The following is a 70,627-nucleotide window of genomic DNA, read 5'->3' on the forward strand; positions in this document are numbered from 1 at the left end:
GCCAAAAGTCCTAAGGCTGTAATGTAATGACAATGCAAGTAGCACTCTAGCCTATAGTGGGAAGTCATTTTGTGGCAGGGAACTATTTACAGGACCTAGCTTGCTGGAGAAGAAAATAAAAATCTCTTGCTAAAATAACCTCTGAAATAGAGAAAGCAAGCATGGTGATGGCTGGTGGGTATCTATCCTTCTTATCCCTACCTTACCCCTACTTAAACATGTCGGGGCAGATCCCTCCCAATGCAGAAAGAAGCAGGCTTCACTGGCTTGGGGAGAGAGTGTCCTGGCACAGATTTTGGTGTGCAAAGTATTCTGAGGAACATGTGGGGTTAACACGCTGCCACGCAGTTATCCGAGGGACAAGGGTTTCCTTAATGAGCCCTCTAGCAGCAGGGCTGACTGAGGGATGGGCTGGGATTTGCTCTCAGAGGAAATGGGGAAACGTGTGCTTTAGTCAGGTGAGAGCTTATTGAGAGATAAACCGAACAGAAGGAAACTGGAAAATATGGGTGAAAAAAGAAGGGCCTGGTTTGCCCTGTTCAGGATGAAGACAGAGTGGCTGGCTTGTTTCATCTTTTCAGTCTCTAATCTGCTGCAATGAAGTAATATAGGGGCTGCTAAAAAAGAGTTTCTTTTGTACAATATAAAAGCCAAGGAACTGATATTGCACATCAGTCTCCTTAGCAGAGCATCATTTCCTTTTTTTTTTTTTTTAATGGCACGGATAAATCCCTTGTACTTCTGCTCCCAGACCCTTACAAAGCATCTGCTTCTGTGATTGCCTATACAGTTGATACATGAAGTTGCAGAGCAATAGTGAGAAATTCAGCCTCTGGCAGCAGCACACCTTTGTTCAAGCAGAAGAGTGGAGGGAGCTCCTGGTTCTGCCAGGTCTGGAGGCTGCCTCCACTGCTCAGCAATGTGGCTGCATGGGCATTCAAAAATGAAAGCTGAGGTAATCAATAAAATGGGTAAAAACCTCCAGTTACCCTAGTTCTTAATAATTAACTGGAAGTCCTTCCATGAACTTAGTACCTGAGTGTGGAATTTGGAATCTGACCCTTACTACATCTAGATAAACACACTGGCTGGTGCGGCAGCTCCCTCTGCAAGCGCTGCTCCAGCAGGTCTCTTCTTGGAGGCTCTCTTCCTTCTTGGAGGCTTTCGCACTTCATGCTGCAGTCAGGAGCTCGGGGCAGTCCAGCATGATTGTTCTCACCGTGCTGTTCCTTTGCATCATTTCCACATATTCAGCCTCTGTTAAAGGTAGGTCAGCCAAGGCGTAACTGTCTTTCTACAGATGTGTGAACATCTTTACTCCGCTGTACCTGAGTACTGCCAAACACCTTTGTTAATTACAAAGGTTTTTAGGTGCTGGTGACGTTCATGTCAGCACAAGGGAGGCAAGAGGTGATGTCTTCAGGTGCACACCGGCAGTGGTGCAAGCCAGGAAACTGCGGATCTTGACCTTGCTTAGTTGAGACGCGCTGTGGGGCACCAGCCAGAGGGGGACTGTTAAGTTAGACACACAGAAGTGCTCCAGTGGAGCAGAGCCAGGAACTGCTCTGAGCTGTCCAGGTTTCATCTTCTAAGCAGTTGACTCAGCTACCACTGAAGTCAGTAGCAAGCATCCCATTAATTTCATTGGGAGCTTGGTCTGCAATAAGTCACGGAAACCTGGGTGTTTGCATGGGCCCGTGGAGCAGGGCTTTACTCAGGTGTCCCGCATAAAGGTCAAGGACATGAAAACTGGAGACTGTCTGCTCTAGTAGCACCAGTGTATTGAAAGAGGAAAAGGGCCTTTTGGTGGCCGTTTGTGGACAATCTGACATTAATCTTACAGGAGCAGCAATCTTACAGCATTAGCCAACATCTGTTCTTTCAATTGAATGAGAATGTCCTCCACAGGGAGAGGAGAGAAGGAGGGGATCACTTAGTTGCAAGTTAAACTGTTAAAAAGGTGGGAGAAGTAATCCTATCAGGCACCGTGTCTGGGAAATCATAGAGCAGCAACCTTCCTGGCTGCCTCCATACCCTTTTATGACAGGAATTATAAAGCAAAGAAGTTCGCAGGCGGTTCCTCTTGCAGTAGAAAACTCTCACTACACTGTCAAGTGACATTAATGGCTTGGTACTGATGGGCCACACTTCTGGTGCCTGCTCTTCCCAGCTTCTTGTAACATCAACTAACCAACACTTATCGATATGAAGTTCTGCTTGTCACTTTGCATTCCCAGTCCAGGGAGCAAGCATTTGTTCACTAGTTTGCCCTCCATTCAGTTCTGCAAGTTCTCGTCTGTCTCTTGTGCAGAGAAACTGAGAGCTGAACTACTGGCCTGAAGGCCACTTAATGCCTCTGTGATAGTGCTCAGATTAGGATAGAGTGTTTTTGCCTTTCTGTGCATTGACCTTTTAGAAACACTAAAGGAATATTCTTTTAAATCAGCTAGATCAGCACACATGAAACTTTCCTACTGCTGTTCCAGTTCCAGTTTTCAAGTAAATGGATGGCATTTGCTTTTTGAAGATATCCAATATCAGAAACAGTGGCAAATATAATTTATGAAGGTAGAGCCAGCTAGTAGTTAGAGACACACATGCTGTGCATGCCGTATGTATTAATAAACGGCACAGGACTTGACAGCTGTCTCTACTCATGCAGTGTAACCTTCTGTATTATACAGTATCATGATTTAATTATAGAATTGGCATGTTATCCTTAATGACAGACACTTAACGTTACTAGTCAAACTATGTGTTATGCACTCCACCTTGAAAGCATGCACTTCTGACCCCCAAGACAGTGTGGCAGAATGCAGCCTTTATGTCCGCTCCTCCTCCCTCCTCCAGCAGTGAGATATTTGCCATCAGCAGAAATGCAAATGGCTGTAAGGGCTGCAAGGATCACAGTCCTGCTTTAATAGAAAGGGGAAAAGCCTCTGAAGGCAGTATGGATGTTTGTTTTGTTAAGATTTACATCAGAAAGCTGTAGAGATATACCTTCTTAAATGGAACCAGTGTTTTTCTCATGAAAGATAGCATGAGTATTTAGTAATGCTATTTTTAAATACCGGTTCTGGGCAGTGACAATGCATCTCTGTCCCTCGGGCACAATTTTACTGTTTGCCTCTCACAATGACCACTCTGTCCAGTTGTCTCTTCTGGATTCCACATTTCCACCAGGATAACTGCTGACTCCTCAGGGTTGCCTTCAATACTGCCACGATCCACACCGGCTCATGCTTTTTAATCAGTGAAATTGGTCTTGCAACTGAATGCACCTTCTGCCCAGGGTCCTCCAGCACTGTCTGCATATGGAAGGGTGGAAGCTTTCAGAACCTAGTATTGTTCTAGCTCCCAGAAAAACACTGGTACTATTTAAGAAGGAATATAGCTACAGCTTTCTGTCACTTTTCTGTGCAGCTTGCAAGAAACTGCCTACCTGTATCCTTTGCTCAGCTCTTTTCTTCAGGAGGGAACAGCGTATTTATAAATAGGGACAAGCAACTGCTGAAAGAGAGGAAGAAAGAAGAACTGAATCAAAAAGAAAAAAGGATCAATGGGGTGAACTGTGGAGAAGCAAAAGGTTACCTTTAATTGAAAAATGAGAGGGAGAAAAGCGTAAACACCCACCATAACTAATTAGACTTATGTCTCTCAGCACCCGGATCAATTTTCTTGGACATGCTTCTCCCCCAGCCTTTATGCTTAGATAAGACTGTGTCATCCTCTGCCTTTAGAAAGCACCTAGCAGGTTGCACTTGTCAACCTCAGTCAATACTAAATCACCAGCATTGCCATTTCTGCTGCCTGCAAAGGACATTTCAAAGCAGGAAGCAGCCTGCTCAGAGCTGCTGCAAGGAAGCAGGGCTGTTCCTGAGCTGCCATCCCCTGCACATACCTCTGCTCCCAAAGGCAACGTGGTTTCAGAGGTCATAGGAGTGGGCAAAGGGTGAAAGGAAATGACTAGGAAATGGCACAGCATTCTGAAGGAAGGTTTCTATACATATTTTTCTCTTTAAACAGACCCCCCAGAAATGCAACAGAGATTCGTGCCAGCCTTAATGCTTTAGCCTCCCAGCAAAATCAGTAGCCATAGCTTTGAAGTTAAAGATGCAAACAGGCTGTTTCCCTTTGGATTGCCAAACTTACTGTGCCACATCTCTGGCTGTCATAAATCCTCAGGCAGTTTAGGTCAAAGCTAACCTTGACATACTGCTGTGAGGTCAGTGGAAACAGGGCATAGAAGTGAGAAAAACCATAGAAAAAATGCTTTTTGGACTGAGCACTGCAGAACGTTGGATCCATACTGTCTACCTGCCAGGGACTTAAAATCTGACAGTGGAATAAGAAAATATTTTGGTTTTCCTTTTTACTGACACAGTGATTTGAAACTCACTTAGCAGAGTCAGATAAAACACTGAGGATCATGACACAAATCAAGATAGCCTGCTTATTCTCTGCAAGGGACTTTGAACACACTGATTATTTACAGCACACTTGACAATTTGAGCAAGGTGCTGTGGTGAATTTTTCTTCTCTTTTTTTTTTTTTTTTTCCTGTGCTTGTCCTAAGACTGAGATGCAGCTCCCTGAGGATAATACTTAGCTTTTCTTTGATTAATTGTGATGTAAAGCTTTTGTTTCTTCTTGGTACCTAATGAACACCATAAAGAAATTCTTGCTGGTTTCAGTGGTGCAGCATTTGGGTGCAAGAGGCTAGTTCTGTGACATTTACAGATAACACCTAAGGTCACTGTATGTGTATTTGCTTTGCAGATGTAATGGCACTTTGTGTACAGCCAGCTTCTATTTCATTCCCTTCCCTCTACAAACTGAGTTCATCAGTTTGTCCTGTGTGGAAGAGACCTTTGTAGCCATCCACAGCAGAGGCAGAAGCCCCTGAAAATGGTGAAAAAGAGTATCTGATATACCTTATTTAGCACAGTTTTTGAAGGGTGTTGAAGAAGAAATTGATTTTCCTTAGCCATATTCTTGGGACACGGTCTCAATGCCTAAGCCTCGAGGCTAATGTTGTAGTGCTACACGTTCCTCACAGAGCTGTGCATGAGAGAAGAGAAAATAAGATAAGAAAAGATGTGGACACAGGACACTATAAGTAGTTTTACAAAAGAAAAGAAAAATAAGACATTTGCTTGCTGCAGATTTCATTTACACTAACAGCACTGAAACTGAATCCCTGGGGAACAGCTTCTCCAATTTGTTGCTAATGCAGGTGCACATTAGGTATACAACTTGCTTTTATGCTGGATTTTGGCTTTTTATATCCCTTAAAATACATATCATACATATACAAATACATACAAATACATATTAAAATCACAGCTACAGGCATAAAAATTTATTTTAAAGAAAAAGGTATTAACTGTATCTAAACAATATATTTTTCCCTTGTCTTCATTACATTATTATCATCCCTGGGCAAACCTGTCAACTGAAAGATTCCCATTAAATGTGCTAGGGGTGTGGAGAGCAATTTCTATTGACTCCAACAAGTGATTTCAGTACATTTCAAATTGTAAACACACAAATTGCACGAGTAATTAAGACATTTTGATTTACAAGTAATTTTGCATTCATTTCTTATGATAACATATCCAAAGTAAAGAGCCTGATTCTCTTTTACCTATATAAGCGTAAAGCTAAACCAAAGGATTTTGTGAATATTCTTACCTTGTATACATAAAATTAGTGTCAATTTAAGAAAAAAGAAACAACTGTTCTGGTGGGACAATCTCTAAGCAAGGGGATCAAAATCCCCCATAGTCTTTTGTTGATAATTGCATTTTAAATTATTGTAAGGATGTTTATTAAACAGAATTCAGATGTCATTATGTACTAGTCATTTCTAAAACAATTTTGTTTTCCTTTTCAAACAGGGCACACTACTGGACCAAGCTTAAGTAATGATAGATTATATAAATTTGCTTACACTGCTGAAGTCTATGTTGATCGGGCTAAAGCATCCCTGCAGAAAAGTGCAGGCTACCGGTTGTCTGCTGGTGTAGATGTCAACATCTTATGGAGAAATCCTGAAAATGATGATGACCAGTTGATCAAAGTTATGGTAATCAACGCCATTACATAACTTAGAACATGCCTAACCTTTCCTGCCTTTATCTAATTGTTAATCTGATCTTGGAGAACTTGTTTGCAGAAGATGAGCTAAATCTTTTATTCTCCCGTGTTCTCATCAACTAAAAGCAGCTTCTGCATTTAGCTGTTTCTTGTAGAGTAAGACCTCACAAGAATGTATCTAGCTTCCAAAGCCAGAACTTCAGAAACTTCACAAACTTCTCCTGTGTTCTGAAATTGCTTCAAACAGCTTCTGTAACTTCAAACAGCTTTTGTACAAGCACCCATGTGAGGGGCAATACGCTGAAATCTTCAGATCTAGCTACGAATCATTACATTTGCAATTATAGACCGGTTTTGGTGTTTAGGTTTGAAGCAATTCACTTTATTCAGCCTACCCTAGGCCAATACTAGTCTGTTCTCTACATTAATTTTCTCTGCTTTTACTTTGCTAGATAAGAAATGTCCAAGTAGAAAATGTGAATGAACGTCCATCTGATAAAAACATCTTCAAAGGAAAAAGCACGGAGAAAATCATCGGGAAAAAATATCTGGAAGCTCTACAGAGGCCCATGGTGCTTGAGTTAGCCCGAGGAAAAGTAAGACCTTGTCTTTCAAAGTTCATATGCAAACGCTGAGGACACCCGGGGCAAAGCTTTTGTTACAGACTTGCAGAATGTAATGACTCACTGTCCTCTCAGTGTTCTTGACATGCCACCGTGTCCTATGCTTCTGTCCAAAGTAGAGTCATTTGAAACATACTGTAATTCACCTGCAGAAGAGGCCCTTAAAGCCTAAGCCTCTTGTGCATTGAGAACACTGTATGTATGTAAGTAAACGGTATTTTGGCCACGGATATGTGGGTAATACACAGATATATGCACAGTTGCTGTGCAGGTTTTTTGTTATTGACTTCTCTGAGGCCAGGATTTTATCCAAGTCCTGAAGACAGAAATGGTAATACAACATGCAAAGAGGGAGGTAGTACCAAGTCTATGAGGAGTGGTGTTAATTTCTTTAAACCTTTAACAGATATCTTAGCCTGACTGCTTTACCCACTCTCTGCTTGCTTACTGACTTCATTGTCACCTGCAATTTCAATGTTCCCAAATTAGTGAGCTCGATTCTGAAAGAACTACAACCACTCATGTCTCTCTGCTAGGAAACCCACTCCAAAAATAAAGGAAAAGAGTGTGTGCAAGTGCGCTTCAGCTGATGCCTGGGCTTTACAGCCTGCCCTGGAAGAGCACTGAAGCAGACTCTCCTTGCAGGAGTGCCCAATTTAAATTGCAATTCTCAGCATTCCAGCCCGGTCCAGAAGGAGAATCATGTAAACCATCCCCGCATTTTTTTTCCTGTGGAACCATTCCCTTGTCTCCTTGCACTCTGGGCAGTGAGATTCAAGGTTTGAGCAACAGCTCCTCTTGCCAGCTCTCTATGCTCCTCCACCCTCCTGTTGCTTGTGGCCTGGAGCGTTAAGTCAACAGTCCTGCTCTCCCCTCCGCAGCCTGAGTCAGTGGGACATTGGTAGAGGGGCAGTGAGAAAGCAGGAAGGCTTGATGCTCCCATTTGCTTTTGTGAAGCACAGTGAGGGCTGTGACACTCTATCCCAACAGGATCTTTACCTCTTGCTGTAAATAGTTCACTGAGTACATATTCTGGCCACTAGCTCAGCCTGCTACATTGCAGCTGCTATCATGTCTAAGTAACTTTCAGAATCAGCCTTGTCATCAGTTTTACACAGCAGAAAAATAAACAGGAAAGCACTGGCTCCCAACTATACACATCCCTGCAGGAGGGCTGAGGTGTCCAAAGAGCACAGTTACAGTACATCTGCTCTCAGAGCATTGCAAATATATGGGGAGAAGCAGTTATTTGCTAAAACTGAGATATAGTACTAAAAACATGGGATTTTTCTCAATAATAGGGACTGCACACTCTTTTAGTGATTTTTCTGTGCTGTGATACTTTCATCCCTGGCACAGTGATTTCACTTTCCAGGGTTGCCCTGAGATAACATGCTGACTTGACTTACAGTTCCTGAAAAAGTGCACTTTTAAAGCACCTTGAATGCAAAGTGGAGGTGCAAAGTCTTTTGTTGCCAAAGGGGAGGGTCAAGCACAACAGTTGATCCCTGAGGATCAAAGGTTGTGATGTGTTTGACACGTCATTTCAGTGATTCTATGATTTATCTATGATTCATTCTGTTCTTCTGCAGCCTGTGATTAAAGTGCAGCAGATATTGTATGCAGGTGAGGAGGGATTATCTGAGCTTAATGAAGAAAAATGAGTAACTTTTAAAACTATATAGCATTTTCCACATTAATTCCAATTTTTCACTTAAATGGCCAGAAAGATGTTCACAGCACTGAACCTGTATGTTCAGTGGAGGCTTAAAAAATCTTTGTACTCTTACCAGGCTCTGTAACCTCTGCTTCACCACAACAACAGGCCCAAATTCAGCTTCCCAAATGGAAGAAGTGAAGATGTTGTTTCTTTAAATGGAAAGGGTTTGAACGTTTTATTTTTCATTTAACTGCATTTGTTACATATTTGTTTTTTATTCCTACAGGTCCAAAACTTCTATTCATATGAAAATGAACCTGGTTTTACTCAAAATCTGAAGAGAGGTCTGGCTAGCCTTTTCCAGCTGCAGTTGCACTCTGGTAGTGTTCGTGAGGTACGGTGCTATATCTGGCAAGATAATAATTAGGGACACAGACAGAGCCCATTCTGATCTAAAAAGCAGCGCTGAGGCTCCAACTGGCTTCAGGGGGGATGAAGTGTGGCAGAAACCAGCCCTTTGGCTGTTTTTGAGGTTGGAGATGAAAAGACAATCTGGTGATGCAAGCGAAGTCGCTGCAAATAGCTTAAAGAATTGATTAAATCCTTTTGATTTTAAGTATGCTTCTCAATTTAGTAGAATGTGGACAGAAAACAACTTAAACAGTCAATTGATTCCTGAGTTCAATTCAATGGAGAAGTTGATTTTAAGTGGAACCAAGTATCCATACAAAGTTTGCAGTGGTTTAGCCACAACCATTCAACCTACTGTACATAGACAAATTTCGCATTTCTCAATATGGACAAAGTTGAAATTTAACTCAAATTCATGAGTACATTGTCAGCTGCCAATTTTTTTCCTAACTTATTGTTTAAACTAACACTTTTCTTCATAGCCATCTAATGGAAAGCACACCTGTCTATTCAATACGGGTAGTTAGAAACAACGATACAAAGAAAAACAAAAAAAAGTAGCCTTTATTTACATTCAAAACTGAGACATAAGCTCAGACCCGAACAGCACAGCATCTCGTGTATGAGATGCCAACAGTGTAGAAAATTGTTCATTTTTGGAAGGAGTTCTGGAGTCCAAAAAATAAATTCAGGAAATTGTCCTAATCTAACTCTTTTTTTTCCTTTTTTTTTTTTTTTTTTTTTCTCCAAGGTGGACATATCTGGGAAATGCAATGTTACTTACCAAGTGCAGCAAAATCAAGTGACTAAAATAAAAGCTCTGGACTCCTGTGAAATAGAAAAAACAGGGTTTATCAGCCATAACCAGGTACAATTTCTTTAATCAGATAAAATCTGTTCTGCCTATTTTAAATATATCCTTATTAGCTATTACCCATATTTTCAAAAGGCTTTTCTTGGCATTACTGAAAACGAATTCTACATATACATTTGGGGTACACTTGGGAACAAGTTTCATATGTAATACCCACGCAGAGAAAGGAAAGTGATTCTCTTGCTCAAACCACCTTGGCTCAGTTGGTATGGAGTCCAGCAAACACGTTCACATGATTTTTGGACAAACAGTGATAACTGTAACCTTTTTCACAGCTGCTACATCATAGCATTCAGCTTACACAATAAATGCTGCCCCAAATCCTGGCTCCTGAGTGGACTCCTGCTGTGTGTGTGGGGGAGTAATTCCAGCTGTAATGTAGATGTGCTGCCAAGGTGCCTGAAGCCCTACTGTGGCCTTAATGATCAGTGATTGCCTTTCTGCAGAGGTTACTACTGAGTACAAGCTGAACACGTGCTGAAGGCATTGGCATTCTGTGTGTCAGAAGCTAACCCTCCTCAGCTCAGAAAAATCTAGAAGTAGCATATGCTCTGTTTATAAACTAGCTTAACACAGAGACAGAATTCCTGATTTTCACACTTGCCATGAAGACTTCTAATAGTTTACAAACACTTCAAACAAAGCTACTAATTGTGCTCCCTGGATGTGAATATGGCAGTCTCATTGATAAGTGATTTTCCTAGGAAGGCTTCTGATCTTTTTTGACGTATATTTTCAACTAAATGTATTGCTGGGCATTTTCCCAGCCACAGCCTGTTTCACAGCTTCCTACCCTCCACCCTTTTTCTTTCTCATATTGAATTTGAAACAAATGGTGACAAAATGAGTGGCTTGTGGCAGAGGGAATTTGTGAAAACCTGGGAGTTCCTTGTTTGCAGTATTAGCTTGAGATGTCATCAACCCATGTGCACCTAGCTCATCTTGCTATATTTCATCATGTACTTTGCTGTCATTTGGAACTGTGAGAACTTCTCCTAGTCTGCTGTTTATTTACCAGCCTTCCTTCTGGTTTATTTTTTAATCACTTTCAGATTTTAGATGTCAGCACAAAAGCCACATCTGCCACAATTTATGTGCTGGACGACAGTTTCATTAAATCCATTAAGGCGGAAGAGAATTACGTTTTCCTTCTGAATTCACGACGAAAAACAGGTGCCAAAATAGTTTCAAAGTAAGTTGGGAAATTTGACTGTCATTGGTGGTAATAGGATTTATGGTTCAAGTCAGGTTACATATGTTTGTCTCACAGCTTTAAGATCTAAGGCTCTGAACTCTCTGGGTAGAATTTAGATCTCTTTTGTCTTCTTATGGTACCTAGTCCGACTTTGATTAAAGGCTCTCCCATACTGCAGATAACAAATAATGGCACCCATAAGAAATGAATTAAACCAGTGAAACTGGCCAAAACACTTTTAAAAACACATTACTTCTGTGGGAGTTCTGTTTCTGCATCCTCTTACTGCTAAGAAATACTCCAGGTGGATCTTCATTTCTATTACGTGAAAGTTCATAAGGATAGGAAAATAAGTCTGCATAGAAAGGAAGCAGTAGAGAAAGCTAGATCCATGTCTGATTCCAGATTCTAAAACACTGAAAGTTTGGAGCTAGTCATATAAGAGAAATTACTCAGGTACCTCCTTAGCGTTATGCTATTAAAAACAAAGAAAAAAACCCAAAAACATTCAAAACCCCTCTTTTCAGATCTTGTTGTGAACAAATATATGAAATGCTTCAGTAATGTGTATTAACCTGTATGGTTTACCAGAAACTATAGATCCAGGCTTCAGAAAGTTTGTTGTTCAGGTATTTTATGGCACATTCCTTTAGCAGGAATCCTACCAGTATTAGATATTTCTGTTACCTTAAAAAAGCCATAGACTTTACACGACTTGATCATTTTAAAGCGAGTCTGAAAACTCGTGTCCTGTATTTTTGGTCTGTGAAGACTTCTGTTTGTTCATTTCCTCTGCACAAGATTTCTGCGTTTCTTCAAAATGTTTAAGTTCTAATGGTGTTTTCAATGTATGGATGCACAGGCAGAGACTGGAACTGCAATCAGTAGAAGCTGGCCCTGGACTGATTGCTGGGAAGCATGTTGCTGGTGTTATCAAGACTTTGGACTCCAGTTACGTTTCCTTGCCACTAGTAGCAGAGACAGTCAAATCTGAATCCAAGAAACGTCCTTCAGTAAGTAAATACGAGCTCGTAGGATGTCAAGGTGGTTAGTTGAGCAGAACAAGAGGGAAATAGAAGTTTCTGTCCAAGTAGTCCACTAGAAGAGGTACCCAGGGCAGGGAGCACTGTAGTGATGCAATGGTGCTCCACCACGTGAGGGTATTTCAATAACTATCTCTAAAAATATCAGCCTTTTTGCTATCTTTCAAAGATTAAGTGCAGTGTTTCTCAGACTACTAGGATATGCAACACTCTTCTGTTCTATTTTATCTTTGCCAAACTTGAGCTGGCAGAAACTTTTTTCATCTGGTTAATGGGGTGGGAAATGACTACAAAGATGGAAGACCAGTGTTTATAGATAATTCTCTGCTCCTAGAAATTGAAGGTAGCCAGTCATTCCTTAGGCAGGGAATAAATCTGCCTATTTTAACTGCTTGACCCTAAAGTAAGTCTTTTATTTAAAAGAATTTACAGGCGCTTTATAAATATTTTTATATTTTAAAAATGTACTAGGGCTTTAGTATTCTTGGCAGGTTCAATACTCTTCTCATCTCTATCAGCATGAAAAAAAAAAAGCTAACACAAAAGCAACCAAACTAAACTCCCGATTTTTTCATACCTAAACATTTAAATCTACAGAAAGCTTCGTACTTCAAGAACCTGCTTGTAATGCATCATCTTTTATTTTACTGAAATACATAAATTATTAATCATAAACACTAACATGAATTGTTTCAGTGATGGTTAGCAAGCGGTTTTGATGCTATTATCATCGTGGAATGAGTTTAGGAGTGAATGGGAGTACTGAATTAAAGACTGTCAATTTTTGATATGCAAGATAAGGCTTCTATTCAGCGCATATAATGTTGATCCTCGACTCCTTGTGAGAGAAAAACCTTACTATATTGGAGCTAGCTATTTGTGAGTAAAATTGCACTGCAAGAATTTATCTTGTCTAAAGCTAGCAGAGTCGTAGAGAAGATTAAAAAATAGATCAGTGAAAATGAAATAGTAAATGATGCTGCATGCGTGCTGAAGCAGTTCTGAGATGGGAACATCATGGGGTCTTAAACAGAGCAGGGACAGGTGCTCGTCCCCAGATTCTGCCCATCAGGGTTTGTGCTGTCCAATTTGTCACTTGGAACTCTGTTTGTCATAATGATTATAGAGATAATTTCCAGACCGAGATAATAAACAGAGGGTTTTATTCCAGACCACTGCCTGAGGACTGAGCTATAAACCTAATGGCACGATGAGAATTAAGTCTTGCTTTCTCACTGTATTTTACAGTAACTGCTATGAAAAGATGGGGTCTATAAACAGAACGCTGTATCCAAAGCAGCAACATAACATTTGGTACTTATATATCATAGTATACATTAATGCCATGTTGACATGACATGTCCTGCAGATTTATGTTTTCATTGCCATTTTCAAATCGTAACAAGTCTTGTCTCTAGTTATATGAATTTAGTAAAATAGCCATTACTATCCCCATTGCACAGGTGGCAGCGCCAACTTCTGTGAGATTAATACCAACATCTCCATTTAAGTTTAGACCTAGATTTAAATGTAGACTTCATCATAAAGCATGCTCTTTTCAGAAGAGTTCACGGCTCCTAAAAATTTCTTTATGCTCATGGTTCCTACAAGAAACAGGTGCTTGCCCTTTCTGCAATGGAGATTATTTTTGTTCTGTGTTGTGTTGACAACCTTTGAAAAATTTGGCTTGGGGCTGGGCGTGCTTAGGCCCACAGGATAAGCCACGCGGTAGTTGACACGAGAAGCTGCTTCTCACCGCTCAAGTAATTAATGTAAAGAAGCAACATTTGCATTCGGAGTGTTCCCTTGTCTACTTGACATTGTTTCTAGTAGAAGGAAGAAGATTTGCTGGCAATTTGTGATGGAGGTCTAAATACCAACCCAGTTGTTCATCTCTATGCCATACCCATGCCATACCACATCCCGATTGCTTACAGTCAGCTCCAGATGTATTTCACAGCACCCTGCTGGAGGGAGCACATCCTGGAGAAGGCAGGCCGATGAGTTTAGATGCAGCACTGCAGGGTTTCTGCTAATAACCGACATAGCTGTGATGTACCATATGGTCTCAATGGTTGGCTCCAACTAACCTGAGGGAACTTTTGCATAAGCTGGTAAGGCACTGGCAGTCAAAATCAAGTCTTTCTCAATTTTTGGCATCTCTGCTTGGCTTGAATTTTCCCATAGTGCCCAGAACTGCTGTGATTTGACCAGAGAGAATCCAATTCCTGTCTGAGCTTTGGTAGATGTACGCACATGATGTGTGCATCTGAGCCTGAATCTCTGGCTTATTCAATCCAAACAGCTTGACATTCACAACAGGAAAACAAAGTCCCTTGTTAAATTCAGCTGTGGATGTTGTTTTTTAAAGTCGTGGTCACTTCAGGAAAAGGCAGCTGCTCCTTGTAACAGTTGAGTGGTTAGAGAATCCCTAAAAGACTTGGTCTCCTGTCTTGTGTTCCTGAGCTAAGGGCTAAACCAACTAAGAGCAGCCAAAAGAACTGAGCTCTGCACAGAAAAAAAATACAGGATTAATGAAGGTAGAGAAATTTTGCTGGGTGATGGTGCAACTTCAACAGAGAGAAGAGAAAGTGCCCCATATGTTTATCCAATTTCAGCTTATAATAGCCACACTGACCTTGGTGCTAAGCACTAATCACCAGTTGAGGTTAACAGACCCATCTGTGCCTCAGAACACGATCTCCTCCCAGCTGGTTATTAATCTCCAGGAAATATCTCATGTCTCAATCACTGTTGCCTAATTATTGTTTGTTACAGTTGATGGCAGTTGTACTCTGTACTGCTGAATGATACTCCTGTTTGATGGTGGGTTCAAGTGTTATTGCCTAATACAAAACCCATGAAGAGGGGAAGTATTTTAGAGAAGGTCACATGGGTGCTAATGTTATTTCCCACTCAGGAAAACTGCAGTAAACACTCCTACAGAGAACAGCTGAGTTTTCACCAACGAACGTTCTCGATAATTTGAGATAACGGACGCACAGGCAAGTGAGAGAGGAAAGGTCAGAATACCTGCACCAATTTCTTATGGGAGTGCAGCTGGAAGGACAGATACAGGTGTTTTGGCATCATGTTGGCTCATGCAAGTCAGAAACATAACTGGTGACAACACACAAGGAGAAGGCTAAGGTACTCAACACCTTTTTTGCCTCAGTCTTCTCTGATAACTGCTCATCACACAGCCCTTGAGTGATTGGTTTGGAAGGAGGGGACTGGAGAAGCAACGTCCCTCACTGTGAGCGAAGATCAGGTTTGCTCACCAAGACACTCTCAATGATATTTGAAAAGTCATGGCAATCAGGTGAAGTCCCTGGACTGGAAAAAAGACAACATCACATCTATTTTTAAGAAGGATAAAAAGGATGACCCTGAGAACTACTAATCTGTCAGTCTCACGTCTTGCCAGGAAAGGTCATTGAGCAGATCCTCCTGGAAGCTATGCTAAGGCACATAGAAGGCAGGGAGATGATATGGAAGAACCAGCATGGCTCCACCAAGAGCAAGTCCTGCTTGACCAATCTAGTGGACTTCTATTTGATGGTGTCACTGCAAAAATGGACAATGGAAGAGCCACTGATGTCATCTATCTGGACTTCAGTAAGGCCCTTCACGTGGTACCCCACAATATCCTTCTTTCCAAATCTGAAAAATATGAATTTGATAGGTGGACTGTTTGATGGACAAAGAACTGCCTGCAGGATTGAGTCCAGAGAGTGGTGGAAAATATCTCAATGTCTCGATGAAGATCACTGACTCCAGTGACTTTATAAATGACATCAACAGTGCGGTTGAGTGCACTCTCAGCAAGTTTGCAGATGACACCAAGCTGCGCGGAGCAGTTGACACACCCGAGGGTCAGGATGCTATCCAGAGGGACCTAGACAGGATTGAGCAGTGGGCCCCAGGAGAACCTCATGAGGTTCAACAAATCTAAGTGCAACATCTGCACTTGGGCCAAGGCAACACCCACTATCAATACAAGCTGGGGAATGAAAGGATTGAGCACAGCCCTGCCAAAAAGGACTTGAGGGTATTGGTGGATGGTAAGATGGACATAAGCCAGCAGTGTGCCCTTGCAGCTCAGAAAGCCAACCGTAGCCTAGTGTGACTTCAAAAGAAGTGTGGCCAGCAGGTTGAGGGAGGTTATCCTACCCCTCTTCTCTATGCTGGTGAGGTCTCATCTGGAGTACTGCATCCAGATGTGGAGTCCTCAGCATAGAATAGACATGAACATGCTGGAACACATACAGAGGAGGGCCACAGAAATGATCCAAGGGACAAAACACCTTTCCTACAAGACAGGCTCAGAGAGCTGGAGCTGTTCAGCCTGGAGAAGAGCAGGCTTCAAGATGACCTGATAGTGGCCTTTTAGTACCTAAAAGAAAGCTCCAAGAAAGAAGGGGACAGAATCTTTAGCATGGTCTGTGGTGATAGAACAAGAGGAAACAGTTTCAAAATAAAAGAGGGGAGATTTGGGTTGGATATAAGGAAAAAGTCTTTTACAGTGAGGATGGTGAGGCAGTGGAACAGGTTGCCCAGAAATGTGGTAGAAGCCCTGTACCTGGAGACATTGAAGGTCAGGGTGGATCAGGCTCTGAGCAACCTGACGAGCAGTGGATGTCCCTGTTCTTTGCAGGAGAGTTGGACTACATGAGCTATACAGATCCCTTCCAAGTCTATGGATTCTATGATTCTATGTAGCAGGAGGAATAAATAAAGCAACAACATATGAAGAAGCAGATACTTATTCCAATACCTTCTTTCCTACCATTTTGTACACTTACGACAAATCATTTCATATCTTATGCAGTTTTGTGAATAAGAAATTGAAATTACTTATGGGACATTTACTCCCGTTCCACACAAACCACTTCAGAAATTACTGTGTTGTAACAAAATATGATTAGCTTATAAAATGGGGATTGTCCATCTCCTACTTTAAAAAAGCTGACTTAAAAGAAAACGGTAACGAAAGACAAACATCATACATATAGGAAAGTGCAGTAAATTTACAAAGGAAAAAAAAAATCAGCTTATTCCAATGACAGTCTAAATAATCACATTTTGTTCCAAACCCGATTGCGCTGAGAGATTTGACAAAATATGAATTATTTTGCAGCTTTCTGAACACTGGAAAAGCATCAAAGAACACATGCATCCTGAAAAACTTTCCAAAGCTGAAGCAGCAAGAAGTTTTTTATCCTTCATTCAGAACACCAGAAAAGCTACAAAAGAGGAGATACTTCAGATTATTAAAACTGAAAATAAAGAACTGCTGTAAGTCATTGTGAATAAGCTTTCAAAGTGTTTAAGTTACTTAAAGCTGCAGAAGAGCAAGTTGCATGCAAACAAGTTCAGTTCTAGTAATTTCCTAAGAATACAAAAACAATATTCAGTACCATCTGCAGGAAAATAAGTTTTTTTGTTTGCTTGTTTTAAATCTGTGCTATTTGCAGCACATTATTTGGTCACTAAGAGTATAACTACAGCACAGGGCAAACATGCTTTGTAGCTTAGCCTTCAGTTTCTCATCCCTGTTGCTAGTTCTGGAACACTCTCTAATTTGTTCTTGGCTTTCCCATTGGTTGCCTTCACCTGGAAATACACCAGAGAAGGGGGTGGTTCATGCCTGGATATTGTCCTTAGATTGGAGTTTATGTGTGACCAGCATGTGCATCTAAACTTGGGAGTTGAAAATCATTTCTGAGTACCACTGTGCATTCAGCATCTTTCAAGCAAATTATAGCAGTTTACAACAGAAATAATAGACCTGTGAGTTACTCAGGAAGCACAGAAGGTTGTACAGAAGCTTGTTCTTCTTAAGTTGCCAGTCATTTCAGTTGAAATAAAACACCTAACCTTATCCTGTATTTGCATAAGTTCAAATATTTTTACCCATGGATATGAGTACTTTGTGGAGTCTATCTGCTATTTTGACATGGGACATAATTTTGCAACAAATTCTGTATCTTACCTGGAATGAACAGATCTGTCAGCACATTAACTTATTTCCGTATGCAGCAAAGTCGTTTCAGTCTTTTCTAGGTCATTATAATGATATGTTAATTTCCACATCTTTGTAGTCCACAGATAGTGGATGCCGTAACCTCTGCTCAGACGCCAGCATCACTGGAAGCCATACTGGAGTTTCTTGACTTTAAGGATGCAAGCACTTCCATCCTGCAGGAGCGATTCCTATATGCCTGTGGATTTGCTTCTCACCCCAGTGAAATGCTCCTGAGAACTTTAACTGTAAGTCCAGTGTCGAAACAAATACAATGAAGTTATTACTTTTGAGCCTCATCCCTGTCAAAGGGGGAAGGGAAGGAAGAAGGACTGCTTCCAGTTTTCCTCATTACCCCTTCCAGAGTTTCCTCGAAGCATACCAGGAACATATATCGTGGAAACACATACAGTTTGCAAAATCCAGACAAAAAGTCAATTTACTTTGTAAAATATTGCCAGCATCTACTACTTGGAAAACAAATATTGTTCTGAGTGTTAGCAGAACAATTAGAAATGAAAAGCCTTAACAAATCTTGCCACCGTTTAACATTCCTTTTCTAAAAATCAAAGCAAAACAAGGCCTCAAAGTGAATTCTGCTATTTGAGACACTAAAAAAAACAGCTGAAGGGAAAAAGGGCACTCAATTATTATATGTAATGACAGCCCAGTGCTCTACTTAGCCTGAGCCCAGGACGTTAGTGATCACTGCCTCTGTATTGCACTAATGCCCACAGTCAGCCTGTGTCACGTGGTTCACACTTCGACAGTGGACTAACAGTGTTGCTTTTGCCTAACAGTCAAAGTTCAAGGGTGATATTGCGAATGAAGAAATCAGAGAAACTGTTGTCATTGTCATGGGAGCACTCATCCGAAAGCTGTGTGACAGAGAAGGCTGCAAGCTTCCGGTAAATATTTGCTGTCTGCTGTTGGCTGAATTCTGGTCTACAGCACCCATGAACAGACCCTGCCAGTGTTACTGGGAGAGCATGAGGGACACGTGCAGCATATTCCTCCCTGTTTTAAAATAAGCCTATAAATTCCGGAGTTTAAGAAACAGAGTAATTTTTTTAACCATCTGTTTTGCCAGCTTTTTACTTTAATATCTTCCAATTCCTGTGGATTATTCCCAATTTTCCCTTGTTTAACAAAACTTTTACTCTCTGCCTAGCCTGTCAGCTCTGCTGCTCCTGTTTTTCAGGGGGAAGGAGCTGGAGTTATGACAACCACTTAAACACGCTGTTTATCTTCTTTAGGCTGTTGTAGAAGCCAAAAAGTTGATTCTAGGTAGGTTGGAAAAGCCTAAGAAAGATGAGAATGTGAGGATGTACCTGTTGGCACTGAAGAACGCACTCCTTCCCGAAGCAATTCCACTGCTTCTGAAGTACGCAGAGTCAGAAGAAGGGCACATCAGCAATGCTGCTGTTACCACCTTACAGAGATACGATCCTTCTTTTCTCACCAACGAGGTAAGGAAATATACTGCCCAAGAAAAGAAGTGCAAGAGACTGCATTAATGAAAGTATAATTAACAGAAGACATTTGTCAGTTTCACTCTTAAAGATGACCCCACATATGTTTCTCTTTGCTGGGAAATTATTACACGTGCTTCATTTCTAGCCAGAAAACTTTGTGCATTTTTGTTTGCTAAACCCCAGTTTGCAGCCTACCAGTGCTACTAGCCTTTGGTTGCAGAGTCAGATGCAACCATTAAAGGTGGGAGGAAATCTACAGGGCAAATTGGAACTTCCTTTGCAAGGGAGCTGCCTCTGCCACCTCTGTGACATGCAGAAGACCTTAGAGACAGATAGGAACATGCTCTTTTGCTTTCACATTACCCAGGAAAATAGATGATCTGTGAAAAGAGTGAAATAGCTGCAGCCCACAGTGGTGAGAAAGAGAATTCAAAATAGCAGCAGTCCTGCTTTTGCTGCGTTACCCTGCAGTCCATTTCATATCTGCTGGAATTGTGAGGGTGCTGCCCTGGCACTGCACGTATCAGAGGCCACATGGCTCTCCATGTAACAAAGATGACTCATAAACTTGTCAGGGATGTAGGTCCACCACAAGTGCAAACAAGAAAGTGAACATTGCAGGATTTTTTTTATTTTAATACATCTTTTCTTAACAGTCAAGTACGTCTTTCTCTGGATCTTATTACTGACGTAGTATTTTGATCTTAGTACTCCCATTTATTTACAGTCCTGCTGTCTTAGTGTAGAAGACTGTATTTGAATTCAGCTGAGAGAGCATAGCAGATATCCACTTCTCCATTTGGTCACTGAGCTGAACATGTCTCATGCATTCCAAAAGGGCCATTAAGAATGGAGAGCTGAAAATATATCCTGATATATTAGCCTTAGCTATAAACAAAGCTTAAGATGATATTCTAAATGAGATTCTAAGCTTTACTTTGCTCAGTCATCTATGTGAGTTGAGCACTGACTGAACAATCTACTTCCTCCCCAGGTGAGGAAAACAATGAATAGGATATACCACCAGAATCGTAAAGTCTATGAAAAGACAGTGCGAACCACTGCAGCTGCTGTCATCTTGAACAGTAACCCATCCTACATGGAAGTGAAAAACATCCTGCTCTCCATAGGAGAACTGCCTCTGGAAATGAACAAGTACATGCTCTCCATAATCCAAGATATACTTCAGCTTGAAAAGCCTTCAAGGTACATTAAATTCTGTTTAAATAAATACATTTATTTCTTACATCTTTGCAGACACGTGAAAAACACAGGTTCTTATTAGTTACTCCTTTAAAATTTAAAGGCAGAATAAAAGAATTGACGTCTGTGCCACTTTTAGAATGGATATTTCAGAATAAACTTGTGCATTTCAATGACATTAATTTAACAGCAAGTTCCATTTTCAGAGGTACAAAATAGAAATATGCATCTAACTTGCATTGCTGTAGGAAACTTCTGTTGATTGCAATTCTGTCCATTTGGTGGAACACTTGCTTTTAGAACCAATGAACAAGAAAAGATATAAACATCAAAGTAGTAGAAAGAAAATAATCAAAATATCTCTTCTGCTCAACAATATTAATTTTCAAGCAAGACCTTCATTTGCTTGTCTTTCTATCTATGACTGCAAGAGTAGCTCGAATTGGAGAAGAAGCTCTGAGTCAGGAGAGACTTAGAGGCATAAGTTTAATTTCCTTTCATGGGAAAATGAGAGAGTGAATTTCCCAGTAGGAAAGATGCTTTCTTAGATTTTATGTTTCTAAAGAAGAGTAGTATATTGTTAGAATTATCATATCATTTTTTGTGTCTATGTTCTTATTTGTTTGTTTGTTTCAAAATACTACAGCAAAACAGTTCGGAAAGTTCTGAAGGACATGTGTGCTCATAACTATGAGCGCTTCTCCAAGTCAGGATCTTCCTCTGCTTACTCTGGCTATATTACACGTATGTAACCAGGAAACTGTCTCATAACCCTGCTTTTATTCCCAAACATCTGATTAATCCACTAGTTTAGTCACAGGTAGCTTCTTTCTTTTTTCATTAAGGTGGTCCTGATATATCAGCCACGTACAGCCTAGACATCCTCTACTCAGGCTCTGGCATTTTAAGAAGAAGCAACTTGAACATCCATGTTTTTGACAGAAATGCTCAACTTCATGCTGGACAGGTAACAGCCACACTGTTCTCAAAAAAATAAGCCCATATGTGCCTTATATATTATATTATATATATTATATATATTATATTATATATATTATATTATATATATTATATTATATATATTATATTATATATATTATATTATATATATTATATTATATATATTATATTATATATATTATATATATATATTATATATATATATATATATTATATATATATTATATATATATATATATATTATATATATATTATATATATATATAATATATATTAGCCTTATATGTGCTTTTTTTTATATGTGCTTAGAACTCCTTAATTAATTCAGTTAACACTTAAGACTATAAAGTTTGCTGCAGTGACCAGATAACTGTCCACTAAAGGGAAAAAAATTGCAGCAGACAATAATAAGTCCCTTTGAATCAAAGAGATAAGTGAGATATCAAGTGAGATATCTCCATTTTGGCATTTTATAAATGTTGGAAAGTGCCTTCGATATTATAATCCTCCTACATTTCTACAGGACAAAAATTGCACCAAAAATTTTTGTGTCTATGACATGTGTGTGGAAAATGGTCATATACATATATAAAGGAAAATGCGATTGAAAGGAAATTAAGATTGCACTTGTGGGCAGTGAGATTATTTTATTTTCCATTATTCTAGTTGCTACACCTTGTTCTCATAAGTCATAACCTCATAATTTTTAGTCTACAAATAAAGAAATTAGAGTTAGGCTTATAGATATTAAGAAAACATGCATGGTTGTTATTAGCCTGTGTTAGGCAGAGTGCTTTCATTGATTCTGCACCACTGTTACTTCTTAGGTGGTGATTGAAGCTCAAGGTCTAGAGACCATAATAGCTGCAACTCCTGATGAAGGCGAGGAAAACCTGGACTCCTTTGCTGGCATGTCAGCCATTTTGTTTGATATCCAACTCAGGCCAGTTACATTTTTCCAAGGCTATGGTGATTTAATGTCTAAAATGCTCTCAGCAACTGGAGATCCCATTAGCGTCGTGAAAGGACTCATCCTCCTGACAGACTACTCACAGGTACTAATAGCATGTTTTTGCTTCTTTTTCTGTCTCTTAAAAAGAAATGCTCTGTCTTTCACATAGAGCATCTTATTTTCCCGTTCCACTGTCAATAAACCTGATCAGTGCTATGTAGGCTTCTCTTATATGGGAGAAATAGAAAAATTATAAATATGAAAGGCAAGAATGAAACTACATAAAAAGCTATCTAGGACAATGGTGAGAACAGATATCATTCTAGAAAACACAGTAACACTGACTAAAACCAAATCCAACTGTGAAAATGCTAGAGTAGAAAACTCATATTCCTATCAGCTGTTGTTTTCTCTCCAACAGTTTCTTGTTTACTCTAAGTTTTACTCTTCAAAAATTGTCCAAGATCTTACGTGCAATGAGGCAATAACTGTCAGGTCATGAATTAATGAATCACCGGTAGTCCAGTTTTCCCAGCTAACTCACCTTCAAAGAACATTGCTATGAGGTACAAATTTCATATGCTTACAGCCAGGCTAAAACAAGAATTAAAATGCGTATTACTGAGTTTTTGTATATTTGTCACCTCAAATGATCTGTTCTTTTTACACTTAAATATAGGCTCATATACAAATATAACCAACCACATCTAATATTATTGGAGGACGAAGCGTCTAGACATGTTAAAGTGCAGTGCCAGAATTTGGTTTGATCGTTCCAAACAAGTGTCACCTTAGAACTTGTAGATTTAACTGTAACACTGTGCTCAAGAAATGTTTCAAACTTCACTCCACAAACTGGGGTATTCAAAGAACTGCTCTTCTTTGGGGCTATTACTGGCAATACAACTTACATGCCAAAGTGCAGAGATATGACCTTGTTACCCGGCAGATGGCTGTTGGTTCCCCTTTAATTCTTGGCAAAAGAAAATGCCAAAAGCAGATGAAGAGAAAATCCACTCCAATCAAAGTGACACATAAACATGCCCTGCACATAACATCTTCCCTTATCCTGAACCCAGCTCAGCCACTTTACAAGGGTATCATAAGTCTAGAGAGCTTCCCAGGTAACACAAAAATTGTCAAACTAAAGCTCATTCCAATAGCAATCTCACACAGACTATGGGTCAAATCTTTATCATGGCCTGTTTAACAAACAAGCTGCAGAGATGAGAAACATGATCATATGAGCATGGTGTTTACAGAACTAAATCTTTCCATCTGCTCTGCATGCATCAAGCTCCATACATACTCTGGCAGAATCAGCTGGCTGAACACCCCAAGAGCTCTGCCAGCTAGCAGATTGTTCACTCTTCATCTTCAGAGAACCTCATAAAAGTCTGGAGCACATCAGTGCTGGGACTGTGTGCCATTTTTAGCAATATCAGAGTGTATCATTTTCGATCAGCCACTGACTCTCTGGAATTCTGGGCAGCACCATGATTAGATAGGATCCCACCCTTCTTTCTCCCTTCAGTTGAGACTAGCATGGTTGCTGCCTAGGTCTCTTAGGATTCAATCAGCGGACACAACTAAAAGCGAGCACTTACAACCAGAAAGGCACTTGTTCTTTCCTCTAGCCCCACAAAGGCAAAAATTGTTTAAAATACCATTGGACACAGCTTTGGACTGAGTAACTCTATAAAACATAATGTGTTTTTCTAAGAACGGTTTAACACTGACATTCCAGAACAGCATCAACGTCAACTGTGTTTGGACTGTTACATATAGCCCAGTTAAGCTTCATTAGAAATGCTTCTACCTGGCAAATCCTTTAAGCATGACTACAGCTGAACCAGAAATCACTGTTAGGCTGAAAGTGTATATGACATAATACTGGAACTGAGGAAAAACAGTGCAAGAGAGCCATAGTAAAACTAGCTTCTTGATAGTTGAGTACTGCCTCCATTTACCCTCGCCAGAATACAAGCCTTTTTACAAACTCAAACTCTATAAACTATATGCAACCAAGACAAATGTGGATTTATCTTCTATCAGAGATGAAAAGTAGGCATGTGGAAAAGTGCTTGCTCTGTGATACCACAACTCAGCATGCCACAGCTGGCCACAGCATTGATTTCAGCACAGGCCAAAAAACATACAGAAGGTAGGGACAGTGCAGTTGAAACCGAGCAGTAAAAGGATGGCTTGGAAGCCAAGATTGAGCTTAAAAACAGAGATACTGAATTGTTCGAAAATAACTTATTTAATACTTTGTCGTTATTGCAACATTGCAGCATGATTTTTGAGAAAAGTTACTTTTAAATACTAGAAAAGTGCTGCCTTCCTGTTGATGTTTGTGAGGATCATTTTGCACAGCAAGACCAAAACTGCTTTATATTTACAGTGCTGTAAAATCTATTAAATAAGTTCCTCCTTAACTTTACAGCTGCAGTAATCCCGGTAGGCACACTTCATGGAGAGGTGATTTCCAAGATTTTACACTCCTGCCCACTGTCTGTAACATCTTTTCTCACATAACTCTAGACAGTGTTTTACAACCATTGCTAGCTCTCACAGCACAGTCTGACAGCTAAGAATAACAGTGCAAAAGCTATTATTGCCTCTATAAAATAAACAACTCTCATAAAGCTGTATTTGAGACTCCAAAGTTACCTGCATTAAGTTTAGCAGTGTTAATATTTCTCCTAGGCAACACACTTGCCAAAGGCACAGAGAAATTAAACACTTTATTAATAGGTCAGAGAAACCATTCAAAAGCCAGACTGCAGTGGAAGATAGCCAGGTCCCAAAGAGGTGCGTTTTCCAGCAGTCTCTGTGCAGTAGAGCTATCAGTACAAAATATAAAGAAACTTTTTACTGAAATAAAGTATATCAGCATTTTAAACAGCAACTAACTACCAATTCCAATATTTCAGGTGACATTTCCCACTGTAACCAACACACAAAGCTAGGTCCCTGTGATTTACACCTCCCATCAGCCTGGCCTGGATTTGCACACGAGATAAAGGATAGCACTGACCTCTAAACTAGGACACAGATGAACTAGTAAAACATAAGAACAGTGCTGCCTGGATTCATTGCTAGTTTCAGTGACAAACTTGACCACTCTAGATGAAGGTCTGGGGAATTTAATGCCTTTAAAGACTCAAGTTGTGTAGCATTGCAAGCCAGTTGTACTTTTATATTCTTAGGTGCAACTTGACTATGTATTTTAAAATATCTGCTCCTCTGGCTGTGGATATGCATCTCTGTCAGAATGTATTATGTTACCTACCTCACTCATTAACAACTACTGACCAATTCAATCCTTATTAAAAGAAAAGTAAAATAAAGCAGTGCTTATTGCCATATCTAAACAGACTAACAAGGATTTTTTAATTAACTCAGAAAGTATTCTTTCCCTACTTCCAATATGTAGAAAAACAGCCTTTGCTTTTGGAAGGACAATACTCCCAAGCCATGGTTTTTACCTGTGCAAAAGTAAGAAATGAGAGCATGCAATGTCTCCAGTGAGCATGGTCATACTGATTTGTAAGCAACAGCCAGCCAACTACATTCCTGTATTCAATCTCAAGCCCACTTCAGCAGCAACTGACTACTAAGTTGGTTCTTCCAAAGAGACCGATTGTTTATCCTAAAAAGAAAAGTAACTATGACAACTACCACAGTTCTGAAAGTCCTTGATTATAGAAGGAAAACTTCAATATTGAATAAGGCCTCACCAGCTGCTACTCCCTGTTATAGGGGTTTGGATGACAGACTGTGTCTACCTGCTTCCTTCTTGAACCTTGGGAAAGCTTTAGCTGAAACCACTAAGCTACTGGGTAGCTAGGAGGAGAGAGACTTTTAAGGTGCCTGAACATCAAAAAGAGGGAGGAAATTAGGTATTCACACACCTGCAAACACCTTCAGGTGATGGGAATGCTACAGACACACAAAATCTGGGATGAGAGACAGCCAGCTGGCAGAGAGGAAGCAGTGTCCTTGTATGTGAGGGACATGATCAGAATGAACTTTTTCTGAATTAGTGGCTCTTGTAAAACAGTGAATTAATCCACTAGTTCTTAGTGAAGCAAAACAACTATATAAACTGAGTTAGGTTTCCAAGCAAAGTGAATTTTCAAATCTTGTCTGTGTGTCAAAATTTGAAAGTAGTAAGCTGCTGTCTCCCTGAGCTATAGTTGCTTCAAAACTGATTGCACATGGTAGGTTTCCAATCCAGTCACAGAGGCTTCAAGAAGATATAATCATACTTGATGGTTGATGGAAAATGCATTAAATGCAAATAAGGTGCATTAACTTATGGCCTTGGCCAACTAGCCGCTGAAGCTGTAATTCATACTACCTTTGGGCGTGCTGAAAAAGCCACACTACATTGCATCAGTGCTGGAGCTGCAGAGAGGAGTTTGCTCTGTGTGAGCTGGCCTCCCAGCAGAGCCTGCTGGCAGTAGTACAGAAGGCAGGATGGAAACCACTAAGGTCTGCAGCCAGTAACAGGGATATACCTGTGCTTCCTCACACCTCCAGGAGTTCCAGCTGCAATCCGGACCTAGAGCAAGTGCAGACTTCCAAGGGGGCCTGGCCATTGACATCTCAGGAGGGATGGAGTTCAGCCTGTGGTACAGGGAGTCCAAAACCAATGTCAAGAACCGGTGAGATACCCCCCAGTGGGTGCTGTAGCTCTATGAAGTTCATGCTCCTCAGCTCTGGTAGTTACAATGAGAAAAATGTAAATATAAAAGACCTTTCAGATGAAATTAAAGAGCAGTTATGCGTATGGAGAACACTGGTAGATCTCTTTTCCCCTTCACTTGGGAAATGCCAGTTCCTACCAACCTCTTCTAAATTTATATATATTTACCTGAAACAGGCTCCTCTGAGGGCAGATTTAGTGTAGGGATGCTAGAGTGTTTGCAATTTCTCCTTAATGATGTATTTTGAATTAATTGCAATGCCTGAATTTATTTGCAGGATAGCCATGTTTGTAGCTGGTAATGCTGAGGTGGATTCCTTCTTTCTAAAAACTGGTATGGAAACCACTTTGGAAGTCGAAACAGCATTAGACTTTATCTCCACGGTGCAGTTTTCACAGTACCCCTTCTTAGTCTGTATGCAGATGGACAGAGTTGGCTCTCCTTTCAGGTAAGAACTAACAGGTATGATTTATGAGATGTCCTTCCAACCAGCTGCTCAATCTGGAATTTTTGGTGTTTGCAGCCATGGGAGATACACAACAGAGGGCAAATTTCAGCCTAACATAGGCAGGTACAATGCAGACTCTCATGCACACCAACTTCTTATTAATCTGTTCTTCCCTGTCCCTCACCTCTGGGATTCAGGAAGACTTTTGAGAAGATCACTGACCTTGCTCTGAATGTGCACTTCTATCCAGTTTTCTACTTTGGTTTAACAAATCAGCTAATTGATGTGAAGGTCACTGGTCCCTAGAGTATGATCAGTTGTGATGGTGACCGGAAACACTGCTGGCAGTAGTTCTCTTTTCCACTAGCGAGAGAGCAAGTGCATAGCCATAAACCAGCTTGAATTTATGATCTGCTATTTATTAGCATCAGTAAAGATGCCTCGTGTTGAGACCTCGTAACTGTTGTGTGCTGTATTATTTTGTTATGGCATCAACTTTCCTGAGATCTAAACAACCGGATGATAAGGTGAAAGATGCCTTCCAGTAGCCAAGAAGTACTAGCTGCTCTGCCATGTGAGAAGCCTGGGTTACTACCTCTTCCTAATCCCTATTTGCTAAGACCTAGAGGCAATAACATTTACTGAGCCTTTTGCCTAGAGGCAATAACATTTACTGCCGGATTTCCATACAGTGTTTTCTTATCCAAAAGGTGGTAAGCCTGAGAGGAATTAACAGACTTGAGGATGTCCAGGAAATCCTAAGAATCTGTTAAGTGTCTTAGTCTACAGATGCTAAAACATCGTTGGATTATACCCATACATTGTAGCAGTGTAACTTTGTACATGAAGTATTTGTCTCTAGCCTCACCTACAGGGCACAGTTTTGCATAAATTTGCTAATGCCAGACCACCACATTGTATCTTCACAGGCATTCTGTGACCAAGTATGAAAGCCTACCCTCTGGCAGACGGTACACTGCAAGGAGAGGGAAAGCAGAAACGTTGGAAGGTTGTGAATACCCTCTCCATCAAGAAAACTCCAACATGTGCAGGAAGGTTTTCAGCACTGCATCTGATTCCTCAAGCAGCTGGTTTTGAAACAGGCACCTTGAGCTTTTGGTGTCCTGAATCCATGGCTCAGTCGATGACTTACGCTTGTATGTACCGTACTAACTTGGAGCTTGATCTTGCACTACTGCAGGTAATGGGAAATTTGCCACTGATTTCAACAGGCCAGGATCAATCTCCCAGTGTGTGCACAGTGTTTACATAATAAACTATATTTAAGACTTTTGTAAAAAAAAAAAAGAAAAAGAAAGGTAGGGCAAATAAAGACTAATTTGGTAGTTCTTTATTTGTACTTTTTGTGCCAAAAGCAAAGATAATTGCTCATTTTTCTTTTTTTAGGGAGTACAGCAGAAGTCCATGTTTTTGACATGCAGTAAGAAAAATTATGATATGTAAAGACTGATTATTTATGAATATATTTGAAAATATTTGGGTTTTTTAGGCCTATGACCAATCCTTGTTGATATTGAAATAGAGTTAACATCCAGATGGAACCATGAATTCCTGGTTACTCAGTAGTGTCTGTTTACAACAAAATGGGTTTTAATTTACATGATTTTAAATGTGTATTTTTTTTTTTTTTAAAGTGGTCAGAACTTGCTTGTTATTATTTATCTTTTTTTTTTTTTTTTTTTTTTTTTTTTTAAATTAACTGCTATAGTTAAACACAATTGATTAAAAATGTGTGGTAACGTTTCCAAAAGTACTTACAGTTGCCTTAATTCTGTTCCAATTGAAATCAATGGTATAATTTCTGTACTTATCACCAGGAGCAGAGTTAAGCTGACACCAACTGCTCTCCAAGGTTACCTTCTGAAAATGTACATTGTTGTATGTAATTGAGCCAGGCGTAGCTCAGAGAACGAGCACCCAGAGGCAATTCTGAACTATGTGAATGAAAGAGTCCTGAAAGAAATCCGTTTTGAATGCATAGTGTAGCAAAGCCTGGGCAGAGACAACACTTTTTATTCTATGTAAGCTGTTCATATTTGAATGTAAAGTAGTTGTTGCTACTCATACAAGTTATCCAAATAAAATGACTTATGTTAGTACCTTTTTGTTTGTTCCAGCAGCAGCTTCATAAAAACTGTGGGGAAAAAAATACATTTTACATTTGCAACAGTGTTGCAGATTAAGAAAGAATATCCCAGTATCCACCTGATTTAATTTTTATAGGATAAGATGTGTGAGTGCTCATGACAAAAAATAAAATAAGAAGCCAGAAGAAAACAAAAAGCAATGGGTTGCCATGACAAAAAAATGTATTACAAGAATAAGAAAAAGATCTCAAGTATTTTCATGCTGTAAAAGACCAAGAGTGCCCAACCTGCAGAAATCAAAGTATAAGTGGGATGGATGAGTTGCTTGCTGTCTTTCCTGACCATGCTGACACAACTCTAGTCAAAACATAAATAAAACATGCAAAAAATACAGTATAAAAAAAATTGCTTTGCCTTCATTCGCGGTTTTGTCTGTTACCTTCTGGGGTGGGATACACTCCCATTGGGAAGGAGTGGTTTTGATGGTGCAATAGAAACTATTTCATTTCCCACCACATAGAGCACAACAACACAATCAAAAAGATGGTGGCAGGTCCAGAGGGTGGTGTAGACCCCAAGCAGGATGAACCACATGCTGGAGGTGCCTGTTTGACTGCGCCCAGAGGAGCAGGCAGGTGTGACCTATCTCTGTGTCAACATTTACCAGAGATAAAGTATTTTCTGATTACAAAAGTCAATCCAGTCATGGCCAAGTATGCCCCAACAACATCAAGTTTGCCTTTCTCTCAAATGAGCATGCACAGGTCTCCTTGACATAAATACGTTAAATCTCTTGGACATACTGATCTGTGCGTTTTATTTTTTCTATTTACTCTCTGACCCTCAGTTACAGCTTCTTGAAAAATTGCAGGTTCATCTGCATTTCTAAAAGCAGCTCTCAGGACGATGAGCCTGAAAAGGTAATTTGGGGTCTTTTACACCTTTAAGTGCATCCCTCAAAACTAAATTATATAGAGCCCGTTCTACTCTTTCAGAAGTGATAAACATCCTCGTGGCTACTCCTGGGTAGGGCAGCAATTTGTGTCTGAAGTTATCTGACCCTAACAGCTGGACATAATGGGGATGCCAGAAGGGTCTTAGTCCAACAGCTGGGTAATGGAAGGCAATGGTTTACTTACGTGGGCTCCATAGCTACAGAAACAACAAAACTGATGGTCCTCTAAAATAAGGTGAAATTAATACATTGCTTAATCCAGCATTTGAAGAGAAAACACACTTAGGGCTATAACCACAGCAAAGGCTATGGATGCTTATCAAACCCTGGAGCGTAAATGGCAAATATATAACACACATTTTAACAACCTATTACATGTACTTTTAAATAATTGGTAATGTTAACAACTGAAGATTATTTTATGCTGAAGTATACTGAAGAGCTAATGCTCAGACCTTACCAGTAAAAAGCCACTGACAGAACAAAATAATAATAATTCAGGAATTGGAATAATAATTCCAAAAATAACTCATTTGAAAAAAGAGACTGTGAAACTCTTCTCTGGGATCTTGAAGGACTAATAATTTTTAAAGATATTTTTCACATACTCTTCAAAAAGTATTTGAATTTCAGGATTCAGTTTCTTCCTCCACTCCTAAACATCTTGTGCTCAGAGCAACACTGGAAGATCATTGGTTTGGAAGGCAGACTTCCTCCAAGATGGAGGCTCCATTTCTTCCATTAAATAATAATAAAAAGGCTCTGAGAAATGTTGGAACAAAAAATTCGGTAAGAACAAAGAGAAGCCTGTTCTCCTGTGCCAGATGATGAAATAAACAGAATATGAAATGCAGCTCAGGTTTTTACTTAAATCCATGGGAATTATTATGAATTAACCCAACATTTCATTTGGTCGTTTATGGATATTAAGACCAAACATCATGATTTTTGTAATCATAAACAACTTGATCATAAGAAACTGCTAGTAAGATTTCTCCTTTCTTGACAACAGTGGACACCCAATGCCTAGGTGTAAACAGGAATGAGCTCAGAATAGCAATCAGACAAGCTGACAGCATCTTCCATTTATTTTGTCAGCAAGAACATGATCATCATATCAATCATTTTATTAAAATAATCAATTATCACTGAATGATGCTAGCTGAACACACATTCAGCAGCTTGTAAAATACTTAGCCCAGATTTCCAGGGAACATGCTACTTTATGAAGGCGCCTTGTGAAGTTTGTCTGGCTACAGAGAGATTACAGAACAGAAAGAAATGAAAACCCCTCAGGTATGGATATTTTTAGGATTTAAGCACACGTAATGCATGATACGGTGTCCATGTACTTTAGAAGACAGAAGAATTTGTTAAAAAATAGCAAAATAAACAGGGGTTCTGAATAAGCAAGGTTGCACTTTCAACTTGAAATGTGTACCTGGTCTAAGTAAGGTCAAGGCAAAGCAGGGCAGTTGCAGTATTGGGATTTCCACTGTCAGGTTCTAATTTGGTAACTAGATGATAGGTACTTCAGAAACAAAACAGGTGGATACAGCTTGGGTTTGTCAAGCCAATTGCTTGTTTGCTATAGTGACGATGCAAGATGATAGCAATCATGAAATAGGCTTCTCCCTCCCCCAAAACACACCACTTGTTTTATCCCGCATTGCTTGTTTAGACTTAACATCAGGGAACCGCTTCTCCTCCTGTGTGATTCCCATTCCTTCTGACAACAAATACTGCATTTCTATCTTCTGGTCTCATCACTCATCACTACCAGCAATGTTTTGAAGACCATTTGGAAACTCAAAGATTTTCTTCACCAATCCTTGCAAGTACCAGAAATATTTCACCTGACTTGTCAGACTAATTTGAAGCATTTGGATTCTTGTACTACAAGAGGCATTGATGGTTGATGAAGACTGGCCACAAGACTGGGCTCCTTGAGGACAAGTGAGAGTTCATTTCCCTATACATACCTATTTCTGACCCGTTTATTAGAGATTTCAGCTTAAAAGACTCACCTATTATCCAAAACTAGCAGTGATGGGAAGAGCACCTCACAAAGCTGCATGGCAATCAGGCTCCAGTGACTCTTCTTAGAGAAAAGTAAACGAGCAGATCCCAGGTTTTCCTGTTGACAATCCCAGTTCCCTTTGCAGTTTCATTTGAAGGTGATTGACATCTCTTCTCTCTGTTCTGCTCCCACACTTCATTTGATTTTCTTCTGGTCACCCTTTGACAGCCCAAGATCGCCCAGACTGCTCCTGCTGAGACACGGCTGCAGGGCTCCACTTTCCCTAATCTGTTTCCCCCTTATCTCAGTTCTTCTTGTCTACATCTTCACTTGGTTGATTTGTATGTCCATATGTCCATATAAGAATCCTTAGCTACCTATTAGTAGTTCCATCACTGATGGTATTTATATTGAACACAAGGCTCTGGTGCAAATTTCAAAGAACCCAGAGAAAGGGAGAGAGAACTATTAGAAACACCAAAACACAGTTTTACCATCAAATCTGTGCTTTCAGATTTGGTGTCTTGAAATGATATGGCAGATTCATAACAGATACCTGACTGTATTACTTGTAAATGATAAGGTGACAATCTGCTTTCCCTTAGCTATCTCAGGCACATGGTTAAAAAGATTATAAAGATATAAATACACAATAAAATGCATATATTAAAATATAGTATAAAGGATGATATAATTTGCGTCTTACATACTCTAGACTTAAGACACTGTGACAGCTCAGGAACACTGAGCGTGGGGCTTTTAATTTGCTCTGCATTGAAAACTTCTTTATTGTTCACACCTTCTGACAAACAGTGCCACTATTAGTTGTTCTGCATGACAGCAAAGGGAACTCTGCAAAAGTATGACCAAGTAGGCTCATTTGACGTGTATCTTTTACTGAAAAATACATTTTATTTGTCATAACATTCAAACAAAACAAAACAAAACAAACCCATAAATACAAATGCTTACTCATTCAACTACAACCTTTGGTATCCGGCAGTTCCAACCAGTCTGTTCTCAAGCGATACCGACATCTCGAGGTGTCCCTGGCGTGTAGTGCAATTCCCGGAGCCACTCGGCTTCCCTAACATCCCAGGCTCACGGCACTCAGCAGCAGGATTGCTCCAGGCTTCAGCTGCGTGCTCCCACAGTGTCGCCTACATTGGAAGCAGCTCAGAGTCCATTTTTCTCTAGTTACAGCTTTATTTTTCCATGTTATCCACACAATGCTTTCATAGCATTTTCCTGTTTGCCTTATAACTCACTGCTCTTCCATCAGACATACCACCCACATTCTATTAGCAATCACTGTCCTTACTTCTCACGTGCACTTTTAAATACCTTTACACTGATAACCTATCCCCTTAAAAAGAAGGGGAACAATAAGAAAAAAATGGAAAAAAAGAGGGGTGGGGAAGAAAAAAAAAAACACAGAGAAAAGTGGAAAAACACAAGTATTTTTAAAGTACTGTATGTGTTCTTGGGTAGTGACAAGTCAATGGTAATTTATGAGAATTAGGAATGACACTTTGGCCATCAGCACTAAATAGTAGAGGCACCTTTGAATGCAGACAGGAGAAAAAAAAAAAAACAACAAACCACACACAACCCATAAATACATTTTAAATCATTCACCAGGGATTTCACTTTACTCAAGTGAAACCGACCCTGCTGTGAAGGACCGGAGCCACATTCACACATCAGTCCAGTCCCACTGGACCTAAAACTCATGGCTGCAACAGGCCTTGAACTCCGCCACAGGAAAAGGGAACCCAAGTGGTGGGCAGGTCTGTCCCTGTTGAATTTCACATGCAGTGTGCTGCGACTGCACTGTGAAACATCTAATACAAGCAGCTTATAGGCACCAACACCAAGGGCTTGCCTCTCACCCAAGGTACGAAGTTATGCATCGCTCCATCAGAAGGAGAAACTCACCCCTGGCTATCCTGGGGAAGCACCACATCCCCAGATTTTTTTCCAACAGTCTTTTCTGCAATATCTGCTGTGTGCCAGGCTTAAGCCCAGGCTGGGTGCACACTGTGTGGAGAACCAGGGGCTCGGCCCTGCAAGTTACTGGTTGCTCCCAGCCCAGCTCAGCAAAACATAGTGCTGTCAGGCCGAAAACCATCATGGCCCCAGGAAGACCTCAGGAATCTCCTTGGGGATCCAGAGCCAGAATGTGGGAGGGCTTTGCTGGGCTGGGATGGGCAGCTCAGCTCCCTACAAAACCCACCCCTCCATGCAAGCAGGGGCACCATTTGGTAACAGACAAAACCTAGCAAACATTGTATGACATTAGAAGTGATACATTCTACTGAAGAAATCTCCCCTGAGAAAATAAAGTAGCTGTTGGTATCACCTCATGTCATTGCTTTCATCTCTACAGGCAGTTAAAATAACTAAAAAAAAAAAAAAAAACAACAACAAAAAACCATACAAAATTTTCCTCCAACAACTACATTTTGAAATCCTGGGCACTTGTTTCCTAGGCATTTTTTCCCTTCAAGTACACTGGGTAAAACTGTAAACCCTGAGTTTGTGTGTGCAAACCTCTGTCTTGTAAACCTCAACATGAAACTTCACTCTGAGCACCGATATAAGAAAAGGTAGCACGCAAATATTTTTAAACACGAATGCTAATATTGTAATGTACCATACACATCTTTGCCTCAGAGGACAACTTACTCTGGTACCTGCGCTGTCCTGCAGTCCAAAGCACTGCTGTAACACTGATGGTCTACTGGTAACATGCACAAAATTACTGAGTAAAGGGAACAGGGAAGAAGCACCCATTTTCCATAAGAGGCATTTAGCCAGAATCCCAGCAAAAAGTTAAGGCTTGTAATCAGATCAAATGACAGAAATGCAGAAACTTAAGATTACATGCTACAAGTTCTAGTCGGGCACTTCAAGCTCTTAAAAAGGGTCAGAATATTATTTTGAATTAGATTTCCATAACAATGACATAAATGAGAAGACCCATATTACATCAGTCCCTATATGTGTACATGCAGTGCATCTCATCCTGAGGGAAATGTCAAACAAAATCTCACACCTATAAGGACAGCTGTAGCTGATTCCTGCGTTTTGCAAATTACTTGTGGAAATGACAATCTGGGGAAAAAAAATGAATAAATGAATAAATGAAATAAAATGAATAAAAAAAAAATACTTCGCCAGGTAAAATAAATCAGTACAGCCAAAGACTTGGTTCTCATGTAGAAAGATCAAGAAAATAGCTAAATTCTGCATAAAAACATAGTGATAGAATATGACGAATAGAAAGCCCAGTAAATGCTTAAAATTACAAAGTGCTCAGCTGAAGATTCACTTTATAATAACATAATGAGCACTAAAGCTGACAGCATCTATCTCCTTCACAAGAGAGTGCAATAGCTGTGCTATTCCATTTGCGCCATGTTTCACACAGTGCTGCCTACCCACCAGATCTTTTCTGTTCTAATGGTGAATGGAAGAAATTAACTTTTCAGGATTTACTCAGTTTAAAAGAGCAAAAAAAAAAAGCTAATGAATAATGCATACACAAATATGTTTATATTCTAAATAAATAGAAAGCTTTACAAATAGCTTGAATGCTTCTCCATCACCAGTTTGGAAACTGGTGAATAATTCTCCCTGTTATCGTGACAATTATTTGGAAGTAGGCACAGGAAAACCCTGCACATGGCAAATCATTAAGTACAGGCTTTGGGGGTTTGCATTTAGATTTTAAATTTTCAACATTTCACCTTCAGAAATTTTTACATTAAATAAGTTAGGTTTGATCTTATGCTTATGGGCTTCTCAAAAGGCTTCACTGGACTGAAACTTTGGGCAAGGAACATGGTAGTTTAGTTACATCTGCATGTTCATAATTCTTTTTTACTGAGAAAAAGTAGTTGCTGTCAGCAAATCATCAGTCTGTGCAACACTGGACACACACTCACAAGTTACTGCATTTCTGAGTGACCATGGAGTTTCTTGTTTAAAAGAGAACTGTTTTCTTAGCAAATAAAGATAGTATGGATGTGGCCCTCAGGTGAACCTGGCAGACAGTGTTAAATGACTGCGTGTGAACGGAACTGGAACAAAGAAGTTTCTCTCAGGGGAATCACTAGGGCTATCAGCAACGTGGCAGTTTGAAACAGAAAAGATTGCAGCCTTAAAGCAAAATAAATGCTGTCTTCTCCTTTAGAACCAAGATCTACAAATATTACATCCATCTTCTTTCCAGTATTTCAACACTGTGATAATTAAGGCAACTTGTGATATTCAATACAGTACAAAGAAGCAAACAAAAAATGAAAGCAATCAAACATATCTTCCGATATTTACACAATCTCTTTTGAACCATGCCAAAAAATAAACACTACAAATGACTTGAACACTACAGTTCTCTCTGTTTGCAATTCAAAGTGCATGACTATAGAGTACAAAATAGAGATTTGACCTTTTATTGGCACCAAAACCTATGGGGATGATTGTGATGTGCAGCAGTGGCTGAGAGCGGAGTGCTTTATTTCTTATTCAAAAGCCATGTGGCTACATTGGCTAATCCCAAACCACTGCAAGCACCTGGAGAAAACTGTGCTTTGATCCAAATCCAAACACAGCTCCATTTGCACACTCTGTTTTACAAACAGCTGCAGCAGCAGCAGCGCCACTTTCAGCCACACACAAAGTCTGCAGAGCAGCCTCCATACAAAAACAATTGTGCAGAAAATAAAGCAGTGATTTACTGTTGTTGAGGAAACAAGAAACTTACACAGCTTGTTTTGTATGAAGCAAAAAAAGTAGAAAACTGTAGAAGCAGTTTTTAGGATGAGTGTTCGGAGTTACTAGGCATATTTCAATTAAAGGAGAGTGATCCTTATTCCTTGGCCCTGTAAGGAAAAAAACAATCATTAATAAAAAGCAGATTCTTAGAGAACTGCCACAAACATTTAAGCAATAGTTTCTACTCCAGAAAAGTATGCAGCATGTCTTTCACTGCTACAGTATTCTTTCTATAAATTCCCCCAAACTACTGCCAAGGATGAAACAGCAGCATCCCAAGATTTTAAACAAAGTGTTCAAGGCCAGGTTGGGTGGGGCCCTGGGCAGCCTGATCAGGTGGGTAGCAAACTTGCCCACAGCAGGGGTTTGGAAAAGGATAGGCTTTAAGGTCCCTTCAAACCCTAACCATTCTGTGATTCTGTGAATCTACAGTCAGGCACCCTTGTATTTTCAGCAGAACCAATCCCAGTGTGTGGGGTGTGAAACACACATTGCCTTAATTCCTTTCTGGGGAGCCCTGTGTAGGTACATTAGAAGAGTACAAAGCCATCCACCAGGGATTTTCAAGCAAAGGCTTACGTTGGCCTGGAACATCTATGTATTCAGTGCTCAGTCTGGAATAGCCAGACAAGTCTTCTGATTTCAGTAGCACCAGTAACTATACACAGCTGGGAAGTGCAGGTGCCAGAGTTTACTTACAGGCCTTGAAAGTGAGGTACAGCACCCAGCACGATGTACATAAGTGAAAGAGCCCATAACCACATGTGCAAGCATATATACAAGTGCATGTATATATGCGCAAGCATTTGCAAAGTTAAAGCTTAAAAGTTGGCTCAGGAAAGCATCCCAAAGCGCTGCTGGTGGTGTGAAGCTGAGGGCTACATAAAATCTGAGTCAACTCTGGACTGAAAGCCAAGTTTGGAAATAGGCTTTGCTTCAGCAGCCATATGAAAGAAGGGCAGCAGGAAAACCAAGGTAAGAACTGAGCTGCCAAAAGGGGACAGATGCCAAGCCAGGTGATTCCCTGATGTGGTTATATGGTTTGTGAAAAAGAAAGAAAACAAAAAAGGACGTGGAAAAGAAAGAAAATAAAGAAGGAAGGGAGATACATTCTTTATGGGAAGATACTGAGGAGTGGAAAAAAGTATGGCTCAAGCTTCAATTCAGATAGAAAAAATGGGACCCAGCCAGCTCAGTGTGTCATTCCTACCAGCCAAAGCCAGGTCTAAGCGACAGAATCTGACTGCTTCTCAAAGCCACAACCTGGCAAATGGCCTGACCTCATGAGAGCAATCCGAGTGAAAAAATGATCAACAGCTCCTATCTGGACCTGTGTGAAACACAGAACTGCCAGTTCTGCTTCTGCTCTCGCATCACAGTTTCTTATTAGAGGAAAACCTACCCCAAGCAAAGCCGCAGATGTGATCAGAATGATGAAGACAAAAGGGTAAGAAAGGAAACCGTGAGAATCACAAAATCACAGAACATCTGGAGTTGGAAGGGACCTACAAGGTTCATCGTGTCCAATTCCTGCTTCTACACACCCAAAAATCAGATGCTGCATCTGAGTGTCGTCCAGGCGCTTTTTGAGCACCGGCAGATAATGAGAGAAGAACCAGGTGGAGACAGTGAAGTCATGAGGACAAATAGAACTGCTGAGTTTATAGGAGGATCCAACACAACAACGGGAGAGAAGTACTGCAGAACCCAACAGAAGCCCGATCCTGGATTTGCCCTCCGACGCAAATCGAAGAGGCGTACCCTTTTCCCAGGTTGCTAACGGGTAGCGCACCCCCCCAGCCGCTGCCCCTCGGCACTCACCGGCGCTCAGCGGTGCTCCACCACCAGCCGCATGGTCGTGCCGTCGAAGGAGGGCGGTGCCACAAGCCGCGAGCCGCCGCCGGGCGCCGTGATGCTGACGAGAGGTTTGGCATCGGCCGCTCCGCGCCGCGCCGCCGGCCCCTGCCCGCCGGGCACGTAGTAGGGGCCCTCGGGCTCCGCCGGGCTGCCCGGATCGGCCGCGCCGCTGCCTTCACTGCCCGGGTGGGAGAGCGGGCGCGGCAGGGCGGCGGCGGGCAGCACGGCGGCGGCGGGCAGCAGCCCGGGGTACAGCATGTAGGCGGCCCCGAAGGCGCCGGCGTTGAGGGCGAGGGGCGACAGGGGCAGCGGCAGCGGGGCGACGGCTGGCGGCGGCACCGGCACCTCCACGTATTGCCCGCTCTCGGGGTCGAAGAGGCGGCGCTTGACGGGTTGCTGCGGCGGCGCGTCCAGCAGGTAGTACTGCCCGCTGCTCACGTCCAACAGCACCCGCCGCTGTGGCAGCGGCTCGGCCGCGGCCACAGACGGCGAAAAGCAGAACAGCGGCGCCGGCGGCGCGGCAGCGAAGGGTGGCAGGGCCGGCGGGAAGAGAGCGGCCGCGGCGTCGGGGGACGGCGGGGCGGCGGAGGCGTCGGCGGCGGACGGCAGCCCGGAGCCGCCCGCGGGAGGGGCGGCGCCGAAGGGCACCGGGGCGGGGCGGCCGCCGCCCGCCGTCGTCGCCGCCGGGGCGGGCCCGGGTCGCGCGGCGGCGAGCGGCAGGGCCAGGTAGCTGTCGCAGTCCGCGCCGCGCTCAGGCTCCGCCCGGCCCTCGCCGCTACCTGCCTGGAGCCGCGGGGCTCGCGGAGCCAACGCTGCCGTCGCTGCCGCCGCGGGGCCCCGCACGCCGCCGTCCGCCGGGGGCTTGGCGGGCGGCGCGGCAGCGGCGGCGGGGCCCCGGAGCGTGAGGAGGGCGCGAGGCGGCGCGGGACCGCGCTGGCGCTGCCGGGCCAGGCTCTCGAAGGCGGCCGCCTTGGCGGACACCTTGTCGGCCGCGGCGGCGGGGTTGGCGGCCCGGCGCGGCAGTCGCTCTCCTCCCGCCGGGCCCGGGCCCTTGTTCGCCGGCTCCTCCGCCTTGGGCGTTGGCTCGGCGGCGAGGGGCGGGCGGGACGCGGCGTCGCGCTCCTGGCTGGCAATGAGGGACAGGACGTGGCTGCCGGTGATGGGCAGCGGGTCGCTCTTGCGCTTCCACTCGCGCTTGCTGAAGCTGTACAGCTCCTCCATGCTGCGCACCGCCGCCGTCAGCTTCTCCAGCGCGTTCTGGACTGGCGCCGCTTTGCCCTCCTCCCGCGGGTCCTCCTCCGCGCCGCGGCCCTTCTCGGCGGGCGCCGGGGCCGCCTGGTGCCGCCAAGGCGCGGCTGACTTGGCGACGATCTTAAGCACGGCGGGCTGCCGCGGGTCGCTCTTGTTGGGCGCGATGGTGGCCACGGGCAGGCGGCCCGACGTGCGGTGCACCAGCACGGTGCCCTCCGGCGGGCAGCCCAGCGCCCTGCCTCCCGCTGCCGCTTTGCTCCCCGCTTCGGCCGGGCCGGGCTGCCGGTGCTCGGCGCCGCCCTGCTCGGATCCCACGCTGCCCCTGTCGCTGCAGTTATCCGCCGAGTCGCCGCCATGGGAGCCTTTGATGAGCTTACGCACATCCCGCACCTGATGAAGGGGAGCCTGCGCCTTGCCCTTGCCCTCCCGCACGTCGCGCACCAAGAACTGCGGCACCCTGTCGGAGCCGTCGGCCCGCGGAGCCCTGTGGCCGGTGTCAGGCGGCCGGGCGGCCAGTTGCGGCGTCAGCAGCTGCGCGATGCTGAACGGCGGCTCGGCGGGTGGCCCTAGGCTGATCTTGATCTCGGGGAGCCGTGGCCTGGCGGCGGGCGGCGAGGTGGCGGCGGGGCGCTGCCCGGCGGGCTCCTTCTCCTTAGCGGCGTGCTGGATGCCGGGCACGAACAGACGCGACAGCTTGGTGGCGTTCCCGGCGGCCGGCTCGCCCGGCTCGGGCCGCGGGAACGGTTTCGCCTTGCCGCCGGACGCCCGCTCCTCCTTGCTCTCCGCCTCCCGCTCCTTCCACGACCTGAAGGCGCTGTGCTGGCTGCGCAAGAAGGTGGCCCTGGCCGCCTCCGAGCCGCCCCGCCGGGCCTCGGCCGCCTCCTCTGCCCCAGCTCTCTCCTGGCTCCCCTCGCGCGGCGTAGACGCTTTGGAGGCCGGCGAGCGTCCGCCGCCGCGCTCCCCCGGCTCCTCTGGCGGCGGCGCGCCGTGCTCCGAGCCTCCCTCCGAGAGCCGGGAGCTCTGCCGCTGCAGGCCGCCCTCCCGCGGCCGCCCGCCGCCTCCGGTCCCAGCGCCGGGCTCCAGGTCGCGGCCGGCGGGAGGCGCGGCGCCGGGCCCCGTCGAGGACGTGTCGGTGAGCTCGCCCCGCTCCATCTTGAACTCGTGCTCCAGCTGCATCTTCTTGGAGATGACGTTCTTCAGCAGGCTGGAGGCGAACCTGGACTTCTTGCTGGCCTCCTCCTCATCGGGGCGGGCGGCCCGGCCGGGCTCCCGCACGCCGAGCGTTCCCCGGGGCGGCGGCGGCGCTTCGACGTGCGCGATCTCGCCGTCCAGCTTGCTGACCACGAACTGCAGCGCTCTGCTGGGCGCCTTGCCGGAGCGCACGCACAGCTGCCCGCCGCCCGCAGCGCCCCGCGGCCCCAGCGCGCCGCACTTGAGGTCCAGGTAGGTGGACCAGCGGTTGACGCCCAGCGCATGGTCGGAGAGGGAGGCGGAGGAGGCGCGGGAGCCGAGACTGAGGGTGTCGAAGTAGGGGTACGCCAGGCTGCGGAAGGCGCGGGCCGTCAGGTTGCGCACCTCCTTGTCGGCGTCGTCCAGTTCGCTGACGGCGCTGGAAGCGCCGCTGGAGCAGCCGCCCGCCTCCCTGGCCCCGCAGCGCGTCTGCAGGCGCGCGGGGACGGCGATGAACTTTTTGGCGTGCTGGCGGCCGGCGTCCTGCCCGAAGCCCGCCGCGCGCTCCGGAGCCGCGGCGACGCGGAGGCTCATGTCGCCTTCATGCTCGGCGGCGTAGATTGCGTCGCGCTCTTCCCGCGCGGCGCTACACTCATTTATAGCCCGTGAGGCCGCTTTGATTGATAGGAGGATGTGTCCCGCGGGGCTCGCTCCCGCGCCGCCGGGCCGCCGAGGCGCGTCGCTGCCCGAGCTGCCGCCCGCCGCCTCGCTGCCGCTGCCCGCGCTGTCCGCCCGCGCCGTGCGCTCGCTGGGCGTCGTGCTGAGGTAGCAGCTGTTGTCCTCCTCCGTCGGCGTGTCGCCGGGGGTCTCGTCGCTGCCGAAGGAGGCGTAGTCCACGAAGGAGTAGATCACGTTGTCGTCCTCGAAGTCCCAGCGGGCGGCCAGCCCCGCGTCGAAGTCCATATCGTGGTCCACTTCGCTCAGCTGGATCTCCTGCGTGCTGATGTAGTGCGGCCCCGCAGCGCCGGGCGCGCCCCTGGGGGCTCTCCGGGGGGGGCCGCCGACCCCGCGCCCCGCTCCGGTCTCCTCGTCGCTCTCGCAGCCCAAGGAGGAGGAGGAAGTTTGCCCCCCGACCGCCGCAGGTTCCTCCGTCCCCCCGCCGCCCGCCGCGCTGCCCGCCGAGGGGCAGGAGGAGGAGGACGGCGACCCCGGCCCCGCGCCACATCCCGGGGCGGCGGCTTCGGGGTGATGCCCTGCCGGGGCCGGGCTATCCGCGGCCGCCGCCGCCCCGCTCGCCCGGGCCTCGCTCTCTGCTCCGGACGAACCGCACACCTCCGCGTACGCCGCCTGCTCCTCCTTCCCGGGGCCCCATCCCCCGGGACCGGCGGGCGGCGGGCCGGCAGCGTCCATGCTGGGGCCGGCGGGCGCGGCAGTGGCCCGAGGGGGCGGGCGGGCGGGCCGCCCACCCGGCCCCCTCCCCTCGGCGGGTGTGGCCCGAGGGGCCGGGCCCGGCTGCCCCGGGAGGCGGCGGGGGCTTGGGGGGACTCCGGAGCGGGCGTGAGGCGCGGCCGGGAGAGCCTCCGCCTATAGACAGAGCCGGCGTCACGCGTGCCGCGGGACAGATGGCTGTTTGAAACGCCCGGCACCGGCAGCGGCGGTGCTGTCCGGTGCCGGAGAGCCCCGGGAGTCCCGGCCGGCACCGAAGGGTGTTTCGTGGGCTTTTCTGAGCCCAACCCGAGCGATTTGTCGAGCGGTCGCAGCAGTGGCACGGCTCCCCTCCCCCAAATCGCCGTGGATGGGAATGAGCTGTCAGACCGCTAGGAGACAAAGGAAGGCCGGCGAGCAACGCCTAGGAGCGGTCCTGGGGTACAGGATGTAGCTAGCAGCCGAAATTCATAGGTTCGGAGCCATACAAGCCCCTGCACGCTCGGCGAAGTAGCTGGCGTTGGGCTGACGTTAAGTATCATCTGGGAGAGGGCTGTCAGAATCCCCCACACAACACCACCGGTCATGCTCCCACAGTTGCCCAGGTGCTTTGTACACCGAGGGAACGTGGTGGAGAGGCGATTCCCAGCCCTCTCCCCCAGCATTTCCACACCAAAGAACGGGTTTTGTGGTGCTCGTGGCCCTGCACTGGGGCTGCTCCACTGGCATTCACATCCTGATGCTTGCAGCATTCCCATAGATCAGTTGTTTATTTTTGCAACCTGCACAATTCCATTTCTAAGTGGTAACCGTTGTTCATAGACCTAGGCTGAGATCCTCAGCCAGCATCCCCACCAAAATGAGCATTTCTACAGTCTGTTTTCCAGCTGTGGCTTTTCTGTTTTCCTGTGGCAGCATTTGGAACTGCATTCACTCAATTGCAGAAAACCAGCAGATGATTTTCACAACTGAGGCTAAGACCATAGCAGAGCACTCATATTTATGCTTACGACACTTACAATGCTTTCAGCTCCACCACAGACAAAAATCCACACCTGTTCTCCATGGGAACATGTGCATGCCTCGGTCATTTGCACCAGCATCCTCCCCCTGGCACCAAGCTGTGCCAGGCTAAACACAGCCACTTCAACCCCACCTCTCCTTGAAAAAAGCAAACTGGTAACATCTGGCCTAAGTGTCCTACATGTATTGGAAAATGGGAAAAATTGAGGATTTCCTCCTTTCTTTTTTTTTTTTTTCTTTTTTTTTTTGTGGGTCAGAAGCTTCTGCCCTGACATGGTGCCAGCCTCCCAGAGCTACTTTGCTGTGCGCCTGGCTCAGAGCAAGGTGCAAAATTCCCTGAGAGGACAGCCTGAATTCCTCCTTCCCAGCCTTCCCCCTGAGTTACCTTTGTGTAGGCTTCTGCAGAGCCCATTTCAGAGGTGCCTCTAAATCCCTGGGTATTCCACGAGGAGCACAGCCTGTACAGTGTGTAAGCCGGTCCTTACCCAAACTTCTCCTTGTCCCACTTCAGGGCATCAGACACAGCTTGTGATCGTTCAGCGAGATTTTTCTGCCCTAGTGGATAAAAAAGCAAAGTTTAGTATGTGTGAATGGCTGAGTGGTCAATGTGTGCCACGGTACCAGGGCACACAGACACTGATAACTCACAGCTCACTCAGGAAAGACAACAATGCCATTCACTGACTCAGGAGACCAAAAATAAGCAGTTGTTTATTTTCAACAGTGACCAAGATGTGGAAAACGTTGAAAAAGACCACTTATCCTGATCTGCTGCTTTGTTCCATAGTTTGTGTAGCTGTCAATTTATCAGCACAAACAAAGTATCCTTTGAAAAACCAAGCCAAAGAGTTTAGGAGAGTCAGCACAGGCTGAATTTCTTTCTTGTGTCTGAGGATCAAAGTTCTTCAGCACCTTTGGAAAGCTGTGGATTTCTTTCTTAAAAATTGTCTGCATCTACTGCTGTTACCAGAAAAAACCTCTAGTAAGTGATGTGTGAGATCTGTTTGCTTCCTACCAAATGGGAAGGCTGCATCTCCATCCTGTATTCTTGCAAATAGCATTTTCTCTCTCTAATCTGGCAAAGCATCTCATTTTTAATATTGCTGGCAAAATATCTCATATTAATCTCCAATTAATAACCTAATGAATTTTACTTAATAATGTTGGAAAGCAGTAATAAATACATCACCTTTATAATACTCTATATAATACTCCTTTGTTTTCACCTTCAACTATCTCTGACTCATTAAAGGTGCCAATGTCTATGATTTCCAAATCGAAAACTGTTGTGAATCTGTCCTGACAGTCAAATAAAATCTGCGTATCAATCGCCTACCAACAAAAAAGTCTGCAACTGTAAGTTCTTTGTTACAAAAGCTAAGGTACACTGTTCCGCCACAGTAAAGCTGATGGAAACATTCCAGACACACTGAGTTTGCGCAACCTACAACACATCACTCAGGGAAGCAGAGTGGGATGGAGAAGGGATTTGAGAAGAGGGACCAGGTGAGGGGAGGGAGACTGAGGCAGAGCTGAGGTGCGGGAGGCATGGGGGGATTGCTGCCTGAGCTGGCAAGGGCAGCAGCATGCATGAGGGTGGTGGAGTAAGCAAAGGGGAACGGCTTTGCAGAGCAACCCCTGGCAATGGGAAGAGAAAATGGTAGTTGGTTCATTAAGAGATGTTAATGCTGTGCTACGTGTTTTAGTTCTTAGGGTGTTGTCAAAGTTTTTAAACACTGAAGGAGGAATAAAAATTAAAAGTTCATAAAATCAAGTCAGAGTCGAAGGACAATTATAATATTATTTGCACAGAAAAGAAGTTGTTCCAGTAGTGAAGATGGCCCGCAGAAGAGGTTGAATGTCTTGCATGGAAAGAAATGATGGATTTTGCAGAAAATAAGGAAATTGCAGAAGGGTCCCACTGCCTGCTGTGCACACAGCAAAAGCTTTCATTTGCTGTAGGTTTGATGAAGAACGATACAAGCACAGGAGGAAGCTTTCATTCTGGCAGACCAGTCTCCTTTGAATAGTAACTTGAATACTGCTGGATTTGGTTTCTTTCTTGGCAATTTTCTTTGTAGCATTGCGCGCTGTCAAAATGAGCCCTGTGGTAGGCATCGCCTTTCTTCTCTTTAAAAGTGAAACAAATTGTTCTGGCTGGAGTTTAGATATGTCTTAAAGAGAAAAAAAAATCAAAAATAGCATCCTGATCTGCTCTCAGAAATAGTGACTGGAGAGGGGGGAGTAAGGGCCACCATAAGGAGGAACAGCACTTGTGGTTTAGCAATAGCAGCAAAGCCCAGCGCACATTATAAATCTCTGAGTGCAACCAGATACAAGAAAAGAAAATACAAACCCCAGAAATGCACTTTGGTATGGAAACTGTGGAAAAAAAAGCAAGATTTTTGGAGCTTTCACTAAAACAATGCCTCTTTGGATTTAGCAAAGTCCTGGTTGATACAGCACTGAGCCCTAAGTGAAAATCAGCATGTGAGGGGTCAGCCTCTTCTCTTACACACTGTCGATACAAGCCAAGTGGTCTTTTCCTTTCCATTCTGAGTCTGTTGGAGACATTTAGGGACTCTCAACCTGCACATTTGAACCACATGTAGGTTCCCTGCTGGCAACCCCCTGCCTTTTGGTGCAAGCCAGACCCTCTGCTAGGGCTGGAAACCCCAGGGCTGGGTGGGTTTCAAGCCCCTAAGCCTACAAGACTGAAGGCCCCATGAGCAGGAGGCTGCATTTCCTTCCAGGATGAGAGAGGATTGTGTCTGGGTCTCTGTAATGTGCTCCTGTGTAACTGAGCCCTGAGGGAGTTGGGGGCTGAAGCACTTGTTAGACAACTAACACTCCTTCAGAAAAAACCCTAGCTATAGGCAGCTCCTGCTGGATACCTTACAAGGTCTGCAGAAGATGCATATATTTTTAAAACAGATCCACCCTTCTCTTCCAGGCCCTAAAATCTCATGCCAAACTAAACAAGCGCAAAAGTAATCCCAGAACGAGCTTGGATTTCTTAGGTATTTTGCAGCCGTGCTGCAAATACAGGCTAAATATGAGTTTGTGTATTTATATGGGGTGTCCGCTACCCAGATGAACTAAGTTAAATATGTGCTGAATTTTGCATATGGCATGTTAAACTGTGTCTGCAGCGTCATGGAAGCAGGAGAATGTTCTGGTGGCCATTGCACCTGGACAGCAATAGCAGACACAAACTGCAGAAAGGCATTGAGTAAGAGTATTTATAAACAGCTGATTGCCCTCATGAACATCCCAACAGGCATCCGTCCAGCCCGTCCTGACAAATGTCTGCTGCTGAGGCTTCACAGTTTCCCCAGGCCATCTCCACAGGAGCCCGGCTGCCCCTGCCCCCAGCACTGTCCTGAGCTGTGCTATAAACCTATCCTTTCTGCTATGGGTGGAAAAAGGAGACAATTTCCACTCTTCATGCTGCAGCCTCTTGCATATTTAAAGGTGATCAGTGTATCTTCAGGTCAACACCCTTAATTCACTGATACTTTACCCATAGGACATACCTACTAGATCTCCCTCCTTTCATTGCTTTTAGGACTTTCTTCAGCAAACCTGTAAGCATGGCACAATAGGTTGGCCGCAAGTGCAAGGCAGAAACTCACCCATGCTGAGAAGAAAGGAGGGATGGCTTTGTGACCTGCTCACACATTGCTGAGTATCACCTGCATCTTATACACAACCATGTCCTTCAGCTCATGCCGTGCTGCAAGCATGTGTTCCCTTCATCATTTGAATTTTAAATGAAAATTTTGAACAAATGTGACTATTCCGCCCCCCTAAGTTCCCTATTGATAAAAATGATGCAGTATTTGCAACTACTCTTCAAGCATGAGCCAAGCAAAACATTTCTCACCTCACAAATTCATTGGTACACTGCTCCCCTACTTGCTGAAAGAAGGGCGCAATGCTGTACCAAAGCCAAATGCTGCTTCAGTACTCTCTGCAACACCCTCTTGCCCTGTTCTGAAAAGAAATCATACAGGCCCCCCAAGAACAAACCAATATCTTGTAAGGGCTACAAATTGACATTTATGTCAGTATTTTGACAGGATCTAAAGTCACACTGACTAACCTAAGCTTTATTTCTCCTTCTCCCAGGTCTGCTGAGGTCTCTCTCCCACAGGATCCCACCCACTAGCCTGCTCTGCTGGTTCAGTTTGCCCATCCCGCGCCTCTTGAGATGAACTTTCAGCAGTGACCCTATTCTTTGTACAGTATTATCGGGTAACTTGAGACCAGCAGATGTATCTGATTATTGGAACTGTGGGAGCGATTGCCACAAAATCTGAAACCATGACCTTTCCTTGAGTGTTATCCGCCAAGCTGGGGGTTGCAACAGAGCTGATTTATGACCATTCATTAAAATTACATGCGAGCGATTATTTATAGAGGTAAGAGGTTCAGGACCAAAACCAGTCTCCTTCCTAGGTTTGGAGCTGATAAACCAAGGATTCAGTATGACCTTGATGCTACATGAGCACAACAGGATAACGTGTATGTTTTTATAAGTGTCTGTTTTAGCTGGGCAGTGGCCATTAGACAAAAATGTAGAATCATTAAGGTTGGAAAAGACCACTAAAATTACCTAGTTCAAACATCACCACTGTGCACACTGAACCACGTTCCTTAGTGCCATGTCTATCCTCTTTTGAAAACCTCCAGGAATGGTGATTTCACCACTTCCCTAGACAGTCTGTTCTGGCACTGCCACTCTTTCTGAGAATAATTTTTTCCTAATATCCATCTGAAGCTCTCCTGGTGCAACTTAAGGCCATTACTCCTCTTCCTATTAGTAGTTACCTGGAAGAAAAAGTCTATCCCACCTTGCTACATACAACAGAATTGCTGCTTTCCCCTTACTTTAGAATTAGAAACATAAGCAGCCAGGCTACATTGGGTAATTGAGTAATATCGGCCCTATATGCAATCATCTACCTCCCAGAGGACAACAATATTTTTCCATACAACAGCTCCTACAGCCAAATGTGCACCTAAGCCAAACATTGTGGATCCTGTTTCCTGAGACTGCAACACGAAATTGCCATGCTGTGGAGAACAGCCAGCACTGGACTGGGCTTAATCTGCTCACAGGGTTCAAGCAGAGTGTTCGGAGGGGCAGGAGAAAAGCAATCTGTGTTGATCGTGCCCACCTCCTGCCAGGGGGCCTATGTTTGGACATGGAGCCATGGGCTGTGCACCAGGCAGCCCGGAGGTGTTTCTCCCTGGGCTTACAGTAAAAGCCAGCTCAAGTGCCTGCCACCGCATGGTGATGAAAGGGAGGATCAAACAGCTCCCAGAGTGAAGCCTCTTCCAAGCTGGAGTTTCTATATATAGGAGAGTTCAATAAACACCATTACGAACTGTGTGCAATCTGCCTGCCCAGAATTAAGGTCACATGCATACCTACATCTCTGCAGGTCTGTGCTTCTCTGCCAGCTCACTTTGCTTACAGACTGAACAATTATATATGACGCTGCATAATTAGTAGTTACGAATCATGGAGGCTGCTGACTTCTACCCCACCTCAGGCAGCAGGCTGTAGAGGAAAGCAAGAATGAGATTCTTAAAACCAGGTGTAAAATCCATTGTAAAGGTCAGGCTTATAAGGAGATGATCCCAAAATGCTAATGACATGACAGTTTTATGAGGCTGGAAAGTGATAGCTTGGCTGAAGCTGAGTAATATTAGAACAAGGGATTTATTTAAATTGGACTACTTTTTTTTAATTATTATTTTGAATTTTGCCTTTGGTCCTGTCAAATCTCACTGAGATAAGAGATCCTTACTTCTGTAAGTATTTCTCCATGCAGTTGAACAACTGAGGTGAGAAAAGGCTGTTTAGGTAAGTATGGCATAATGCCGTGATCTCACACTCAAAATATATATTTGAAAGGTTATACCATTTTAATGCCTATACTTTGCAAAATATATGTAATATACAATACAGGCTCTTAACAGCTAGTGTCAGAGATATGAAGGCTGCTCTAAAAGTAATACCTCTTTATTTCATTGTGTTGGCCTACAACATCAGAGGAGATATTGGTGGTATGGCAGTAGAGGCTGAACCTTCCCAGCAACATCCCTTTACATTTTATTGCTGTGTGACAGATGGCAGGAGAGGGGCAGTTTGACAAAATGGCGTCTGACCTGGAAGCATGTTTGAAGCAAAGGTGTGTCACTGAATTCCTTCATGCAGGAGAAATTGCATGTATTGACATTCATCAACGCTTGCTCAACCTTTTTTGGAGACCAAAGAGTGGATGCAAGCAAAGTGAGGCAGCAAGTGGTGTGTTTCAGCAATTTGGCAACAGCAGTGTGAAGGACAAGCCACATTCCAGATGGCCATGCACAGCTGTCACACCACAAAATGAAGAGCGTCTTGATCAGCTCATCCACGTGAATTGTCTAGTGATGGTGACTATGATGAAAAACAGCACTTTGTAGCTGAGAATGCTATCAAACAGTGTGATTGTGCTCTTTGTATCTGTTTCCATGGATATAAATAGGAGGTATTATTTTTGGAGTGACCTATATAGAAATGGTAGAGCTGTTACACAAACTTTAAAGCAAATTGTCTTAGAGAAACCACATTTCTCTACTGTGGCACAGGAGAAAACCTGACCAAAAGAGTTTATAGTCTAGTGTGTGCTTTTAACATAAACATATACAACTGTAGCCTGTACCACCTTAGCAGGGCACACTAAGAATAGATACTTGTGTGTCTAACCAGAGCCTAAGTGCTTTTTCATTTGCAAGGTAGAGAGATCTCTCTCACCTCAGTGCTGTGTCCTCAAGAAGCAGTATTAATATGAAGTCTGAGTTGGTTTCTTGTTTTGGTTTGGTTTGGTTTTCTTTACTTTGCCCTAATTCTTTTGCAATGAGTGAATTCAGTCTCAGAAGGATGTGAGCCCCAGGACGCATCTTTCATCAACCTGGCACTTCTCTTCTCATGTTGAAAAATAATGCAATTTTCCTTAAACTGCAATTTCAAGCTTCAGCCTCAAAGCATGCAAGATCTATTATTGTTCTGCCTATAGCTGTGCTGGATTTTTGCTTGTATAATTCTGCCTTTCCCACAATTCCTTTAATCAGCAGTGGTTTAGGAAAATCAGGAACGTCTTACAGATGAAAATCCTCTTTTCTATCCAGTCAGAAATTGTCTACGTCTACTCTTTTCCTCTGTCTCAGCATGAGGACAACTCAAGTGGTATCTTAGCACTCGGAGGACTCCCAGCAGGCAGGCCTGATGTTGCGAGGTGTCGAGGCTCCCTGGGAAGCGATGAGCTCTCTGAAATCTCTGTGATCCAGGTCACTGGGCCAGACAGAGCAGGCCACATCGTCTGTGCCACCCTGGGAATTCTCCCCTCTGCAGCATGAACCAGCCCCGTCTTCCTTAGTTCATACACAGCCCTATGTGCCCAGAGTGAGTCTGGGGCAAATACTGCCTGCTCTGAAGACTGCTGTGAAATAATGCCGTGAAATGACACATTTATCCATGAAAGCCAAAAATACCCTATGAGGGCCATGCTCTGCTGGCACTGTGGTGGTCAAGGACTCTGGTAAGGATGCAGACAGAGATGGCATTCTTCAGTGAGGATGTGTGTGCCCTCGCCTCTAATCTTTCATGTTTTGGTCAGGCAGAAGTCGTAACTATTCATGCAACTGGTATTCAGACTGCATGTACCTGAGCACCCTATTCTTGCCCCATGTGTCTTTCTGCTGCACCAGGGCTGCCAGTTGAGAAGGCAGAAACAGAAAAACATCATGCTGGGTCACTTGGAAGATACTGAAAGTAACTTCCTCAATGTGAAACATTGCAGTACTGGAGCTCCACTGTTATGCCAGGCAAAATGATCTGATGAAACATTTTGCACTTTGTTGGCAAGCAGATCATGGCATATTTGAGCTGTATTTACACCAGAGGAAAGGAAATTTAGTTGGGGCTGAAGACACAGAGATGTTACTGGCAGGATGAGAGAGATCAAGGTAGGGAAGGCTGGAACAGTTGAGTTCTTACGTCACTGTGGTGCATGCAGCTTATTCAGGTGGCCATAAAATAACCAGCTTGCTTCCCATTTCCAAGGAGAAGCAATATTTCCAGAGAGACTGAGCCTTTCTAGGATCTCACAGAGATACGTGACATACTGAAACCCGTAACTGGGTTTCAGTGTTAAGTATGGGTTACTCCATTTGAAACAAGTTCTGCTGTCTCACCAACTCCACAATGCTAAAGAGTAAACAAATGAAAAACATTCCATGCTTTAGGCAACTTTGGTGAATGAAAATGAAAATGTTTGAATTGGTCAGTATTGAAAAAAGAACAGTCATATATAAGCTCAGTAATTGGCACATTGGACAATGCTGCAGTGATACATTTAGCTTGAATGAACTCATGAGCTCTGACTTAAATGCACGCAAGTACTGCATGTTCATCTCTGTGCAGGAAAAAGAGCAGTCCATGCAGGTCTTATTCCAGTATAGCAGAGGTCTAATTCTGCTGACTTTCCTTTGCAGTAAGTCATACAGTGTGAATATAAAGCAAGTATAAAACACAGTAATCAGTTTCTATCACAGGCCAATAAAACGAAGCATGCATTTTTTTTTTAGACAAATTGCTACTGCCAGTTGAAGTCTCTATACATCGTACAGGGATACACTGGGATGGGCAGGCACTTCATTATCGAGGCCAAAACCAGGCAGTGCCTGATTATAAAGCTGTATTAGTATGTATCCCGTTTGTGCTGCACTGTTGCTCTTAGTGATCAGAGAGAGGAAAAAGCAGCTGCCAGGACAGGATGGCAACCTGAGAGAAGCTGTGCAGTGGCAGAGGGAGTCCAACCCATAGCACAACACAGTGCTGAGTTGAAAGATCAACATCAACCTACAGTGTACATTGCCAGGTTCTCATTCACACGATTTTACCCATCCCTTACCAGGAATGATATTACTAGTAGTGTATGTTTAGGGGAAACCCAAGGTTTATTAGATTCTAAGCCAGAGATTAATGTTCTCCCTCTTTACCTAGAAGAGATGGTCATCCAAGGTTACAGGGGAAGAAGTTGCAAGATCAGCATGCAAAAACTGTGGTGGCAGCTGCCTTAGTCTGTTAGGCAGGCTTTTCTACTCTGGAGCAGATGGCTTTGAAGTTGGCACAAAAGCCAAGCGGACGAGACATGGATACACGTACAAAGCTCTCTCGCCCCCGCGTGCACTGATACCCTCTGAAGACAAGTCACACCGTGCTTTCACAGAGAGGCCTCGGTGTGAGGGTGTGTAGGAAGATCACTGCATTCCTCTGTTTAACAAGTGAGTTTTGCTCCCAAAATGCTTGGGCAACTCAAAATTCAATACTGTCATGGTGAGCTGCAGCAAGAGAGATGAAAGCACAGTGGTCTGGAAGCAAGCAGGTCTTAGCACATTCTGTGGGTTTTGTTTTCAGATGAATTTAAATACAAGAAGTAGTGAAGAAGTGCTTAGTAAGAACACTTCAAAAATAAACTTAGAGTATTTTTAAGAACATCCCAAAAAGTAAATGATTAAAATGGAAGAAATAGCTTTTTCTCTTGTGCTATATGATTTAGGCTTAGTACTGCTATTTTATGTTGGAAGGAAGAACAACACATGGGCAATAAGAAACGTCAACAGAACTATTCATATTCCTGATAGCACCTCCTGAAGTTTTCTGCAGTTATATAGCCTTGCTGCTCTTCCTGTGCAAAGTGCCGCCCTGGAGATAAATGTCACAGAATATGGTTGTCATTTCCTGACCCATCAGCTGTCCCACCACAATATGGATTATCTGACCTGCCTTAATACTGGGTGTTCTGGCAATACTTTTATGGCTGTGTTGGCTGATCAGCAATGCAGAAGAGAATACCTTAAAAATGAATAGAAAATAACATTTAAACTATTTTTTTTTTTCTTTCTATAAAACAGAGAGAGAAGGTTAGCCTGGTCTTTGATTTGCAAATCTAAAGAAATAAGCCTAGGTCTCCAGCTCTTATCTGGGTGCTACACCTTGACCAAGGGACCCAGACACCAGAACAAGGCAAATCTGTTTTGGCAAGAGGAGTAGCTGGCCAGCATGAAAACACAACCAAATGCTCACTAGTTTGTATTGATCAAGCAGCGTTTTAACAGCTCTCCTCAGTCTAATTTTAAGTGCAGGGAATACCATAATGGTAATCCTCGTCACTCCTTGTGTGTACGTTTATTGAAATGTATTTCAATAAAATATAGGAAGGTGAAGAGAGACATCTGAAAACTGTTGTCTTAAGGACCTGGTATCTTCCACAGGCAATTTATTTTTCACCACATTAGTGCTAACATGAGCACTGAGCAGAGCATGCAATAGCTGCACTGTTTATAAGGGCACTGCGCACAGGTGAGCGGATGTTTGCAGAACAGCTCTGCACTTCACTGGTTACTTGCAAAAAATGTATAGGAGAGAGGTCAGAGCATTGCACAAAGCAAGAAAAGTAATTCATAGTAAGACTTCAGACAAGGTGTATATAAAAATTCTTGGTGCTGGATTAAAAATTAATCATATTACCAATACCAAACATTTAAACTTCAAGATTCATCAGACTTCTGTGTAGGCAGATGCAGTGGTTTGGTGTCCCCAGAGGTCACCCTCAAATTCTACCATTAAATCACAGATTTTTTTTCAATAATGGCTGACAGAACAAAACCCATTATTGTTTCTATCGCTGTCATTAAAAAGTTACAGTGAAGCTGTGAGTTTTTGACAAAATATGCATTTAATATAAAGAACAAATACACAGCAACCCTTTTAAAACAAGGTGAGTTTTGATGGGAGTTTGACTGCAAAATTCTCCCAAAGGAAGTTTAATGTAAGTCAATATAGAAGTATAATTATCAGTTTTATCTTTGAAGGTGGCTGTACCTTACCTAGCCCTTTTTCCTACCTGCTGCTGCTAATTTCCTGGCTCTGCTGCATGAGCACCAAGCTGCTTCAGAGTGCTCTAATCCATGAGATGAATATACTCAGCATGATCATACAAAACCACAAGCACTGCAGGGGCTGAGCAGCCAGTAAACATCTAGAGGGTCAAGGATATTTTTTTGTAGCAACTGGGAACAAAGAGTAAGAATGAACACTGTGGTCGCCGCTAATGAAGGACAAAGAGCTCAAGCTAGCAGTGTGACAGAGCCATAGGAAGGATGTCAAAAACTGAGTAATAAAATCTGGGAAGAATGAAGTTCATGCGACTTTTTCAGATGAAAAGTGAGCTCTCTATGGAGAGCTTTCTTGGAGCTGAATAATGGAGGAAATACGCAGAGCAATACCTTCTCAACCTCTCACTTCAATATTTGGAGCTGAATGGAGGCTGTGCTTTCACTAATCATCCATTACATCCAAGAAAGGGCACTAATAACTGCCAGTGACAATACTCAGGCCTTTGTTAGATGTTCACAGAACTGTGAGCCAGAAGCAGCTAACTTACCAGCATCCTGATAAAAACTCACTGTATGTCAGATAATCACAGAACAGACAAAGTTGGAAGGGATGACAGCCCAGAACAAGACATCTGATTTCAGAATTTCAAAGTTTAAACTGAAATACCCAAACAGGAGTAGAAATTGAGAAGAGCTGTACTGCCAGAATGAACTAAAACCCTAGATCCAGGTTTCTCTGGGGTTAGTGAAGCCTGAAACACAAATTGGGCATTTTGCAAAACAAGACATGCAATTTTCTATTTCCCCATGTGTACCACAGCTTCCTGACATAGATGGCAGTACAACAAACTTCCAAAATACTTCTTCATATCAGATGAGCAATTGGTAAGTTAGCATATTTCCAAAATCACCCATCTTTGCATTTTGAGAAGATCAGGTGCTCTGTGATAGTCACTGCCCATGCAACAGGCCCTGCCAAAGGCTCTGTTCAGGACAGAATCCTAGCAGAGCTAAAGTCAGAGCCCAGAAGAGCTCCAGCCAAAGCTCTGAGGGGCTGAAACACAGGAAAGCAAAGTGCATGGAGTAAACCTGGTAAAACGGGCAGCTCAGAGGGCATTTCATTTTCAGTTTGCCTTTAGTCTACCTCACCAGGTAGCTCCCTTCATAATTTTCAGTTAAGCTTGTGAGAAAAGAATACAACCAACAACCAACTTAAAAATAGTATTGTTTAAAACACTCAGAGAAAACGAGCAGGTTGCTGTGGATTTCTGCAGCACCTTTTACAGGCAACCATTTGCAGGTCTGCAATCACACTTCAAATGAGCTGCATAATTTTAGTAGATCTCTGAGATGGAGCCAGCATCTGCAGCAACCTTGAGGATTTTCCCTTGCTAAATGGCAACATGGGAGATGCACTGAAAGGCACCTACAGATCGACACCTAGGGAGCCGAGGAGACATCTGTTGTGCCCGTATTTTAGCAGCACTAATCCGGGTCAGGAAGAGCAGGTTTGAAGTTCTTGGGGCTGAAGTCAGTCACGTTTAAATGCCACACAAAGGAGAGTTGGATGGCAGACATCTGATGGATGTCTGGATGGGTCACATTCACCCAGGGTGGGAGACATTTGGGAATTTCAAGGAGTGTAGAACTCGTGCCAGCCATGCTTTGCTGCTGTAGGTGGCAGAAGGGAACAGAGAGTAGCTTCAGCTGTCCCTGTTCAGGATGTTCATTGTCAGGATGGGAGCCATTTGAGAGGCTCTGGTGCTGGTCTTGTGAGCAGCAGTATAACTGGAGATAGGCAAGGACACTCAGAACATCCCCACAAAGCAGTGAGGGCTGTGGCACCCAGGGCTGTACAGATCCAACACTCACTGCACAGCAGCAGAGCGTGACCAGAAAGGCTGCACCAGCTGTATCACTCCTGAATCCAGAGTCAGCTTATTTGATGTTGGCTTTAGAATCTTGACATCCTTCTGCCTTACTTATATGCTCTTCAGTTGTAGGAAACATAGAATATCAATATCCTGGTAGTGCAATCAGGTGCAGTCAGGCCTACACCGCCTTTCTTCCCTACAGCCTGGGGAACCACATCACACTGGGACTGGCTTTTTCCTCCCCTTCCTAAGGAACTCACAGTACCAATGTATTTCTTAAAATGCCCGGTGCTGTTCAGCAAGCCAGCCTAGCTAATTGCTGCTATAATAACATTTAGTGCTCTGAAGCACCGTTCACTTCCAAGGGCAGAAATGCCTTATTTCTGCAGCTCTGAGGTAGAGGCATTTATAACTACATTTCTAGCTCTATGCCATAAATAATTTTCAAAGACAGTGAAATCCAGGCAAGAAGAGTTGAAGACAAGATTATGGCTGCAAAACTGGTGGTATTTTGAGTAATCACATAAGATATACGGGTTTTTTGCTAAAAAAAAGAAGACCGCCCAATTATTGTTGTGCTTTTAATGAGAAAAATGTATATGTCTTTATACGGAAATGACCTTTCACTGCTCTTTTAAGCCATGGATGGGATCACGCCTCACTCATTTCCTTCACAGACCACAGGGTGGCAAAGACTGCACAATGCTTCGCCTCCATGCAGTGAAATGGAGAGCTGAAGCACCAGGCCTTGGCACACAGACGGGCAGAGGCCCGCACCTACTGCTCCGAAGTCAGCAGTGCTCACTTGGATGAGTGGGTTGCGCTCGCTTCCTGCAGGAAGAATGGTGGGTGTGGAAGAAAACAAGTGTACTGATGGTGCAGCAGAAGATGGGCTTGCAGGTGGAGTCCATACAAGGCCATGCCTTTGCTTGTGCCAAACCTAACATGGACTGGTGTCCTCACAGAGCCTGCTGAGAATTCACACTACAAATAAACTGTGAGGCAGCAGGTGCTGCGCGGTCAGAGCCCTCAGGGCGATTGTTTTCTCCCAAACAGAGTAATTTGAAAGGTATTTGTGCCGTCTTGCCAAAAACACAAGTCGTGCCACGGTTATTTTTGGATATCCAGATGTCCCTTGGGGAAGAAGACACAGCAGTTATGCCACATGTCAGTCAGAGCTACCTGCTGACCCCATCCTGAAGTTACTACATAGATTTTGAGATGGATACCTACCCATATCAGGGGTTAGATTTTCTGCTTGCCACACGGCAAGTTATCTTGCATTACTAGGTACCCAAATTTACTTTCAGTTTGAGTGTCAAACTTCTTGCTTTCTCAGAGATCAAAATGTTTGCTGGAAAGTGCAGGGAATAGGGAACATTGAGGAAATGCTGCCTCTGTTGAAGATATAAGTGGACTTATAGGAAAGAGATTTGCCTTTGAAAATCTTCCTGAGTTTAGACATCACCTTCCCATGCAGCTGTTGAGCAGAGGAACATGGCTCGTGCAGCAACCCTCCCTCTAGAACTCTACCACAGAAATGGGGGTTAAGGCCACGGCTTTGTTGTTCCTGGCTCATTCTTGTCTGATCCTTCGGGCTCCCTAGGGGATGCTTTATGCTCCCCGATAGACTGCTTTTTAAAATTAATTTATTGAGAACATTTCTGCTGCAGGGGGAATAGTACTGCACAGAAGGGAGAGGGATTCATGTACTGTCTCAGTGTTATCTCAGCATTTAATGTAGGGTAGTATCAGGGATGGAGGCGGATGGGTGCTCAGTTTCACAGAACAGGGAAGGCTCCCCTAAACCCCTGCAGTGGGTTAGCCACTAGAGGGGTGCAAAGATCAGAGTCTGCCATTTGGCTGTTACTGAAGGTATTTTTTACAATGCTTTTACTTTAATCTGCTTTCAGCACTATGTTATGCCAAGCCCCCTTCTGCTCCTCACTAAACTCATGGTAAAATTAAAGTGTGACATCGACCATCCCAGATACTCTGTGCACTGCATGCCAAAGGCAAAATCCTCCTTCAGAGGTCAGGGCCTCAATAAGGGTGATCAGATTTGAGACAGAAAACACAATGGGAAACAAACAAAAACAAAACAAACCCCGGAATTTTTCCTATGTTAGCAACAAATTTTGTTGTACACAACAAAAAATATATATACACATTTTTTCCCACTTCACTGTTTTCAAAAGAATGTCTGGAAATCCAAAGCAAACAATACTATTTTCCTTAATAAGGCGGTATATTTTCTGTCTACAGAATACACAATATTTAATAATTTTGAATACACAATATGTTTGGAATGCTTAGCCAATAATTACGATGCAAACACTCACATATCAGGGATAACACCTAGGATAAAAAATTTTGGTTTAACTCAAATGTTGAGTGCTAAGAACTCTAATGTCACTTTGTCTTCTTGCTCCTTGCAGTTTTTATAATTACAGTTACTTGCCATGGTTATAAAACAAGATAATTACGATGCAATTACTGCATTGATTCAAACTATTTTGTAAATAGCGTTAGAGCTGCATAGGTAAGGTGAGTAATAGTACTATAGATGGAGGTTGGACTAGATGATCCCCAGAAGTTCTTTGTGACTTGAATTTTCTTACAGCATTGTAACACATACATTTATATGCCAGCACTTACTGCTGCCCTTCTGCCATAAGCTCGTGGAAACAGAAATACTCCCCCAGGGCAGACAGGTCCCAGGGGCTGGGACCTCAGTGAGATGTCCTCCTGTGCCTCGCTGAACCCAGCTCCAAGGAAAGGCGATACCCTGCCCTTAAATATCTCACTGGCCTTGTGGAACTGAGCAGTGGTATCTGGATGGATGCACAGACCTCATGGAAGGAAGCGAATTCTCAGAGCCCTTACTTTTTCCTTGCAGGAAAGTGAGAGAGTGAGGCTGCTGGGCTCAGCAGTGGTGCTGAGCCTTTCAGAAATCCTCCACCCCTTGCTCCTGGCCTTAGTGCTCATGAAGCAAACGAGACAAGACACTGGCACTTCACTGCTAAGAGAAACAAGGCGGTTGCTTCCCTCTGCTAAAAGTGACCGCTCCTCCTAGATCTGTTTTCTGCAGCACAACACAGAAAATCACATTCTATGTACTGTTCTCGTACTGCATTAGTTAACACTACTCTTTTCCTGACTTGCGAGCATGTATACAACAAAGCTTTGTGCAGGCCCTGTTTTTCTGGGCCATTTCTGCCATCTAAACTCCCTAAAAACATCAGTCATCTTTGAAACACTCACCCATCTTCCCCCACCCATCTTCCAAACAACTGGGGCAGCACCCCGCAGGAGTCTTTCTGCCTGTCTGTACCTTGAGCAGCATCTCACGACCCTTTCCCATCACTGGTTTCCTCCTATTGCATACACTTACACATACACTCCTACACGGGGACTTCCTGTTAAATGATACAACGTTGTGAACTACAAATTTGCAGCAGAGGCCCAGTTCCTCTATCACAGATTGTGGTGATATGCAATCACTTACTACACCTTGATGGTGCTCCGAAGGCACCTGGAATCAAAACTGAACGGCTCAATCTTTTTAAAGAAGACAACGAACACATATATTCCCTACTACCATTCCAGAAATGGTAATACAAATACCTACTCAAAACCAGAACCAAACCCATCTGATATCCTTTATAATTAAGTTGCATTAGTAACCCACAGATCAGTGTGTTTACGAATTCACATTTTGTTTTATAAACAGCAGCAGCTGTTTATTCCATGACCCACAGACACCGAAAGCTATTTAAATATAGCTTTCCTATACTTCCCAGTACCCGCCAGGACCACAGCTTGCCTCTGAGCCCTCTGTCTCAATAAAAAAAGGCAGGCTTTTCATCTCTCCATTCAAGGTTTTACATTCTCCAACCACTTTTTTTTTTCTACCCAATAATTTCAGAATAAGATATATTTAATTTAATCTGAAGTAATGACAAAAAAAATGTTTTTCACCCACTTATTTTCTTAAACCAACAGAGCAAAGCTGAAGACTATTTTCAAAAGAAGACCCAAGCCAGCCTTACAAACAATCCCCTAAAACCCACAGCACTCAACACCTGATACTGTTGTTTGCTTGTGAATTTATTGAGATTCTACCTATGACTTCACTCATTTTTTTCAAGATCCTGCAGTTTTATATGCTAATGGATACTCATACCACAGCCTCTCTTACAGACTCCTTGGGTACAACTGAATTTCACTGAATGCCATGGTCAGTTTCTATTTTTTCGTTTCCCCTCCATGCAATTCCACCACTTTCTGCCCTCACCTCTCTTGGCACTATTATTGTCTTAAACTTAAAGGCTTCAGTCTCCCTGTTTTGTGCCATGAATCCACCTGCAGAGAGAAGATCATCTCATTCTTGGTGGTAGCAGATGACTGCTTTTATGATGGTAGCACTACCTGAGATACAGCGAGGCTACAGGTACTTGCAGGAGAGCAACAAAGCTTGTGCCATCAGAGAGAGCTAAAGAACTTATGGATTATACCCTTTGAAATTGATTTGTAAAGCTAAGATCAGAAGTGAGAATAGCTAAGAATGTTATCACAATTTTTTAAACAAAACCAGGAACTTAGTAGCAGAGATGGGAGCTATGCATGCTGCTGATCTGAGTCTCTATGAAGAGGGAGAGAGGAAGAGAGAGAAGCTCCTTGGAGCCCCATGATCCAGCAACAGTACTGAGGAATGTGTCACTGGCACCTGCTCGCTGCTCTTCTAGGACACAGTTGAAATGCCAGCCAGGTAGTTTCTTCCAAGAATGTTTACATGCAAAGGCAAGAGGGTGAGACTTTCCTCCCTCACTGATAAAGCTGGTGTTTGTGGGTCTTTTGACTTACACTGGCTGGACTCAAAATGCAGGCCTCCTGATACCTTTAGGCAGAGCACTGGCACAGTGCAAAGAGGGCTGCTTCATTAAAAAAGGCAGACAGGGTGCTCCTGGCTACTCTGCAAGGCTCCGCAAGGCATCTGTGTGTTCCTTTGCACCCCAGCTCTTCCTGCTGCCCTCCCCCATAGCCCAAAGTGATGTGGTTGGGGGTCTGGATGTGGAGTCAAGATCAGCTAATCGCATCCATTACACCTGCAGCGCATGGCCTTTGTTTTCTCTTCCTGCTTACCAGACACAGGGACAATGTATGACTGCTGCGATACAGTATCTGCACAGAGAGCATCACTACTAGGTGAAATTTTTCACTCCTCTGGCTTCAGATTTCACGTGCTCACCCCAGCTGTACAAATTTCAGTCTGGCCTTTATGTTTAGGTGACAGGCCACCTTAGTAGCTCATCTAGACAGCTGCAAGGCTGTCCCAAGTGGAAGTGAGGGGCAATTACTCAAATGAGTCTCTAAGTATTACTTGGAAGACTTTCAAGTCTCTTTGAAACCCTCCACAGAAATTACAAACTACCATTGCCTAACCAACTACCTCCCTCTTTGTGCTACTTTTATCCAATATAATTATAGTAACTTTATATTCAGGATTACTCTCAAAATATTAAGTGCCCTCATTTGCACATACTGTGTGCCATCCTGATTAAATCTGAATACAGAAAGGAGCTCAGAAAGCTGAAACAAAAATATCATCGTACAGCTTGCATGCACAAGTGCCTCAGAGCAAAAACCAATGGGTTGTTTACTCCAACCAACATCATTACAGAATCACAGAATCACAGAATCACAGAATTGTAGGGGTTGGAAGGGACCTCCAGAGATCATCGAGTCCAACCCCCCTGCCAAAGCAGGTTCCCTACACCAGGTCGCACAGGTAGGCATCCAGGCAGGTCTTGAACATCTCCAGAGAAGGAGACTCCACCACCTCCCTGGGCAGCCTGTTCCAGTGCTCCGTCACCTCACTGTAAAGAAGTTCTTGCTGCAATTTCTGGCCGTTTCCCCTTGTCCTGTCTCCACTCACCACTGAAAACAGTCTGGCCTCACCATTCTGCCCCCCACACCTTAGATATTTATAGACCTGGATCAGGTCCCCTCTCAGTCTTCTCTTCTCAAGGCTGAACAGACCCAGTTCACTCAGCCTTTCCTCATAGGAGAGATGCTCCAGGCCCTTCACCATCTTCGTGGCCCTCTGCTGGACTCTTTCCAAGAGATCCTTGTCTTTTTTGTACTGGGGAGCCCAGAACTGGACGCAGTACTCCAGATGAGGCCTCACCAGGGCAGAGTAGAGGGGGAGGATCACCTCCCTCGACCTGCTGGCCACGCTCTTTTTAATGCACCCCAGTAAGCCATTGGCCTTTTTGGCCACAAGGGCACACTGCTGGCTCATGGCCAACCTGTCATCCACCAGGACACCCAGGTCCCTTTCCGCAGAGCTCCCCTCCAGCAGCTCATCCCCCAACCTGTACTGGTGCATGCAATTATTCCTCCCCAGATGCAAGACTCTACACTTGCTTTTGTTAAACCTCATCCGGTTATTTTCTGCCCAGCTCTCCACCTGTCCAGGTCTTGCTGAATGGCAACACAGCCTTCAGGCGTGTCAGCCAATCCTCCCAACTTTGTATCATCAGCAAACTTGCTGAGGGTGGCCATTATCCCCTCATCAAGGTCATTGATGAAGATGTTGAACAAGACCGGGAAAAATACTGGAAAAATACTGGAAAATAAAAAAAAAAAACTGGATACTGGAAAGCCTTGCATATTTGACAGCTCCAACACTGAAACTTTTATCCAAAAGGAAAACACGGTGCTTTCTATTCACCTCCCTCAGGGAGGTTCACAGAGCTTTGAAGCAGAAGTCTGTATTATTTCTTTTCTTCTAGTTCTAAGTTTGACTCATGCTTTCCTTATGTAGAGGTTCCTAAAGTAGCCCAAGCACTTCAGAAAATCTATACCAAGTCCCACATGTACATCATAATTCTTCTCCGTTTCCAGAATGGGAGCAGAGGAACAGCGCGTATATAAGGGACACTGTGGGATTCATTCATCCCTGAGACATGACAGTGCTATTGGAGCATGTAGCAAAGCTTAATAAAATACTGTCCTTAAGGGTTTTGCCCCATCTTCTCCTAGCTTCCCTTAATCTATACACAGGCACAAAGTCCTAAAGTGGGAGTTCAGCAATGGAAGAAGTTGTGCTATCAAAAAATAGCCAAAAACCCTTTCTTACATGAAGGGACACCAACATGCTAAACTGTATTTGCACCACACTCAGGCACATGAACGACAAGTGTGATGTATGGCTGTCCAGCAGTATTTATACCCTGGTGACTACTGCAGTATCTGGGTAGCACAGTGTAAATACAGCAGGGCGATAGGCAGGGAAGCCCAAGGAGTGGGTGAGGAGGGCGGGTGGCCAAGGCAGCTGACAGACGTGCTGGTCCAGGGCATCTCCTTCAGCTGCCTGCGACAGCAGATTGCCATCGAGTGGAGGTCAGGAAGGTTAAAAGAACTGAAATTTCTCTTTCCCACTCTTGGAGCCCATTTCCCATGCTTTGTTTGAGCCCACAAGGTCCTTTGAGTATCTGCCTGCAACACACTGGTTTATTACAGACAGTAAGATGAAGCAGAGAAAAAATTAGATGTGGGTTTTTCCCACCAAAAAAAATTAACTATAGGGCTTTCAAGTCAGCAGCTCAAAACATATTCCTATTTAAATAAGTGTAAGCAATCAAAAGAGAATGGAATTGGTTGTATAGGGAAAACTCCTGGGTGTGCATCTTTCAGACACGTTTAGCTTCTCCCCAGTGTACATTAAATGGCAAGGATGGTCCAGCTGGCTCTGAACAGGGCCCTTCAGCAGTGAGACCAGCGAGAATTCTGGGCTTTGCAAATTGACTTCTTTCTTCTCTATAAATAAATTACAGTCCCTCTGTAACCAAATGAAATCCTTCAAATAAAATATAAGCAGGAAAGATTCCCTCATGTAAAGGAGGGAATGAGCTTAGATTTTTGAATTCTGCTTTCAGCACTCTTGGAATAACATGAGTTTCACAAGAAACTCTTTCCTAATAATGTTCTTATTTGTTGTGAAGAAATGGGATGGTTGCAGCAGCCTACATCCTTGCTGCAATTCTTGAGTTACATCTGCAAAAATCCAACCAAAACACGCTGTCACAACTCACAGGATCACATCCAAACGTGACTTCTTTTCCAGCAAGGTCCAGAACCCTGCCTCCTGGCTAATTTGGCACTCCGAGCTCTTCTGTAGGACATCAACAAGGCAGGTCCAATCAAGGCCAGCTTTATGTAAGACCTTTGCTTCACACTGTATCAACTGCAGAGCTTTTGGGGAGAACTCTTTGACACGTACCTCCTGTATCAGCTTGGTAATGCAAGAGCTCCCTAAGGCCATGGGTTTTGATTATGAAAGATCTGATGCATCTATCCTATAGATAGGGACCTGTGTCAGTCTGGAGGAGCTGACTGTACCGCTACAAGAGCAACCTCTTTTGGATAAGATTTCCTCTTTCCTCCCCTCTTGCTGCATATCTCAGTGGCACGTGTAACCCTGAGACAACTTCAATATACTTTATTACTACATATTTCTAATGTTCATGGAAACCAGAACTGAAGAGCAGAGTAAAATCATAAGGTAGTTTCTGGTGTTGAGCAGTTGAATTTGCCAGGAGGACAAATTCAGGTTGGAAAGGAAACTTTCAGCATGTTGACTACATGCTGGTAGCGCCAAGCAGCCAGTTGAGTCTGCTTCTCACTGTGCGAAGAAACATGAAACCATGGGCAGAATCCATCATTCATCACCCCAAAAAGCAGTTTTCACCTCGCATCCCAAGAAGCAAAGCCTCATTTTTCACAGTGCTGACAGGGGCTACTGCCACCTAAGTTATTTTATGTAACCATGAGAGCAGACAAAGAATCAAAGTGACATTTTCCTTCTTGGCACCAATTAAATCGCCTCCTCACGTCCCTGCATCTGACTCCACTTTTTTTTCTGGAAATGCTGCAAGTGTGATCCCTATTTGTATGCTAGTGAGACATCTACAAGGTATGCTGGATGTGCAGCTCGCCTTTGGTGAACATGATTATGAACATGCATCTGTTATTATAATGTTTCTTTACCACTGGCAAAACATGCCACAGGTTCAGTGGTGCCCAGCTTCTCAGGGCGTCACACTTTTTGTTAGATCTAAATTGAATCGTAGCAACACGTACACAGACACTATATATATTTTAAATCAGTTAGCAAAATGGTTTCTATTGGTACAACATGTTTACTTTGGCTAGCACCAGCTGAACTGGGGTTTGTTATTGTTGTTGCTGTTCTGTTTTTAAGGTTTCAACGATTTGGATTATTATAGGCAAGAAATATCAGTTGAATAGCTAATATTTTCCAGGTATAAGTGGTGGTGATTTTTTTCTTTTACGTTACTACACTTCTCAACAGATTGCAGACCATGGCTGGTTGGTTTGTTTTTTTCACTGCAGCTCTAGCAAACAGATTCACGGACTGTCAAATGCCTGCAAAGTGAGGAAGCGTTCATTACATTGTAAAGCTCATAAAGATGATTGCATAGAGAGGTAGCAGCACATGAGTTTCTTGCCTCAGACTTGTGATATTCTGGGAGCCTACAAGTAGCCTACCCCAACTCCCATCAACGTCACATATAAAAGTGTAAAAATGCCAAGAACTAAATATGGCCAACAAGAGCTCCCAAAGTCCAGTTCCAGGTACTATATCTTTCTTACTGTTTCTCAAAATTTAGAAAGAAAGAGATCTTATGTATTTAGTAGATGTGCAAGTCTGATGAGTTGGTTCTTCATTTATAACGTGACCCTCATGTTTCTCAGAGTGTCCTCCACTCTTTTGCAGTACCAGGTCTGTGTCTCAAATTTCAATTTCCTTAATTCTCGCTCTTCAAACAGACCAAATACTCCATTTTCTCTTGGGTCACAGGCAAATTTTTTCTTTGTTCAAGCATTTTTTCTTTGTTCAAGCTTATATTTCAACCCTCAGTGTGGCAGAATACAATGGCCTTTTAATTACTTTTGCCCACCTGTGATGAAATTAGACAAGTGGCTATACTTGGAGGATGTCCATGGTGTTGACAAGGTCTGAGTGACATGCACTTTGCAACAGATAAACCTAAGCGAACCCTAATTTGCTGCATGGTAACATAACCAGAGCTGATGACCTCCTAGCTGCAAATAGGTCCAACAGTATTCTTTCCTTGCACAGTTTCTTGTCTTCAGTTTAGCCAAAAAGGAAAGCGATTTTGCTGCGAAGTGAAACCATTAGCCAAAAGCTGTACTTTGCCCACTTCAAAACAGAGCCCTCCCTTTCTGCCAAAGTCACGCTGGCAAGAACACACCAGAACTAGCCTGCCCAGCCACTCGCTATCTGACTTGTTTATGCCAATCAGTTTGAGGATTTTAACACTGGAGTTAAGTTTAGCTGCGCTGGTTTTTGAGAGCTAATTATAACAGGCAAAGCGGGGTGAGATTGCAGCTATGAAAGTCGCAGTGTAAATAAAAGACCCTGACAGGCTGGCTGCTATGTTGGCACAGGACAAACACGTATGTCACGTGGAATCCAAGTGCAGCTGTTGCAGCCCATGCTACAATAAATAGCTATGGGAAAGCCGCACGGCCATGCGGGATTTTTTATTACCACCTACTGTGCTACTTGGCTGACTGTATGCACTTGCAAAAAATGGGCCTACCTGCAGTTTAAGCATATGGCAGGACACTGCTGTTGTGTTTTGAAGGCTGGAGTCAGAGCACAGCATGGTTGTCTGCCTCTCCTAACCGTCCTGCTTCCACAGAGCCCTATCTACATTACCTATACATGACTTCCTGCTCAGCAAAATCATGAGAACACTTGTTCTCATGTCTGTGAGCAGCTCTGCACCAAGAGAGGATGTTGTGTGTGAAAACCAGATCAGGCCTCCTCCCTGTGCAGCAATGCCAAGCAGAATACATGCAGCACCACATCTCACAGCACTCACGGATGGAGAGGGCCTCAGGTAAGGCTGGGCTCTCAAGAGGATCTCTATTTATAACCCAGTCCCTGGGTGCTAATGTGACAAAGTGTTGGTTTTTAGAGTAGCTGAAATGCCTCAACACAAAGTGGAAGACGAAACCGCTGATGGCGTGTAAATGGTCATTCATGCCATTTGCTGGTAACAGAAGAAGCAATCGGTACTCAGGATTTGCAGTGCATTGAAAACTAGCTAAACTGATTAGGGTCCATAAAATACTAATCACAAAGCATCTGCATCCTTTCTAAGATTAGGCTTTTACCCTTTCTAGAAAAGAATAAGTGTCCTGCCATGGGGCATATGCAGCTTTAAATTAGCAACTGGCAATGAACTGAGCTTTTGACAAGGCTGTGGAAAATGCCTGGCATCCATAACTCCAGCAAGATGCCTTCTGGGTGTCTATTACACAGATGTGAGCAGCAAATTAACCCTTGTTTCCCCTGCAAGCAAAAGGCATTACAATTACAATCGTTACTCTTAGAATGTAAGGGCCCAGATTCTCTGTAATCTGCTTATTCAGAACGCCCCAATAGGCAAAATTATACAGCATTCAAATGCTACTGATGTAGCACAATTTTATTTGAGCTCCTTTCTACTCAGCTCTCAGAATTTCACATAAAGTGTATCCCTGTACCCATTTGTAGCTGCACAAAGGGACCGGGCTATCAAGTTTGATAGTGTAGACACACATTTTTATGCTATCTGAACCCAGACTTTAAAACTGTAACATAGTCCTGCTTAGAGAGAACAACACTGCTTTCACATGGGAAGCTTTAAAGAGACTTCGGCCATTTCTGAGGAGACCTGAAAAACACGTTGAAGGATTCAAGCACTGCTGCATGTGCACCAAACAGTGAAATGAGAAAGTTCCTAGAAAGTTTTCCTTGTAGAATTAAAACTGGGAACATGCAGACTTCACGTCATTATCTATGCTATTAAATCTGTGGAAACTAAACCACGTGCAACAACACAGCTGTTCAGCTAGCGGCATTTAATCTCCCACTATCATCTCCAAATATACGTGCTCCTGCTCTTGATACTGACACAGCAAGCAAAGACCAGGAAAGAAAAAAGCAAGCGTCAGGGGAAACTTCCTTTACTGATCTCCATGTCCCTGTTTAAGTTCACGGATCGGAAAAATATCCTTCCTTACTTTCCTCTAGAAGGGTAGCTGAATTTCCTAGAACAGATCGTGTAGTGAGGTTAGAAATGCTCACTGTGGATGGTCCCAGATGTCACATCTTCAAGAGGCTGGTGAATGTGAGGTTGTTTGGTTTTGTTTTTAATTAAGAGCAGAACTAAGAGACTTAAAAAGATGAATTACTACCAGAACATCTCTAGGATTGCCTATGTTAGCATATATGCAGATGGCCTAACTATGTCCACTCTATCTTGGAGGGAATCTGCAGAAATGCGGGAGGACATGGCGGCCGAATCATCTGCTACACCTGGGTGGATGTTCTCACCCTGTTCTGGAGAACAAGCCCTGATCCTGACAGGGCTACAGTGATCTCTGAATTCTTCTCAATCTCATTTTCCCTAAGAACCTTGGCAACTTCTCATCCTTTTTCTTCCCCTCTATTCTGCCCTTCCTGTCTGAACATATCACAGACAATGTCAGGTTAGTTGGCATCATTTGTAAATGTGTTGAAACTGGGAACGCATTAAATAAATATAACTCAGGCATCTCAAACTCTGCAAAAGAAACTCATTACTGTGTTGATACTCAGTGCATCAAGTGTCTTCCAGCAAAGCAAATAGTATGACTAGTTTTCAACAAGCACTCCAAACTAAGAACAACCAAGTTAATTGTAGAAAGTATTGGTGTGCATACTGTGTGTGAATGCACTGGAAGGATTTCCACACAGTTCCTGTAATGGACTTTCCTTTAGCTTTTTTTTGGGTGGCTCAAAGCTGTCTGCTGAGACTATTACTAGGTGAGGTGAAAGAGTAGATGGAAAAAAATTAGAATTTTCTTTTTTTTCCTGCCAAGTTCTGTAAAGTAGCTGGAGTTATTTCATTGCACTTCTGCAGCACTCATGCCTCTTAATCAACTTTATTAGTTGCTCAGTTCTCTTAGCCAAATACTTTTTTATTACGTTAATATGTCTTGGAGCCCAAGCACGGAATTACACTTATCTGAATAGATGATGATGACTTACTAGCCTAAATTCTTAATAAAATGAAATTATTTAGGCAGTTGCTCTGCAAAAACTTGAAAACCTGGAAGAACCATTGTGAAACCAGGATCTGCAGGACACAGGTGATTCAATCTCACCCAGAGATGCAGCAGTATCTTCCCAAACACAGGCATGTCTTCCCAAAATGCCCTGTCCTAACAGTAAGCACCAGGCAGTCTGTCAGATCTGGCAGCTGCAATGGGAAGTCTGATTGTAATGACAGAATACTGTAATAGCCTAGAGTGACACAGAAGACAAGGAATAAATACATAAATAGAAATATCATAATTGGCTTCCCCTTCCCATTTTGCTGGCCATAGTTTTCTTTCTGTTTAATTACGACCTGAAATTAAAATGATAGTTTTTTGCTTTCCCTC

General features: G+C 43.7%; 2 protein-coding genes across 2 annotated transcripts; one reads left to right on the forward strand and one right to left on the reverse strand.

Annotated features, from left to right (window-relative positions):
* Positions 1-1,205: 1,205 nt before the first annotated feature.
* Positions 1,206-28,780, forward strand: MTTP (microsomal triglyceride transfer protein; the record flags this gene model as incomplete). Its single annotated transcript, XM_079534338.1, has 18 exons — positions 1,206-1,266; positions 5,900-6,087; positions 6,551-6,694; positions 8,668-8,775; positions 9,544-9,660; positions 10,719-10,858; positions 11,724-11,874; positions 17,045-17,202; positions 18,009-18,177; positions 18,730-18,837; positions 19,186-19,398; positions 20,399-20,610; positions 21,254-21,351; positions 21,453-21,574; positions 22,395-22,622; positions 27,068-27,192; positions 27,512-27,682; positions 28,612-28,780. The coding sequence occupies 18 exons, from the start codon at positions 1,206-1,208 to the stop codon at positions 28,778-28,780; spliced, it is 2,682 nt and encodes an 893-aa protein (XP_079390464.1).
* Positions 28,781-39,371: 10,591 nt separating this feature from the next.
* Positions 39,372-42,827, reverse strand: LOC306945394 (uncharacterized protein C4orf54 homolog; the record flags this gene model as incomplete). Its single annotated transcript, XM_079534119.1, has 1 exon — positions 39,372-42,827. The coding sequence occupies exon 1, from the start codon at positions 42,783-42,785 to the stop codon at positions 39,372-39,374; it is 3,414 nt and encodes a 1,137-aa protein (XP_079390245.1). The 5' UTR covers positions 42,786-42,827.
* Between the last annotated feature and the right edge of the window lie 27,800 nt (positions 42,828-70,627).

This window comes from Tetrao urogallus (assembly GCF_951394365.1).
Source record: "Tetrao urogallus genome assembly, chromosome: 4".
In the NCBI taxonomy this organism is placed as follows: Eukaryota; Metazoa; Chordata; class Aves; order Galliformes; family Phasianidae; genus Tetrao; species Tetrao urogallus.